At 42.5% G+C, this 72089-nt stretch overlaps 3 long non-coding RNA genes and 1 pseudogene across 4 annotated transcripts; 1 reads left to right on the forward strand and 3 right to left on the reverse strand.

Annotated features, from left to right (window-relative positions):
* Positions 1-13615: 13615 nt before the first annotated feature.
* On the reverse strand, positions 13616-17179 carry LOC148977200 (uncharacterized). The gene is made up of 2 exons (XR_016145589.1): positions 16721-17179; positions 13616-15412 (listed from the first exon to the last, which is right to left on the reverse strand). It is a non-coding gene; the product is annotated as an uncharacterized LOC148977200 (long non-coding RNA).
* Positions 17180-17617: 438 nt separating this feature from the next.
* Positions 17618-21306, reverse strand: LOC120464844 (uncharacterized). Of its 2 annotated transcripts, none has more exons than XR_016145588.1 (4): positions 21113-21306; positions 20446-20514; positions 20042-20114; positions 17618-19358 (listed from the first exon to the last, which is right to left on the reverse strand). It is a non-coding gene; the product is annotated as an uncharacterized LOC120464844 (long non-coding RNA). The 2 variants fall into 2 exon arrangements; XR_016145587.1 differs by having other exon boundaries at positions 20042-20125.
* A 12654-nt stretch (positions 21307-33960) lies between these two features.
* On the reverse strand, positions 33961-36566 carry LOC120463921 (uncharacterized). The gene is made up of 4 exons (XR_005618578.2): positions 36220-36566; positions 35553-35617; positions 34908-34948; positions 33961-34292 (listed from the first exon to the last, which is right to left on the reverse strand). It is a non-coding gene; the product is annotated as an uncharacterized LOC120463921 (long non-coding RNA).
* Positions 36567-57372: 20806 nt separating this feature from the next.
* LOC148977201 (uncharacterized) lies at positions 57373-68480 on the forward strand (annotated as a pseudogene).
* The last annotated feature ends 3609 nt before the right edge of the window (positions 68481-72089 follow it).

Below are 72089 nucleotides of genomic sequence, written 5' to 3' on the forward strand. Positions count from 1 at the left end.
TTGGCCGATCAGGGGTCATCGACATTAGGCTTGGATCTCCCGACTGACGTTCAGGAGACCATCGCTAGTGCTAGAGCTCTTTCTACAAGGAGACTGTATTCTTCCAAATGGAAGGTTTTCGCGTCTTGGTGCTTGGCACGTGATAGGAACCCAGTTAACTGCCCTGTCGCTTCAGTGTTGGAGTTCCTGCAAGAGAGGTTTTCCTCCGGGGCGGCGGCTACCATCCTCAGGGTCTATGTTGCAGCCATTGCGGCACATAGAGAGTCAGACGAGATTCCTTTGGGTAAACTGAGGTTAGTTTCAGCCTTCATGCGTGGGGTTCGGCGCCTGAAACCAGTTCGCTCCCCTAGAGTTCCCTCTTGGGATCTTTCTGTCGTCTTGGAGGGTTTAAAGGAGGCCCCCTTTGAACCCTTAGAGTCAGCTTCGGATCTGATTCTGACTCTTAAGGTGTCACTTTTGTTGGCTTTGTCTTCTTTAAAGCGGGTAGGGGACTTACAGGCTCTTTCTGTTAGCGAGTCATGCTTAGACTTTGCTCCTGGGTTAGTCAAAGTTTCCTTGAGACCTAGGCCAGGCTATGTTCCTAAGGTTCTCTCCACAGCGTTCCGCTCTCAGGTTGTTAGCCTTAACGCTTTCCACCCTCCGCCTTTTTCCTTTGAGTAGGATAGGAAGCTTAATCTGCTCTGCCCAGTTCGGTCTTTGAAGTTTTATGTAGACCGCTCCAGCTGTTGGAGGAAATCTAACCAGCTTCTGGTTTATTTTGGTGCGGGCCGCCGTGGGCTTGCTGCATCGAAACAGAGGATTTCTCATTGGGTCACAGAAGTGATATTGATGGCCTACCAGGCGCGTGGTTTGCCTTCGCCTCTTGGCATTAGAGCGCATTCCACCAGGAGTGTGGCATCCTCTCAAGCTCTTTTCAGGGGAGCTCTCTTAGAGGACATTTGTGTTGGCCTTAGAGGCCGGCTGGTCCTCTCCGCACACTTTTGTACGTTTCTACAATTTGGATCTTGACATGACCCCGGGTTCCCAGATTCTTTCTGTTTGAACCGTTTGTAGTCATTATCTTTCGATACCAGTCATTACAGCGCTCTTTGCTTGGCGAGTTTGGTATCCCGTTCCCACTGCGCTATCCGCAGCGTTGAGTGAACCTATGAAAGAGAACGTCTCTGGTTACTTGCGTAACCTATGTTCTCTGAATAGGGAACGAGACGCTGCGTTAGCGGCCAAGCTCCTCGCGCTGCTGACAGTCTTCTTTTCGGCAGAGAAATCTGAGGGGAAGATGGCGCACACGCGTATATAATTATGCGACGTAATTGCGTCGGGGCGGGGCCAGATTGCGCGAGCGCCATCAGCCAATGAATTGGCGTGATTCTATTGGGCTTCAGACAATCGGCATATTCAGAGAATATCCCACTGCGCTATCCGCAGCGTCTCGTTCCCTATTCAGAGAACATAGGTTACGCAAGTAACCAGAGACGTTCAGTAACCTCAAACAACTGCTCCTTACTTAACGTATCTAAACCCTGATCTGATGGAGCCGCAAAAAACCGATCCAAAGTATCCATTTATTTACTCTGCCCTTTTCCTTAACCCCCAATCGAAAAAAAAACTGTACATATATATATATATATATATATATATATACATATATATACATATATATATATTTCTTTTTGCACAGTTATCAATGTAAGTGCGGCCAACTGCAGCTACAAGACAAAAAAAAAGACAAAAAAAAGGAGCTACTCTGCACCGATCCACTTCATGCATACCCCAAGAACAGAGATTTTTAATACAATATATCAGTGGCACCTAACTTCCCCAACAAAATGCTGTAAAAGAAGGTAACCACGACTGTGCCCTCCGCCCAGGATATTGCACAAAAACAAAAAACTAAAATAACAAACAAGCGTTAAACGCTTAGCAGGGGTTTGCAGAGCTCCAATGACTACACATTTATTTATCCATTTTTGTCTCGCAAATACTGCAGTGAAAGCCCGCACCCACCCGACAATAAACCACCCTATAACCTGGCTGTATTTAAACAACCCCAGGCACAACAAACAAAATTTGTCTTTCCCAATAACCATACATTAAATGCCCAATCAATCTTACTGAGGCGGATCACCGTAGAATCCGAATAGCCTACAGTTTACAAATTAGGCACAATTAATCAAAACGACCAAAACATAACTACTCAAACCCAATTGAAAAAACAAAACAAAAAACAACGCATATTTACCGATCGAAGGTTCAAAATCCCGGACGAGATCCCTAAATCTGTTACAAGCCTGGCTCAAAGCAAGCAACAGAATATAGGGAAAGTCGACACACGGAATAGTTTATACGAAATTTATTAAATTACTAGAATTGTAACAGAATAAACTTTGCACAGCCAGTAATAAGATTGGCTTTTACAAAAGTGAAAATGAAAGCAACAGTGTAATGAAATTAAACGAAATGAAATGAAACAAAAACAAAAATCCTAAACGGTGCGGGAGAGATGCAAGGAAGGCTGGCTCTTCTGCTGGTCTCATCTGAAGAGTCTTTAAAGGCCGTGATCAGGAACTAGGCAAGGCAAGGCAAGGCAAGTTTATTTATATAGCACATTTCATACACAGTCAAGTCAAGTCACATTTATTTATATAGCGCTTTTCACAATACAGATTGTATCAAAGCAGCTTCACAGTGATGACATGAAAGTAGCACAACACAGATCAACAACATTGCTAAACACTAAATAACCCCAACTGAGCAAGCTCAAAGCAAGCCAAAAGCAAGGCGACAGTGGCAAGGAACCAAAACTCCATCAGATTGGATGGAGAAAAAACCTTGGGAGAACCCAGGCTCAGTCGGGGGCCAGTTCTCCTCTGGCTTACATTCATATTGTTTAAATATAAATATTAAATATAAATATTGTTTATGAATCAAACACAGTGGCAATTCAAAGTGCTTTACATGGAAGAAATTAAAATAATCAAAAGAAATCAGAATAATTCAAACAGTTTAGAATAAAAAAATCATAATAATAAAATAAAATACAGTAAATAATTAAAACATTTTAGAATCATAAATAAAGTGAAGTACAGTAACAGTCGGACGAACAGTGGCACAGTGCTCATCCAGTAAATGCCATCAATATAAATAAACAGTTAAGAGTAAAAATAAAATAAAATAAAGTAGTACCTCTATCTGAGATGGAAGAGATTGAGCTGGTTTACGGTGCTACTGGGCCTTCAGCCCAGGGACTTCTTATACTCTCAGCAGTAACTTACTTCTTCACTCGCCTCATCGGAGTGAAGACTCTCCCGCTCTCCATCAAAATCTCTTCCAGTATACCCCTATCTGAGATGGAAGAGATTGAGCTGGTTTACGGTGCTACTGACCTCTAGCCCAGGGACATAGAGCGTTGTACGTACTCTGCTGGGGTGGTGCTACACCAGTAATGCCCAGCGGGGCCCCATAGAGCACTTTTCTACCCTTAACGACGCTCTCAGCGACTTCTTATACTCTCAGCAGTATAAGTAACTTACTTCTTCACTCGCCTCTAATTACCTAATCACTGGACGACGAATTAATTACTTACGTAATTAATTTTACTAAATTTTACTAAACCCAGTAAACCTAAACCTTTTACTAGACGTAATTTTACTAAACCTCGCCAACCTAGTTCCCACAAAATGTTGACTCATATTCTTCTTTTAGGGGTCAAGTCTTCTGTCAGGATACAGGCACGGAGACAGAGGTAAGTGAATCAACACAAAGCTTTATTAGTGTGAATCAAGTTTAAAGGAGAGTTTCTCAAAGTTCAAAGATGAATTCGGTGAAGATTACGGTGCGGGAAGGATTCTAGGTGAGCAAATTCTAGGTGATTTCCTACCGTATCGGAGCACGTTAATCTGCCAGTCATGCGTCTTTCATGTGTATACTTTCCTTGTGTTTTGCAATTTGAATATAATGATGCGTTTAAAAAGTAATGGCTAAACGTATCCTTACAAAAGTTCACAATGCTGCTGCAGATGCAATATAATGTGGAGAACATTGAATAAATTAATTTTCGTCAGGTCAGATAGTGTTAATTAATCACTCAAACTTATCTAAACCTCTCAACATAACCGCGGGACTCGCTCGTCCTCCGTGTCTAGTTTTTTTAACACTTTTTACTCGTGTTTGTAGTTCTAACCGAATCCTCGTTCAACGCCCAAAGGGTTGTTGGCAGTATCAGCCGTTAGAGTGTGCATTGATCTACACTTCGGATTCTGACTGGAAAAAGACCATCCGGGTATCTTTGAAATACTCATTTCAACATAAAACGGTTTGGGACGCACTAATTCTATTTTCGAATACTATTTAGGACAGATAGTATGTGAATTGGGACGCAGCATGGGTGTTTTTATGGAGCTGGTTGCTGATTGGGAACAGGTGCAGGTGATCAGAATACTGGGGAGAGTGACTGCAGGTGCGCCAAAAAGGATTCTGGGCAATGTAGTGCAGAGCTATACGGTTAATGTTACAACACGTTAGTACGTGCTTGTTAATTAATTTATTAATTAACATTTCGGGGTAAACTAAATCAAACTTGCTCTAGTAAATGGACATATTTTGTGGCCCAAAAGAAGAGCAAGAACCCTAACTGACTAACATTCAACTGCATTATGATATAAACCCAGATAGCAAACTGACATTGAATCAACGTGGAAATATGACATCGAAACAACGTTGATCTGACATTGTTTTGCTCATCGAATTAACGTTGAACCAACGTCAGACGCGTCATTCTTTCAAAACTAATGGAAAATCAACTTGAAATCAATGCGTTGTTTCAACGTTATGAAAGCAAACCAATTTTCGATTTTCATTTAGCTTTGAAGAATGCCGCGTCTGACGTTGGTTCAACGTTAATTCGATGAGCAAAATCAACGTTGTTTCAATGTCATGAGAGACGTCGTTTCCACGTTGATTCAATGTCAGTTTGCTGTCTGGGAATACACTAAACCAATCCATAAAATAACCACATAAATAAACATCATCCGTGCTAACACTGATTTTAATTTTAAAAATTGCATCTGTCAATGAATATGTTAATATAAGTGTTTCACTCTTGATGGCAGCAGTAGAATTACTTAAAACAGAATGAGATTAAATTGTTTTTAATGATGAATGCATGTGTGTTCAATGATTAAAGTTAAATGTAAACATTTCAACATTTATGAACAATTTTACATTGTGCCCTTTTAGTACATCTTTCTACTGATCTAGAACATGTTTTATTTAGTTTACCTCGAAATGTTAATTAATGCATTGTAGTTAAAATGGTGTATTCATTCAGGAATTCATGACTTATGTCATAATTAAGTGTACTGGAAGTATTATAAATTTGTTTGTTGGTGTAATCAAATGTATAATTAATGTAGCCAAACAAAAAGGGTAACACTTTACAATAACAGTGCATTAATAATCATGTACTAATACCTGAATTAATAATTACTTTACTATGAACTAATAATGAGTTAAGACATGTACTAATGAGTAACTAACCTTAACTGTGTGTTTTGAAAGTTTGAGATAAATTGATGTATGTGTCCATAAGGGATGAGTGTACACGTGTGCATGCTGAAGTGTGTATATGCGCATGCAGACGTGTGTTTTCACAAAAGGAAGTTAGTGTGGTAAGATAAAGAGAGTTGTTGTGTCGCCATGTGTGTTGCTGAGCTGAGAAACCTCAATGTGCGTAATTGATATCAGGTGCACACAAATTTCACTGGTGTATACAGATGAGAATGCAGATTAACTACCAGCTGCACACACAACAACACATTTTGTGGGTGTGTACACTGGCTGGAGAAACAATGTTTTGTAAGTATGAACTTCCTGTACTCACAGGTCTCTCTGAAGTGCAGAGAGGAAACACTGAAACTCACCAGTGTCCAAAATTAAAAGCGAGATGCAGAAGTTTCTAGAACCACATGTTCTGAATGACGGCATTAGCTTGCATACGATTTGTGCAAAAAGGAAGCACATTTGCAGTTTGTGACACATACTGTACCTTGTATGTACGTTGTGCAAGTATGCAGCATACATTTAGCGCATACAACAAATTATGCATTTTAATGTGTTGCTTGCAATAAACTTTATTTAGTGCAAAAAAAAATTATTATACACTTATGGAAGCCTGTTTGCTAATTGGATCCTCATGCCGTTCAGTGGTAACAGAGAGCAGACCGCGCCGACTCCGCCGAGGTACTGCCAACTCTGGTTTAACGCAACAGCATTTCTTTCTGTGGGACTGCTGCATTTTCTAATGCCAGCATTCGCCCCACTCCCTCCAAAACCAATGCTGAAGACCCCCACCTGTTCAAAGTGTGTGGGGTTATGGTGTTCAGAAACTGGGCCATACAGTCATGGAGAAATTGCATTTGTTTTTAAGTTTTAAGTGTTAAATTGTGTGTTTTCGATAATACAAATATTTGTTAACATTATTTTGATGGTCACATTTGAACATTCTGTTTAAAATACTAATACTCTACGTACTAACACTCTTATGTAAGTAGCAGACATGAAGGTGCAACGTTATTTATAGTCAAAAGAATATGGTAAAAGGACCATCAAAATAAAGTGAAACCAAATAAAAGGCGTGAAAAGGCGAAGGCCCTACAGTTTTCCTTAGGATTTTTTTTTTCTATTATTAGGGCCGAAGCCCTGAAAGGGCGCAGAGCCCTATTGTTTTCCTTAGGATTATTATTTATTAGGGCCCAAGCCCTGAAAGGGCACAGAGCCCTATTGTTTTCCTTGGGATTATTATTAGGGCCCAAGCGCTAAAAGAGCGCAGAGCTCGCCCGTGCTCTTCTGGGTGTGGTCGATTCATATCGTCATCTGATGGTCACGATCGCTGCTCTGTATGCCTGGGCATTCAGCATGCAGCAGCAGCGTTCAGGATGACTCATGTTCCTTTTGTGGGAACATGACCATCTCTACACTGAGGTCGAGACTCAATGATCTGACAAAAGTGAGAGTCCCGGTCCCCGCCACTCGATCAGCTTCTTCCACGAGAAGCTCGTCGACTCGGGGGCCCGGTGATCTGACGGTGACGGTGTGGAATAAAGCCCCGACGATTCCTCGGGCCACACCTCCCGCCTCAGTGGCAGAGCCAGCGAGCGCCAGTTCGATTCAGTCGGCTGTCTCTTCGGGGGCAGCTCTTTAGAGTGGAACCCTCCGCCCTGCCCCGATCTCTCGCGGATGGATGATTGGTTTCTGGACAAAGCTGCCGCCGCAAGGCCACGGCCGACTCCAGTGCCTTTCTTCCCCGAGCTGCATGCGGAGCTGACGCGCTCTTGGAAGGCTCCCCTGTCCTCTCGAGAGCGCGATCTAGTCTCCCCCGCCTTTCCTCCCCTCAATGGTGGGGCCGCCCGCGGGTACACTGGGTTGCCCCCGGTGGAGCGCTCTGTTGCGATGCAACTGTGTCCACAGAGCGCCTCCTCCCGTGGTCCTCCTAAGCACCCATCCAAAGCCTGTAGGTTCTCGTCTGCTATGGCGGCGCGTTCCTATAGAGCGGCGGGACAGGCGGCCTCCGCTTTGCATGCGATGAGCACTTTGCAGGTTTTTCAAGCGAAGCTGCTCAGAGATATGCACGAGGGCGGGACTGACCAAACGGCATTTAAGGATCTGCGAGCCGCCACTGACCTTGCTCTCCGGGCGACGAAGGTGGCCGCTCGCTCCGTTGGTCAGGTGATGGCCACCAGTGTGGTCCAGGAGCGTCATCTCTGGCTCAACCTGGCAGACACTCGGGACGCCGAGCGGACTCGTCTGCTCAACGCCCCACTCTCCCTGGTTGGCCTTTTCGGCGGTGCGGTCGAGGACTTTGCCCAGCAGTTCTCGACTGCCCAGAAGCAGACAGAGGCGATTAAATATATTCTGCCCAGACGGCCAGCTGCTGCCTCCACCCAGCCGTCGGTACAGATGCCCCCCTCTGCTCGCCGCCGAGGACGTCCCCCTGCGGCTCCCCTCCCTCCCACGCAGCCCCAGCAGCAGCCTTCATCCGGGCCGCGGCGTGGAGGAGGCCGCAGGCAGGCGTCACAGCCCCCCCAGGCCGCACGCCCCGCTAAACGCCAGGCAAAGCGACGTCCCTGAGACGGGCTGCTCAGTGATGAAGTCGAGTTTTTCCCAGGAGGCGGTAGCAGGCCCCCTCCTTCCCCCGGTGGAGGGCCGGGGGAGAATCTTTTGTTCTCAGCTCCCCGCTGCTCACCCACGGGTGGGCAGCACCCTGAGTTGGTTAAAGAAAGACTTGACATCATCACTGAGCACACAGACCGGCATGGGTGGGCTCGACGTCCCAGTGCGTCAGCCCACTCATTCCTCTCTGTCTCTGAGGGTGCGGAAGGGAGCATGTGTCGTCCCTCGACTACGCCACTCCCTTCCCCCTCTGTCGCCAGACCCCCGGCAGAACAGACCCCCGTGGAACGCTCTGCCTTCCCTGGTCTCTTCTGTGGGGGAGCGGGCTTCGACGGTGCATCCGGGCGGGGTAACTCCTGCGCGCATGCCGGTCGACCCGCCTCGCTGCCCCTCCGGGGGGACGTCTGTGGTTCGGATGACCCCGCTGGTACACTTCCTGGAAGCTTGGCTAGAGCTTCCCGGGTTGTCCCGCTGGGTCATCAGAACGATCTATGCGATTCAGTTTGCACGGTCTCCTCCCTGTTTCAGGGGAATTCGCTCCACGATGGTCGGTGGCAATGCCCCGGTCATGAGAGCGGAGATTGCGACCCTGCTGGCGAAGGGTGCAATCGAGACGGTCCCTCCAGCCGAGATGAGGTCCGGGTTTTACAGCCCCTACTTCATTGTCCCCAAGAAGACCGGTGGGTTACGACCGATCCTGGACCTGCGCATTTTGAACCGTTCTCTCCATCGATTACCGTTCAAGATGCTCACAGCCAAACGCATTTTCGAATGCGTTCGGCCTTAGGATTGGTTTGCAGCGATCGACCTGAAGGACGCGTACTTTCATGTCTCCATTTTGCCTCGACACAGACCGTTTCTTCGGTTTGCTTTCGAGGGCCAGGCATATCAGTACACGGTTCTCCCATTCGGGTTAGCTCTGTCCCCTCGCGTCTTCACGAAGATCGTCGAGGCAGCCCTTGTTCCCCTTCGCGAACACGGGGTTCGCATACTGAACTATCTCGACGACTGGCTGATACTGGCTCACTCTCGAGAACAGGTTTGCGAACACAGAGACCTGGTGCTCCGGCACCTAGCCCGTCTGGGCCTTCGGGTCAACCGGGAAAAGAGCAAACTTTGCCCCGTGCAGAGGATCTCTTTTCTCGGCATGGAGATAGACTCGGTCGCCATGTCCGCGCAGCTCACGAGCGAGCGCGCGCACTCACTGCTGACTTGTCTTCGACAATTCGAGGGCAAGAGTGCGGTTCCACTGAAACTATTTCAAAGGCTCCTGGGGCATATGGCATCCGCGGCGGCGGCAACGCCGCTCGGGTTGCTTCATATGAGACCGCTTCAGCTGTGGCTTCGCGATCGAGTCCCGAGGTGGGCATGGCATCGCGGCTCGCTCCGAGTTCCAGTGACTCCAGCGTGCCGCCGAACTTTCTTCCCGTGGTTGAACCTCAGTTTTTTACGGACCGGCGTCCCTATTCAGCAGGTTTCCAGGCATCTCGTTGTCTCCACGGATGCATCTACCACGGGTTGGGGTGCCATGTGCAATGGGCATGCAGCCGCGGGTTCCTGGACAGGACCCCAGCGCCTCATGCACATCAATTGCCTCGAGCTGCTGGCAGTACGCCTGGCCCTGCACCGCTTTTGAGCGTTGCTCAGGGGTCAACATGTGCTTGTCCGCTCAGACAACACCACGGCAGTAGCATATATCAACCACCAGGGGGGTCTACGCTCACGCCGGTTGTCGCAGCTCGCCCGCCACCTCTTGTTATGGAGTCAGAAGCACCTGAGGTCCCTTCGTGCAGTATACATTCCAGGAGACCGGAACCTGGCAGCCGACGAGCTGTCACGGGTCCGCCCTATCTCCGGCGAATGGCGACTCCATCCCCAGACGGTCCAGCTGATTTGGGACCAGTTCGGGGAGGCACAGATAGATCTGTTCGCCTCCCGGGACTCATCCCACTGCGCCCAGTTTTATTCCCTGACCGAGGGTACGCTCGGCTCAGATGCACTGGCGCACAGCTGGCCGCGGGGCCCACGCAAGTATGCGTTTCCCCCAGTGAGCCTTCTTGCACGGGTGTTGTGCAAGATCAAGGAGGACGAGGAGCAGGTCTTGCTGGTAGCCCCCTATTGGCCCACCAAGACGTGGTTCTCCGAACTCATGCTCCTCGCGACAGCACCTCCTTGGCCTATTCCTCTGAAACGAGATCTACTCACTCAGAGACGGGGCACTCTGTGGCACCCTCGTCCCGATCTTTGGAGGGTGCACGTGTGGCTCCTGGACGGGACGAGGCAGGTTTGAATTCGCTGCCACCTGCGGTGGCGGCAACCATCACTTCCGCTAGAGCGTCGTCCACGAGACACCTTTATGCGTTGAAGTGGAACCTCTTCGTCAACTGGTGCTCTTCTCGCGGAGAAGACCCCCGGAGATGTTCGATCGGGGTCGTGCTTTCCTTCCTGCAAGAAGGGTTGGAGCGCAGGCTGTCGCCCTCCACCCTTGAGGTTTACGTCGCGGCCATTGCCGCTTCTCATGAAGCAGTAGAAGGTAAGTCCTTAGGGAAGCACGACCTGGTCATCAGGTTCCTGAGGGGAGCGAGGAGGCTACATCTGCCTCGTCCTCCCCTCGTACCCTCTTGGGACATCTCGGTAGTTCTCAGTGCTCTGCAGAGGCATCCCTTTGAGCCTTTGCAGTCAGTAGAGTTAAAGTTTCTGTCCATGAAGACAGCACTCCTGGTTGCATTGGCCTCCATCAAGAGGGTGGGGGACCTGCACGCATTCTCCGTTGACGAAGCGTGCTTGGAGTTCGGGCCGGCTTACTCTCACGTGATCCTGAGACCCCGGCCTGGATATGTGCCCAAGGTTCCCACCACTCCCTTCCGGGACCAGGTGGTGAACCTGCAAGCGCTGCCCCTGGAGGAGGCAGACCCAGCCTTGGCACTGCTCTGTCCGGTACGTGCCCTCCGGGCCTACGTCGACAGAACGCGGGGTTTCAGGACCTCAGACCAGCTCTTTGTCTGTCATGGGGGGAGCCAGAAGGGAAGGGCTCTCTCAAAGCAACGGCCATTGCTTTGTCTTACCAGCAGCAAGGCCGTCCGTGCCCCCTTGGTGTGACGGCCCATTCCACTCGGAGTGTGGCCTCCTCTTGGGCTCTAGCGCACGGCGCCTCGCTAACAGACATCTGCAGAGCTGCAGGCTGGGCGACACCCAACACCTTCGCCAGATTCTATAATCTGCGAATTGAGCCGGTGTCCTCTCACATACTCGCTTCCGCCAGTACTGGACCCGCTTAGGTGTCTTCGCTTGCTCGCCATTCCACTCCCCGGACTGGATAAGTGCGATATCTCCTCAGTTCTTCCATTGAAGCCTTGAGTCCTCCAGCACCGACGATGCGGGCACCACTGCTGTTGCTCTGGATGCTGGCTAGGTGCCTCCATGTGCACGGTTCCCCACGGTAACCGTCTCATGTGTATTATCTTCTGTAAGCCTCTCTAAGCATGTGTCTTCCCTTGGCAAGCCATCTGCCACCCCTGGAGTTAAAAATTTAGTTGCCACCTGCGGTTGGTACTCCAGTGATTCCATATGCGTTCCTATGCGGCCATATGCGTATTTGTAAGTCCTCCCTTCGGTAGGCATCTGGTAGAATGTCCCTCCCGGGATATGTTTCCCAGTGTACCTTGGTAATCCTGTGTCAAAGTGGGATCCCTGAAAAAAAAAAAAAAAAAAAAAAAAAAAAAGAGGTAAGGCTCAGGGGTCCAGACTTTTGCAGGGCACTGGTAGACAGCTTGAAGATGGCGTGATGGCACAGACCCCCAATCTCCGTCACTTCTGACGTAACTCGAAGTGACTACGAAAGGTAACGTCTCGGTTACGGATGTAACCCTCGTTCCCTGAGTAGGGAACGGAGACGTTACGTCTCCCTGCCACTTCTGCTGTATCGCTGGGTAGACGCCGAGTTCAGTCTTGGCTCCTCAGCGAAGACATACTGCGGTTGCGTTCACTTCCTCCTTTTATACTCACGGAGTAGGGCGGAGTACGCTATGCAAATTTCCGCAGCCCCAAGGCATTGCATGCCATTGGCTCGTTTTTAAATACTCGAAGAGGATTGGCTTTCTATGCGAAACCCCCCAATCTCCGTCACTTCTGACGTAACGTCTCCGTTCCCTACTCAGGGAACGAGGGTTACATCCGTAACCGAGAGACGTTTTGGCCCCTTCACAGAGAAAGCAGACTGACCAAAAGAGGTCTTACACTTTGGAACTAGACAGTCACCTCTGACAGTGGCCCTTGTGTTCGCCCTCTGAGAACTTTGCCGTCTGCTTACTAATTCAGAGAACATTGGTGAAACATGATTATTTAAACATTTATAGACCAATTTGATATAATTAAAATCAATAAAACTGTCAAAGCCCATAAGCTGATGCGTTGTTAAAACATCACAATGATGCCACTTCATAGGTTTCCGGTCCATAATTTTTACCCACCCAGCAAAAACTCGTTGAAAAGACGTTGAAAAGACGACATTGCTAGACGTCTAAACTACGTTAAAATTTGGTTGAAAAGTGAAAGGTGAAAAGCCGTCTTTTTCAGGTCGTTGAAAAGACGTCTTTTTCGGGTCGTTGAAAAGACGTCTTTTTCTGGTAGTTGTAGTCTATAAAAGGACGTCCCATTCACGTTTAAATTAGGTTGTAAAGTGAAAGTTGAAAAGACGTCTTTTTTTAGGCATAATTTTCATGGATTCATGATTATATTTAATATTCCTAATTACTGTCAAAATAAGACAATTCACAAAAGTTTATCAAAACATTTATTGACACATAAAATACATCTTTCAAGTAAAAACTTCCCTGATCACACATCAAGCCCACATTTGATCAAATATAGCCTAAACACTGCAATATTGTGAAATATTACCACAATAAAAATAACTTCTCTATAAATTTATAAATAAATATACATATAAATATATAATAAAGTGTCATTTATTCCTGTGATGGCCAAGCTGAATTTTCAGCATCATTACTTCAGTCTTCAGTGCCACAAGATCATTCAGAAATCATTCTAATATGGTGATTTGATTCTCAAGAAACATTTATGATTATTATCAGTAGTACTGCTTCATGTTTTTTTTTGGAAAATGATTCAGCTTTCAGTATTCTTTGAAAATAACTTTCAAAAGAGCAGCATTTATTTGAAACAATTTTTCAAAAACAATTTAAAAGACTTTAACTGTGACTTGATCAAATGAATCCATCTTTTCTGTATAAACATCATTTTATCATTTATTGATAAACATCAAAACAATAAATCTTTAAAACATTGAAAATGTTTATAAAACAGACTAATTATAACCACATTAGAAAACATTAAAGGTATAGTTTACACAAAAATGTAATTGTCATTAATTACTTACTCTCATGTCGCTCCAAACCCATAAGACTTTTGAATATATTTTTAACAGATGCCTTGTGTGTGCAAAAAACAAAACAAAATTATGTATCGCCGATACAGGTTGCACCATGAGATGACTGACTCTCACGCCAACACAACACTGATGAATCGTGGTGCTCTGTGAACACGTGTTCAGCATTCACATCGCTTCATAATGTTGAGGTTAAACCATTGGAGAGAAAGTTATCATGAGCATTGTAATGTTTGAAACGGATGTCATAACAAATGTCAGTAGAACGGGATGATTTTAAAACAAGTGGTTCATTAATTAATCCGTACGATTTTAATAGAGTGTTTTCACTACACGTCATCAATCCGGAAGTCGGTCATTTTGGAGGCACTGAACGTATACAATGCCACTGAACTGAACAGACTTGCATATTTGGCTGATTATTGCTGCTGAAAAATGGTCGTGTTTTGGTCTGTACTAATAGGTCACACCGGGAAAAAAAACATTTCAAGTTCTATAGACTGCCTAAAGTTAAAGAGAAGAGTGCAAAAAATGGATGAAAGAAAGTGTTTGTGATGAAGGTGTTTGTAGTTGAGAGGCAAAGCATCAGCCACATGTGTAAATGAAGCGTTGACTATGGCTAAAATGTTAAAGTAAAGTAGTTAACTATGGCTACATTCACACGGTCAGTCCAAATCTGATGTATCTTTGTATCCGATTGGGATCTGATCTAAAATGATGTCTACACTATGTATCGCAACTGTTCAGATCCGAGTCGTGTGTTCATGCAGCTCTTTGGAAATATGGCAATGACATTGCGTTGATGGAGGGGTTTGCATTTGCAATAGAGATGTTGTCTTATTTAAATTTTACAACATGGAAATGTGTAGCCGCCGTGCTGGACTGGTGTTTTGAGCTGCAGAACTAGAGGAGGCTGGTGTGCACAGCTTTTTTCCGTGCTCGTATCTGCGCCGGTTTCAAATATAAAGCGCTTGTCCGGCACTTTGCAACAACACAGCCTTGTTTCGGCAGCGACTTTTAGCATGTTCCCTATTACAATGTCTGACTTTAAAATTTGCGTGGCGTGAGAAAGTCACATACCACGCGAAATCTGATCAGAGCGTTCGGACTGAAGCAGATTTCCAGATATGTGATTTAATAGGATTGTGGACATATGGATGTAGCTTGAAACGGATTTCATGTGCTTTTTTTGGACTGACAATCTGAACGTAGCCTATGTGGGATAAGAAATAGAAGGATGAATAGCAGTAAGGGCTAGAGAAACTAGCTCGTTCAGATCTTTACCAGATATTAACTTTAGTTCGTCAAAAATCCACGCTCTTTCCTGCTTACTAAGTCTAGCCTATATGATTTTGCAGCTTCCATGTGTTTTTTTCGTAGTTAAGACATCATAAATTAGTGTAACAATGTGTTCAGTAGTACATAAACAGTGCAATCAATGCTGTTGTTTACATCCGAGTATCTCGAATATAGCCGCGCATCCGGGTAACTGGCCAAATCGTGACGTGGGTGCAAACCCTCTATTGATTATTTTTATAATGTCTTACGTTTCTGAAGCTTGAAAGTGGTAGTTGCATAAACTGTGAAATTGAGGGACAGAAACCTCTCAGATTTCATTAAAAATATCTTTCAAAGATGAACGAAAGTCTTACAGGTTTGCAACGACATGAAGGTGAGTGACGAACATTTTTGGTTAAATTCTACACATTAAATCAGTTCCCTCAGAGGCACCAACAGATATCTTCCTGATCTCCGATCTTCTGGTTCTTCTGCTCCTTCCACCATCCCAACCCCGGATTATTAAGCCACGACTTAAGTTTTTACTTGAAATGCTTTAGCCTGGTGAGAAAGAAAACAATAACCAAAATGTACATTTAAAAAAACAAAAAAAACAATGGCTGTCCGAAACGTAAAGTATACACTTGAGTTTTTCCTATACATATACGTGCAAGATTTCAGTCACAGATAAATTGTAAATGTTTGCTTGATCAGACATTACATGTTTATGCTGAAATATAATATTGGTTTTTGTTTTAAAATCATCTAGTTCTAGTAATCAGGGTAGTTCACTTTGAAATTAATTTTTGGTATGTTTTAGCCTACCTCAAGTGCATCCAAGATGTAGGTGTCTTTGTTTCCGCAGTAGTTTCAATTTTTATATTTTTAGGTCATTTTTAGTTGCAGGTCTATGGTCACCACCTAATAGAGCATGCACAGAGAAGTCCAAATTAAACATGATTTAATGACTCGTATATGTACACATTGATGGCCTAAGACACGAAACGAGCAGATTGTGAGAAAACGAACAGTATTTATATCATTTTTACCTCTTGTAACCACAGCCACGTCCAAGTGATGTGAAGGCGCAGGCTCTTCGGTCTGCGCAAGCGCCGGAAAGCGCCGAAAGTGATCTCTAATTGTTTACACAGAGATTTCGGAAGTGTTACCTTTCACTGTGAAGATCTATTTAGATATAGAGGAAATCGCAATGGAAGACGATTTCGATATATCAACAGACAACGTTGAATAAGTACCATTTCAATTAGCCGTCTTACCTACAATCTCTGTTCTGTGTAAACAATGAGTGACGTACACGTGCGAGAGAGATCACTTCCGGCACTTTCCCGACACTTTCGCAGACCGAAGAGCCCACGCCCTCAGATCACTTGGACGTGGCTGTGGTTACAGATAAAAACGATATAAATACTGTTCATTTTCTCACACAAACCGCTCGTTTCGTGTCTTTAAGCCATCAATGTGTACTTAATTTACGAGTCATTAAATCATGTTTAATTTGGACTTCTCTGTGCATGCTCTTTGAGGTGGTGACCAGAGACCTGCATTATATGCCTGACCGACAAGAACGGTTTGACCTAAAAAAATCGAAATTGAAAATACTGTGGAAACAAAGACACCTAGGCTACATCTTGGATGCCCTCGAGATAAGCTAAAACATACCAAAAATGTATTTAAAAAATGAACAATCCCTTTAACCACTGACTACTGAGCTAGGGACCTGAGTGATAAGCACCCAGAGTTTAACACCTTGATTAGCTTGTTCAGGTGTGCTGGACTAGGTTAGAGGAAAACTTTGTTCTGAACATGACACATCAGAGATGCAGGATGACTGCTAGATTGATGACTTACAACAGTGGCATCCAGACCAGACCAGGGCCAGTGTTCTGCAGAGTTTCTGGTGATGTTTAGTCAGCTGCTCAGGTCTGATTAATTGGGGTTGGAGCTAACAATACTGAAAAGAGAAAGAAGACAACTGATATTATTAAGTTACATTATAAATAATTGGGGTTGGAGCTAACAATACTGAAAAGAGAAAGACACCAATATTATTACGTTATAAATAATTTGTTCTGTGTGTTCATTACCTGTACAAAGAATACGTCATCAATAAACTGTATTAATAACACTGTTTTGACGATTAGCTAGCTTAATTCCATTCATCCATTGACCAATTGCCAACAAAACCTTTACAAAACTATCAAAATAAATATCTAATCTACACATACAGTAAGATACGATTAAAAGCCCAAACTTACTGCTCAAGTCTAACGTTATAGTTAACCTAACTTACCTATAGTTAGCCTAACAGTTGAGACCCTGCAAACAAGCCTGCACTGGCCCTGTCCGGGCCCACTTAGGGCTAGCCTAAGGGCCCCCTGCAGGCTGCTAGCGCAGGGCCCATGAGAATTTGCTCATTGGCAAAACGTTGGGCCTGCATGGGCAGCCCTCACTTAGCCCTCACTAAACCCACACAGGGCCCGCACACTGGGCCCACAAAACGTTGGCCCTGCATGGGCAGCCCTCACTTAGCCGCAAGGAAGCCCTCACTAAGCCCACACAGGGCCCGCACCGCACACACAGGGCATCTACAACAATAGATATAGTTCACAATTAATCTGTTTCACTATAAATACTTTTTGGCTAATATAACTATAAGTCTTTGGGAAAAACAATTATTCTATACATCTGAATGCAGTCACCACATAACTAATTTCTGTATTTTCACAAATGTACAGAAGTCAAAGGGATTTCAAATCAATGTATTTATTAATTACAAAACATAAAACATTAAATTCAGGTTATTATATATAATATAATTACACTATTATAAATTCACATAAAAAACAGAAACATAGAAAACAGCTGTTTTACATTATGATAAAATTTCACAATATTACTGTTTTTTTTTAAATAAATGCAAGCTTAATAAGCAGAATAGACTTCTTCCAAAATGTTTTCAAATTTTTTACCTGTATACTGTATATGATTTTATACAAAATAAATAGTAGTTAATAAGATTGACACTGTATTATATCTAGTAATATTGAAGCTAAACAGAGTCCCTATAACAGTGCAATTTGTAGATTTTTAGTCTTCGAGAAAATGTTTTATGAGTTGCAAACCTCTTTTTCTTTGCTTTCTCTCTCTCACAAACACAACACATCAGTTACACAAAACATCAGTTAAATTCTTCATTGCAGGTGCACAAATCCTATTCTAAAAATTACCAAACTCATAGGGTCATATTTTTGTTGATAAACAGTAACATTTTGGCCAATTATGCACATTTCTTGGTGTATAATTTTGTGAATCATCTATACTGTTTGGCTATTCTCATGTGGTCACACTTCACTTTTCATTCACAGTCACATATGCTCAAACCCCGTGTGGCCGTGCCTTAAATGTCAGCATACATTTCTTACAGGGATGTGCAAAAGTTAATTGCGATTAATCGCATTCAAAATAAAAGTCTGTGTTTACATAATATATTTGTGTGTGCTGTATATAATTATTTTGTATTAGGGCTGTGAAACGATTAATCGCGATTAATCGCATTCAAAATAAAAGTTTGTGTTCACATAAATTATATACGTTTGTGTAGTGTGTATAATTATTTTGTATATATAAATACACACACATGCATGTATATATTTAAGACATATTTGCATGTTTGTACTGTATATATGTTTATACAAAATTAATCTTATACATAAATATAAATCTTTGATATATCAATAACACATTTTTCTTAAATATATACATGCATATGTGTGTATTTATATATACAAAATAATTATACAGACATATATCATGTAAACACAAACTTTTATTTTTGATGCAATTAATCATTACACAGCCCTATATTGTATATATAAATACACACACATGCATGTATATATTTAAGAAAATGTGTTATTCATATATAAAATATTTATATTTATATAATATAGATTATGTATTCATATATATATATATATATATATATATATATATACAGAATTTAAGTGCAAATAATTCTTAAATATATACATGCATGCATAGGTATTTATATATACAAAATAATTATATACAGCACACACAAATATATTATGTAAACACAGACTTTTATTTTGGATGCGATTAATTGCAATTAATTTTTGCACAGCCCTTTTTGTGATTTGAAAAAAAGAAAATTATTTGTACACCTCCAATGAAGAATTTGAAAAGCTGTAACTGCAGTGTTTTTTGTGAAAGAGAAAAAAGTTTGAAACTTAAAAAAAAAAAAAGTTCTCTCTGTGACTACTTTACACCTGACTACTTTTAACTGACTACGTTACACCTACAGATTCCACTGTCACAGGTGCTCTGTTTTGCTATAATGAAACCTTTACAGAACATGATCGTAATCCGCCATCCATGTAAAAGCAGAGGTCGGTGTGGTGTACAGGTACATCTGTCCAGCCAACATCTCACGCCTTGATGCCTTCCACTGTGGATCCCAGAAAACCTGCAAAAAAAAAAAAAAAAAAAAAATACAGTTCAAAATCTATCATACATAATCATACATCTGGTATCACAAATTATTCCAGGTTATTATAACAATTCCAGGTTCAATCAGGTTAAATGCTCAATATTAGAGCTGCACAATACTAAAAACCTTAAATAAAATATTTTGTTTATCTGCTGCTATATATATTGTGATATAAAAACAAATTTCAAGAGATTATTGAGTGAATCTGTATTGAAAATTATAACAAATTACAAGTATTGATAAATTCAATAGAAGAAAAATACAATTGAAATAAGCAGTGCATGAAGTTTTTTCGGAAAATCTAACTTATCAGGTACGGAAATTGAATTATCTAATGTAAAATAAGTCTTCACTGAGGTACAGCCTCTCTCTACTCTTACAAAATGACAAACAACCAGCCTGAAAAACACATGACAATGACACAAGATAATGTCTATAATAAATAGTGTGTGTGTAATTTCTTCAGTACCGTCAGCAGAACCGATAACATCTGAGCTTATCGATACTGCAGTCTTCCTTAATTTGGCCCCAGGGCCCGTTTAATGTTTAATACCGGGTTTCGAAACCTATTCCTACGTATAGGTGAGTTCATATGGATGAAGGCCTGTTGTGTTTGGCCTCTTGGTTTGTGATGGTGATATAGCTATTGTGAAACTCACCTTCGTCATGTACTGGGTGTGGATGGCATCAAGATCTTGTCCTGAAGAATCACAGGATCAAATGATATCTCATCTGGTAACCCCCTGAATTCAGCATTTGAAAGTAAAAAGAATTTCAGTATTTATCAGTCAAACATACATAAAAAAAAAGCTTTGAGTTGGACAGTATGGTGTCTCATTGGCCAACATAATTAAAAACACACCCAGAGAAAAAATAAAATAAAAAAATAATATATATATATATATATATATATCCATGACTATTATCCTGAATTATTATAACTATGACTATTATAACATTATATTTGCCACCTATTATTTAGCTTCTCAAGTACAATGTCACTGAAAATCATAAATCCTACAGACCCACAACAATTAAACAGTATGTATGAAGTTTTGCTTACTATAGTCGAGGTCATAGCCGTGGAGATTGTCTTGGACCCCAGGGGGTGCAGCAGGACATCTATGATGATCTTCAAGAAAATAACATGCAATGTGTCACAGAGCCAACAATATTACATTGAATTTACAATAGAACAAAGGGTTTAATACAAGGAAGCAAGCTAGAGCATAGCTAAAGAATATACATAAAAAATCTTAAGGTAATATATTGTGCAATAATGCATATGAAATAATTATCATGATTAAACAATAATTCCCCTTTGTTGTGTTTTTTTCCTGTTCCTTCTGAAATCACTTATTACCAATATTTGTAAATGACGTCATTAAGTACGTTACAATGAATTCTTTCAAGGTTAAATAAATTAACTTAGCTAACTTCCAATCACCCATTGACAAATTACCAGCAAAACAAAACTATCAAAAACTGTTATCAACACAAAAATGTGGTTAAAAACCCACACTTATGTAAAACAAGAGCTCAATTGTAACGTAAACAACTTAACGTTAGCTCTTCTGAAAACGGTTCAGTCAGATGCTAACGGACTTTATCGAAGACACAAAACTATTTCTATAAAGTAAATATTCAACAGAAGTGTATCAATTACACGTAAGACATATATCAGGAAGGTTTGTATGTATTATTTGTGTGATTTTGGTAACTAGACTTACCTGAAAGCAGAGAAAACAACAGTGAGAGACGCTAGTTTGCTGTTTGTCAGTTGATGGGTTTCCTCGTTTCCATGGTTTCCATCTGCTCGCGCGCGCTCCTGTCTTTGAATCAGATTTGAATGCGACTCGCGCACGTACGCCCATATTGAAACCATAGAACACGTCAAAAGGCACGCAGCATTTAAATAAACATCTAGAATAATAACATTTAACAATTTAAAATATCATTAATTTTATATAATTTATTTAAACTCACTGTGTAGTTCTATAACCCATTCAGTTGACAATTATGCTTTTTAATACCATTTTGCTTTTACTTTTATTGTAAAGCAATTTCATGACATCTGTATTATATAAAGGCCTACATGTAATATAAAGAGCAACGTGTAATATAAATATGTAACATAAAGTGTGGAATGAAACTGCAACAGGCCCGTAATTTCATTACCATCTTTATATAAAGAGTGCTTTCTTATTCTCTCTATATATATCTTAAAAAAATAAAACATTTTTAAACAATTTAAATATATATATATATATATATATATATTTTTTTTTTTTAAATTGTTTAAAAAAATTTTTTTAAGAGAATTAAAATTACCAAGTTATTAGTGCTTTCTTATTCTCTTTATATATATATATATATATATATATATATATATATATAGCCTATATATATATATATATATATATATATATATATATATATTAGTGCTTTCTTATTCTCTTAATATATATATATATATATATATTTATATATATATATTTTTTTTTTTTTTAATTTTTAAGAGAATTAAAATTACCAAGTTATTATGATTAGAGGACGTACTGACGACATTGTGGGCATGTGGGCAAATCTAAATGTGGGCTACCTAAACTAAACCCGCATGGGCCCAAAGGTGCAAAACCTGCTCATGGGCCCGAATGGGATGGCCCACAGTGGGCCATCATGGGCTTAATGTGGGCAGCCCGCTAGTGTGGGCTGCTCACTGATAGCCCGCAGTGAGCCCAAAGCTGTGGGCCTCGTCTGGGCAACCCGCACTGGGCCTGTTTAGGTTTGGCGTGGGCTGGCCCTAGCCCACTGTGCCCACAGAAAGCCAGCGTCGGCCCCGCAGGGGCATGTTTGCAGGGGATGCTAACGGACTTTTTCTAAGACACTAACCAAGCAAATATTCAACGGAAGTGAGTCTTTTACATAAAAGAAATTGTCGGAAACATTTTTATGTACTATTTGTGTAATTTTAGGGACTAAACTTACCTGAAAGTAGTGAAAACAACAGCGAGAGATGGAGCTGTGCTGATCGTTGTCAGTTGAGCTACCGCCCGGTTTCCATGGTAACGTTGTCTGCTCCAGTTCAAATGCGGCTCGAATGTTCAGCGCGTGCGCCCATTGATTAAAACACGCAGAGTTACGCAGCATTGAGATGGAGTGAATTATTTGACAATCAGCTGAAACTTGATGCATTATTAAGTGGATAGTAGGCCTGTGGCCATCGTCAAACTATAAAACAATGTTTTAAGTCATGTAGGCTAATAGTCTAATAATATAATATAGCTTTAAAAATGGTAAACGTGCTGTAGATTGTTTTTTTTTTGTTTTTTTTTTTGCAAAAACATTGATTAAAACCTACATAAGGCATGCACATATTTCCTCATATAGCCTACACAGATTACAGATGAAACATGAGGAACAATTATAAACTATTCTATGTATTTTTTAAATACATTCAAGTCCGCAGGCCAAGCGTTCTGGTTTGGAGGAAAATGCTTAATGTGTAGGCTAATTAAACGCGTTGCATTCATATTCTGGGCTCATCTGATTTTTTGTACACAGCCTTTATTATGATTTTAGGCCTATCATAACGATTAATAAATGCACGCACAATTATCCGTGAACTTGATAAATGTTGCAGATATGTTTTACTATGCACAAAACATGCCTTTCAACTTACCACAACTCAGCATGTCTCAAAGACATGAGACATATCTATAGAGAGCTGGAAATATCTTTAAACAAAACAATTCAAAACGAAAAGAAATAGGTACTCTCTGATTATGTAATCATTTTGTGCATTTCTCTCTCAAGGCGCGTTCGCTGCGGAGATGGAGATCTTCAACTTCATCTTTTGCAGCGGACACAGAAAACAGTTTAATAATAAAAATAAAATGCAATAAAAATCAATGCACGCGTGTCACCGGATTTACAAATGCACATCTTGCTTGTTGCACGCACACATATTATGTCGAAATAACAAGATATTGTGTGGAAATTACATTATTATTAATAGGCTACATAAGAATATTTGATTGAATGTTGAATGTTGTGCTTATTTTAATTTAAATTAAAACCTGAATTGTGATAATTACAATAATTGAATATGATATATTGAGTGGCTAAGTTTTGCTCATTTATTAAAAGTAGCCTTTTTATATAATTGTGAAGCTCCCCTGTCAATGATAGCATTCCTTCAGCACCTGTTAAAAATGATCTGGCGCTGCCCTCAGACGGACCAAACAAAGGAGGCTACATTTTTCAAAGTCTTTTGGGCTAAATTTGGACCAAACCAAACGGACCAAATAGAGACCAGTTTTCAACGTCTATTTTCGGGCTAAATTTTGACCAAATCAGACGGACCAAACAAAGACCAATTTTCAACGTCTATGTTTGGGCTAAATTTGGACCAAATCGGACGGACCAAACAAAGCCCAATTTTCAACGTCTATTTTTGGGCTAAATGAAGGCTATGACGGGCCGACTTGATTTAGCCCAAAAAACAACGTCTTAATGACGTCTGGTGCTGGGTGGGTATTGTCTGTTTGTAAATGGAGAAAATAGGTTTTAGTTTGGATGGGGATGCTTGTGACCATGATGTAATGCAATATGATAGATGTGAGAATATCATCGCATGCATGTAGAGTTTTGCAGTGTGACAAGACAGATCTCTTCTTATAAATCGAAAACAGTTTATATTTGGTTTGACCTTTTTACATATGTACTTAACATGATTGTCAAATTTTAAATTGTTATCTAGAATTATCCCAAGGTACTTGACTTCGTTAACTACTTCTATTACTTCTTTTTTTATCTGAACCTCAAATATATAAAGGCCTATTTCGTATGGGGAAACACATAGAGACTGTCTTCTTAACATTAAGGGATAAATGGGATGACTCAAGCCATTTAGAAATATTAATTAATGCTTTTGTCAGGTGTTCATCTGCCAGACTAGATGTTTTAGCGGAAACATGGACCACAGTGTCATCCGCATACATCTGACAGTTTATGCCTGAACAGCATTTAAGCCTTGTATTTTTTAAATAAGTTTATTTATTTTTTTAATAAAGGCATATAACCGGTTTAATTGTAGTGCATTGACAATAGTTTTATATAATTCGTTTAATAATTAAATTAACTTGGTTATTTTGGTCTGAATGCGGATGTTTTGCAAAACCAGCCTTTACATTTTTACTCACTCCTCTTTAGTAGTTTATTTTATTCATGCCAAACTTTTTCAACTTGATAAAAATACTTTGGCAATGCTAAATTATGAATAGATATTGAATATCTCAAGCAGTTTTGCTATGCTGAGAGATTAAAGTAATGTCAAATAAAGAATCAAGAAATGTCTCATATCTTTCTAAAATATAATTATAGACCATTTATTTTTATATAAAATTATACAAATATTAGAACTAAACCAAGTTTATTCCTTTTGTTTTCAATTTAAGAATTATGTTTAAGATTAAAAAAAAAAAGCCAGAATGGTTAAGTAAAAAAATAAAAATAAAAAATTCCAAACCATTCATAGTGCTTTACTGCACTCTTGTGTTCACAGTAATGAATGCCCGTGCAGTCTCGAGCATTTTACTTTCATTTTCAAAATTAGCACCATTTTGGGGGACATATTAATGGATTTATTTTACAAAAATACAGTGTTATGTTTTATTGCGAGTGTACACAAATGTAAGTAAACACTTTGCAAAATGGTACATTTATGTGTACACTCTTCAATCGTGCCCGCACCACACACCGACACATATTCCAGAATTGCAATCTTGACATCGCAAGCCTGTTCATTAGCCTTATATATGTGCTACATATATTAGATCAATAGCCTATGTAGGTTTTCCTTAACATTTTTATCAATGCTAACTTTATTCACATTAGAATTAAACATTTTTGTATAAAATGTGATTTTCTATTTTAGTTTAAGTTTACGGCCTTGTATATATATATATACAAAACTAAAATATACTTAATATATATATATATATATATATATATATATATATATATAGGCTATATATATATATATGTTTGTAGGCGGAGGGGCCCCCATATGAAAAAAAAAAACAAAACAGCATGGTTCATATACAGCAACCATATATCTTCCTTACTTAAATTGGCCAGAATTACCTTATGTGTTTCATGTAAGACCAATACACGTCCTGTAAAAAATCATACCGATTATGGCCCCTTTCATACTAAATAGCACACATACAACTTATAGGGGATTTTTGCGTCATATATGAATACTGTAAAAGTCTTAAATGAGTTGTACATGACAAAAGTATGCTATGGTGTATGGTACTTGTAGAAAACACACAATATTCATATACAAATCATTTAAAGTTCTTATATTAAATCATATGAATTTTAAATGACAAACATATATGCAAGCAATGGTATATGGTTTTATTAGAAACCAACTTAAATTCATATACAAATCATTTAAAGTTCTTATATTGAATCATATGTTAGTCAAATTAAAGTCATCTAGGATTTATACACATTTTGTGTAATTTTTTTATACTCGTTATAAAAGGTGTCATACAGATTTCATGTTTAGATGACCAACATCACTTATATGAAGTTTGCAAATTTGGAAATTGTACAGTATAGAATTCTGTTCATTGTAAAGTAAAAAAAAGGCAAAATTCAAACAGTGGTTTTAACAAACTATTTATTTTATTAACGAACAAGCCCCTTTACATCATAGGTTAACCTTTAAAATGAACAATGAATGCACAATATAGTAATTTCTGTCAAATGGTCTGTGATACTTCAAATCCTGAACATGTCAGTGAATGTAAGTCCTGTGTCAGTGAAGTTGATTCAGTACCCTCGACTCTGCAACAGTACAGCAGTGCTCGAGTCAACAACATTCAGCAGATGAAGAACAGTATAGGATACCAGTGGATCAGTCGCAGGGTACAAGTAGATCAGTTGTGTCCAGTTGCTAACAGTAGAGTTTCATAGAGCAGGAACGGCTGTGCAGATCCAACTTTCTCGAAAAATCCTGGAGACTGTGCTGGTTCTCTAGACAACACAACACAAAACCAGATCGATTACAATTAATACAATTTGTGCTTTATAAACACAGCAAGTTTATGGTGGAAAAAGTTCAATCCTCTTAGACTTTGAGTCACACAAGAAACTATTTTGGTTAGATTAAGACTAGAATGTACTCAAGAATTTTTTCAAGTAAATTAAAGGCTTTATTCATTCAAAAATGTTAATTCTGTCATTATTCACCCACATGTTATTCCAAAGCAGAGTTTTGTTCATCTTCGGAACACTTAACGAAGTTATGTTTAATGAAATCTAAGACATTTCTGTCCCTCCATTGACAGCCTATTCAACTACCACTTCCAAAGCCACGGAAAGGAAATCAAAAGTCAAAACCATGTCCTTAGTGGTAAACTTAAGGAACGCCCATCAAAGTACAAATGTGGGGAGGCATCAGTCGTGTCACAAAAGTGGATCTCTACCATCAGTCAATGCAATGCCGCGTTACGCGCATAAAAAAATCCCGTTGAATTTTTTTTTTTTACTTTGCCATCAATTTGCGCAATGCTAAAAAAATGAGCCTGCCTGCGATGCACAAATGGATTCAAAGTGTTCAAGTGTATACATGTGAACACAGCATAATGATGTACCTTTATACCAGTGATCTCAAACTCAATTCCTGGAGGGCCACAGCTCTGCAAAGTTTAGCTCCAACTCACACCTGTAAGGCAATTTCTAGTAATCCTTAAGGCCTTGATTAGCTCAATGGATCTGGATCAGGTGTGTTTGATTAGGTTTGGAGCAAAACTGTGCAGACATGTGGCCTTCCAGGAATTGGCTTTATGCCCAGCTGCACTACTTCCTGAACTTCAGCCAGCTCCTTGTTTCCTGTCTGCCATTATTGGCCAAATTGATTAATTCAGGTGTGTCTGATTATTGTTGCCATGACTACTGAGGTCAGGTACACCTGAATTAATCAATTTGGCCAATAATGGCAGACAGGAAACAAGGAGCTGGCTGAAGTTCAGGAAGTAGTGCAGCTGGGCATAAAGCCCATTGAGTTTGAGATCACTGCTTTAAAACACACCCTATACCCAGACCTTATACCTTTCTGGGGCTTGAAAGTGGTAGTTGCATAGACTGTCAATGGAGGGCAGGAAGCTCTCAGATTTCATTAAAAAATATCTTAATTTGTGTTGTGAAGATGAAAGAAATTCTTACATGTTTAGAACAACATGAGGGTGAGTAATTAATGACAGAATTTCCATTTTGGGTGAACTAACCCTTTAAGAATAAATTTAGACACCCACCTTAAGAAATCTCCCTAATAGTCAGCCGCCGGAAGAATCTGTGTTCCCTTCTTGTGGCTGTGATGTTGGACAGGTGATAGGCAGATATTTCCCAGTCAGTAGAGTCTACAATTAAACAGCAAGAAAACATCTACCTGTCAAGTCATGAAAACAATTGGTTTGAAAACTAATTTTAAGTAAAAAATAAAAATTACATTTGTAAAGTTATTTGACTGGACAAATTCAAAATAAGTGTTATGAAACACAGAAAATCTTAGTTATACCAAATAGCAATAAAGCTATGATTATTTTTTATGTTTGTGCCCATGATTCTCTCATGTTATCTGTTAACTCTTACCATCACCAAGTTCTAGTCTGCACAGTCTTTAAACACCAAGCCTGGTTAGCATTAGCCACTCGGTGCATCATAGAAATGCTCCTAGAAAACAAATAGCTAAATCAATAACTTACATTTAATATGAAAGCATAACCACACAACATCAAAAGTTATTCTGATAAGTACATTTTGCATAAATATTTAATCTGAAAGAATTAGTTACCCATTGTAAGAAAATTGGTCCTCCAAAAAAGGAAATAAAGTGACAATTTCACATGCATTGTTGACCTGCAGCAAAGAGTATAGAGAGGCGAAACTCTGATGCTTTTTTGGTAACAGCCACTAGATGGCGCTTCGGTAGCGCGGCAGCCACATCGGGGTGAAAATTCCAACTGGAGTTACTGGACAACAGCACAGATAACCGTTTTTTGAGGTAGTTTTTTCTTGCATTAGTGAGTATTTCCATTGTATGCAACTTTACGCTTTTACTACTATTATTAGTTCCCAACTCCACTAGGCCTGAAATATATTTTGGACGTTTTAATCCCCTGGATCATGCTACAAACATGATGATCGTTGATGAGCTGTCCCAGCTAACACAAATACGTGACTGTTACGTAACTGCAACGTAATCTGGTGACCAAACTTTCGTCGTGGCGACGTAACCAGTTACGTTGTGGCAACCGGAAAAGTGAAATTCCCAGATACGTTGTCACGACGTAACGATACGTAACTGCGACGTTGTGGCAACGTCATGGATCAATAGTCGTGTGTTGGTAACCAGTTGGTCATTTTAGTTTTAATTAAAATGGTTCGGACAAGCAGTGGTCTAATTAGGGGCCAAGCACCGAAGGTGCGGAGGCACCTATTGTATCTGTGCCGGTTCTTATTATTATTATTATTATTAGGGGCCAAGCACCGAAGGTGCGGAGGCACCTATTGTATCTGTGCTGGTTCTTATTATTATTATTCTTCTTCCGACTGGGCGTCTATGGCAGCCCATAGACCGGTTTGCGGGAAAGTTGTTTTGACTTGACATTCTGATAGAGGACAGTCCCAACATTAAATACACCAATTTTGGTGTCTCTAACTCATTCCCTCTAGCGCCACCAACTGTCCAAAGTTTCACTTTTATTATGCTAATAACTTTTGAACCGTAAGGCCTATCAACAAAATTCTTTTTTCCTCTTGTTCCTGAGCTCATGCCGATTCGATCGCACCCTATGACGTCATTTTCCGTCATAAAAAAACGGCCGCCATTTTGAATTTTCCAAAAAACCTACTTTTGCGAACTCGTCCTAGACGGTTTGTCCGATTTTCACCAAAATCGCAGCGCATCATCTCCAGGCAGTGCTGACAAAAAGTTATGGAAATCAAGATGATTCGAATAACCGTTTTCGATAAGCGCGCAAACTAATTTTACGTAGCGCTTGCGAAAACAGACGTGAGGCTGTATCTCCGCAACGCTTACTCGTTTTCAGACCAAACTTGGTACGTGTCATCACAAGCATGACCTGAGGCTACGTGCTGCGTTTCGGCGCAGCGCCACCTAGTGGTCCGGAGATATGAGAAATGGCTATTTTTGCTCGTAACTTCTGAACGGTTTCTCCAAAAATCAAAAACGTGGTCTCGTTAGATTCAGGGCGTCATGCCGAGTCGACCGATATCCAATTTTCCCAGATCGGCCATTTTGGCTGTCGGCCATTTTGAATTATGTGTTAAAATGCTGTATTTTTTGAACGCATGAACGAATTGTTACGAAACTCGGTATGGGTCATCAGTACGATGCCCTGAAGAAGCCTGCGAAGTTTCGAAACAGCGCCACCTAGTGGTGAATTTTTTTTTTCAAACGCTTATAACTTTGGGTGTGGTACACTTATTTTCACGGGAGTCATCTTTTTGAGTTCCTGAATCGTTGCCGAGTCCAACGATACTAAACATGCTGGGTTTCGTGTTACGGTTGGTGTAGCGTAGCGATTTAGCGCGAAAAAAACACTTGCCGATATCTTCAAAACCGCTGTTCCGATCGAGACGAAACCACCGCCAGAAACACGGAATCATAGCTTGTTAACTAAACGCTAATGCCCAAATGCGAAAATATTGATAGTAAGGGGTAGTAAAATTCAAACAAAGTCATGTGTCAGTCATTTTTTACGTGTTTTTTCATATAAATGTTTATAACTCGGAAGCGAATTGAGATATTTGCACCAAAATTGACACACATATGTATGGGCTCACTCTGAGGACACATAAAAAAAATTGTGGGACTGAGCCTCTTGGTGGCGCTATAATAGAACAAAACGTGAAATTCCCATTGACTTCAATACAGTTTTGTGAAATACAATGCTATACTAAACAAATGCATTGGTGTAATATTACAAAACTCAGTGTGTGCCATAAGCAGCATGCCCTGAAGGTACTCAAAAGATTTTGAGACAGCGCCACCTGTTGGTCAAAAGTTATAATTAATTTCTGAGAACGCTAATAACTTTTGAATAAATTTGCCTATTGCAATGAAACTGATCTTAATAGATTCCTTGGGATATGCCGAAAACATAGATATCAGGTTTTCCATAATCAGACAAACTTCCTGTCCGCCATCTTTATTTCTTTGAAAAACCTTCTTTTTCGAACTCCTCCTAGACCGTTTGTCCGATTTTCACGAAAATTGAATCGTATCATCTCCAGACCGTGCCGACTAAAAGTTATGAATTGCACGATGATAGACAAAACCGTTTTCGTATACCACAGCATCAAAATTTAGGCATGCTGCCAAAATTACTATTTAGGCTTTATCTCTGCAATGCCTTCACATTTTGACACCAAACTTTGCATGTGTCATTGTCACCTCACTCTGACCACATCACATCTATTTCGTAACTGCGCCACCTATTGTTCGAAAGTGATAACCCATTAAATCATCTTATAAGTTAATGTTTATGTGATTTTCTTAGCCATTTGCCCAAAGTTCTCTCAAAATGCCCTTAATTGCTCCTTGCTGCAGTTGGTCTGCCACTCCTTGCCATTTTGGCATATGTTGCCGCTTCTTGCGCTTGGCCCCGGTAATGGCTGCTTGCAGCTATATTTATTATTATTATTCTTCTTCCGACTGGGCGTCTATGGCAGCCCATAGACCGGTTTGCGGGAAAGTTGTTTTGGTTTGACTTTCTAAAAGAGGACAGTCCCAACTTTAAATACACCAATTTTGGTGTCTCTAACTCATTCCCTCTAGCGCCACCAACTGTCCAAAGTTTCACTTTTATTATGCTAATAACTTTTGAACCGTAAGGCCTATCAACAAAATTCTTTTTTCCTCTTTTTCCTGATCTCATGGCGATTCGATCGCACCCTATGACGTCATTTTCCGTCATAAAAAAACGGCCGCCATTTTGAATTTTCCAAAAAACCTACTTTTGCGAACTCGTCCTAGACGGTTTGTCCGATTTTCACCAAAATCGCACCGGATCATCTCCAGGCAGTGCTGACAAAAAGTTATGGAATTCAAGATGATTCGAATAACCGTTTTCGATAAACGCGCAAACTAATTTTACGTAGCGCTTGCAAAAACAGACGTGAGGCTGTATCTCCGCAACGCTTCATCCTATTCAGACCAAACTTGGTACGTGTCATCACAAGCATGACCTGAGGCTACGTGCAGCGTTTCGGCGCAGCGCCACCTAGTGGTCCGGAGATATGAAAAATGGCTATTTTTGCTCGTAACTTCTGAACAGTTTGTCCAAAAATCATAAACTTCATCTCGTTAGATTCAGGGCGTCATGCCGAGTCGACTGATATGCAATTTTCCCAGATCGGCCATTTTGGCTGTCGGCCATTTTGAATTATGTGCTAAAATGCTGTATTTTTTGAACGCATGAACGAATTGTTACGAAACTCGGTATGGGTCATCAGTACGATGCCCTGAAGGAGCCTGAGAAGTTTCGAAACAGCGCCACCTAGTGGTGAATTTCTTTTTTCAAACGCTTATAACTTTGGGTGTGGTACACTTATTTTCACGGGAGTCATCTTTTTGAGTTCCTGAATCGTTGCCGAGTCCAACGATACTAAACATGCTGGGTTTCGTCTTACGGTTGGTGTAGCGTAGCGATTTAGCGCGAAAAAAACACTTGGCGATATCTTCAAAACCGCTGTTCCGATCGAGACGAAACCACCGCCAGAAACACGGAATCATAGCTTGTTAACTAAACACTAATGCCCAAATGCGAAAATATTGATAGTAAGGGGTAGTAAAATTCAAACAAAGTCATGTGTCAGTCATTTTTTACGTGTTTTTTCATATAAATGTTTATAACTCAGAAGTGAATAGAGATATTTGCACCAAAATTGACACACATATGTATGGGGTCACTCTGAGGACACATAAAAAAAATTGTGGGACTGAGCCTCTTGGTGGCGCTATAATAGAACAAAACGTGAAATTCCCATTGACTTCAATAGAGTTTTGTGAAATAAAATGCTATACTAAACAAATGCATTGGTGTAATATTACAAAACTCAGTGTGTGCCATAAGCAGCATGCCCTGAAGGTACACAAAAGATTTTGAGACAGCGCCACCTGTTGGTCAAAAGTTATAATTCATTTCTGAGAACGCTAATAACTTTTGAATAAATTTGCCTATTGCAATGAAACTGATCTTAATAGATTCCTTCGGTTATGCCGAAAACATAGATATCAGGTTTTCCATAATCAGACAAACGTCCTGTTCGCCATCTTTATTTCTTTGAAAAACCTTCTTTTTCGAACTCCTCCTAGACCGTTTGTCCGATTTTCACGAAAATTGAATCGTATCATGTCCAGACGGTGCCGAATAAAAGTTATGGATTGCGTGACGATAGACAAAACCGTTTTTGTATACCACTGCATCAAATTTGAGGCATGCTGCCAAAATGACTATTTAGGCTTTATCTCTGCAATGCCTTCACATTTTGACACCAAACTTTGCATGTGTCATTGTCAGCTCACTCTGACCACATCACATCTATTTCGTAACTGCGCCACCTATTGTTCGAAAGTGATAACCCATTAAATCATCTTATAAGTTAATGTTTATGTGATTTTCTTAGCCATTTGCCCAAAGTTCTCTCAAAATGCCCTTAATTGCTCCTTGCTGCAGTTGGTCTGCCACTCCTTGCCATTTTGGCATATGTTGCCGCTTCTTGCGCTTGGCCCCGGTAATGGCTGCTTGCAGCTATATTTTAACTTGTCCTCATATGCCCAAAACTATTTTGGAGACTTTTCAATGGCATACGAAAGATACAGACTCAGTATTTGGTTAATTCATTTCATTTACTATAGAAGAAAGCACAAACAACAGCAAAACCAGTGTGCAAACGGTTTATAAACATTTAAATGAAGGTTTAACATGAATATAATTAAAATAATGTAAGAAATGTAATGTAAAAAAATAAAAATAATGATTTTCTATTTTAATATACTTTAAAATATCATTTAATCCTTTGATGCAAAGCTGAATTTTCAGAATCATTAATCCAGTCTTCAGTGTTACATGATAAAATATTATACACAGGAATAAATTACACTACTATATATTCACATGTTATAATATGTTTTTTGTTGTTGTTTTTTGTCAAATAAATGTAAGCTTTATAAGCAGAATAGACTTCTTCCAAAAAATATTAAAAAGAGTAACGTTTCCAAACTTTTGACTGGTACTGTTTATGATTTTATAGTTATACAAAATAAATAGTAGTTATTAAGACTGACTGACACTTTATTATATCTAGTATTATTGAAGCAAAACAGAGTCCCTATAACAGTGCAATTTGTATATTTTAGTCTTCGAGAAAATGTTTTTTTCCCTTTCTCTCACAAACACAACACATCAGTTATACCTTTTTAAATTATTCGTTGCAGGTGCACACATTCTATTCTACAAATTAGCAAACTCATAGGGTCATATTTTTGTTGATAAACAGCAACACTTTGGCCAATTATGCACATTTCTTGGTGTATAATGGTGTCAAAAAACTTTGAAACTTCTATAAAAAAAAAAATAAATAAAAAAAAAACTTTCTCTCTGTGACTTTAAATGTACTGATGTCTGACTACTTTACACCTATAGATTCCACTGTCACAGGTGCTCTGTTTTGCTATTATAAAACTTATACAGAACATGATAGTAATCAGCCATCCATGCAAAAGCAGAGGTCGGTGTGGTGTACAGGTACATCTGTCCAAGCCAACATCTCACACCTTGATCCCTTCCGCTGTGGATCCCAGAAAACCTGCAATAAAAAAAATAGTACAGTTCAAAACAACAAGGATACATCTCATCTGGTATCACAAATTATCATTCGAGGTTCAATAAAAAAATAGAGTTAGCTTAAATGCTCAATATTACGGCTTAAATAAAATATTTTGTTTATCTGCTGCTATATATATTGCGATATAAAAACAAATTTCAGGAGATTATTTATTTAGAGTGAATCTGCATTGAAAATTATAAACAAATTACAAGCATAGATAAATTCAAAAGAAGAAAAATACAATTGAAATAAGCAGTGCATGATTTTTTTTTAGGAAAATCTAACTTATCAGGTACGGAAATTGAATTATCGAATGTAAAATAAGTCTTTACTGAGGTACAGCCTCTCCCTACAAAATGACAAACAACCAGCCTGAAAGACTGTCTATAATAGTGTGTGTAATTTCTTCAGTACCGTCAGCAGAACCGATAACATCTGAGCTTATTGATACTGCGGTCTTCCTTAATTTGGCCCCCGTTTAATGTTTAATACCGGGTTTCGGAACCTATCCCTACGCATGGGTGAGTTCATATGGATGAAGGCCTGTTGTGTTTCGGTTTTGTTTGTGATAGTGGCAGCTATTGTGAAACTCACCTTCCTTATGTACTGAGTGTGGATGGCATCAAGATCTTGTCCTGAAGAATCACAGGGTCAAAAGATCATTGATATCTCATCTGGTAACAAGAGCATAGCCATAACTTTAAAAACTCTAATAATATCTTTACCCCCTGATAATGTATTGCTGATGTACATTCAAACATTTTAAAGGCTAAGAGTATGAGCCATGAGTAAACTGGACAGATATCTGTGAAAAATAACTTGCGTGCCTAAAGTTGTCGACCCCCTGAATTCAGCATTTAAAAGTAAAAAGAATTTCAGTATTTATCAGTAAAAACTACATTAAAAATACCTTTGAGTTGGACTGTATGATGTCCGTCTCATTGGCTAACACAATTAAAAACACACCTAGAGAAAAACAAATATGTATACCAATGACCATTATCCTGTTATAATAATAGTTAAATGAATTATTATAACTATGACCATTATAACATTATATTTACCTATTTACCTATTATTTAGCTGATTATTTAGCCTACAGGCTTCTCAAGGACAATCTCACTGAAAAAAACTGGGGTTAATGATTTTAAATTGTGAGACTTCATTCAAAAGCATAAATCCTACAGAGTACAGACCCACAACAATTGAACAGTAACTTATGTATGAAGTTTTGCTTACTAGTCGAGTTCATAGCCGTGGAGATTGTCTTGGACAGGGGGTGCAGCAGGCAATCAGATGATCTTCTAGAAAATAACATGTCACAGAGCCAACAATGTTACATAGAATTTACAATAGGACAAATGGTTTATTACAAGGAAGGAAGCAAGCAAGAGCAGAGATGAAATGCAGAAAAGATAAAGAATATAAAAAATCTTAAGGTAATATATTGTGCAATAAATGCAAATTATTATCATGGTAAACAATAATTCCCCCTTTGTTGTGGAGGGTTTTTTTCTGTTCCTCCTGAAATCACTTATTATCAATCTTTGTAAGTGACGTCATTAACAGTACGTTACAATGAATTATTTCAGGTTAAATAACTTAGCTTACTTCCCACCCACTGACAAATTACCAGCAAAACAAAACTATAAAAAACTGTTATCAACACAAAAATGTGGTTAAAAACCCAAACTTATGTAAAACAAGAGCTCAATTGTAACGTAAACTTAACTTAGCTAACGTTAACTTAGCTCTTCTGAAAACGGAGATGCTAACGGACTTTTTCGGAAGACACAAAACCATTTCTATAAAGTAAATATTCAACAGAAGTGTATCAATTACACGTAAGAAAGGTGTCCGGAACGTTTATATGTATTATTTGAGTGATTTTGGTAACTAAACTTACCTGAAAGCAGAGAAAACAACAGTGAGAGACGCTAGTCTTGCTGTTTGTCAGTTGATGAGGTTTCCTCTTTTCCATGGTTTCCATCTGCTCGTGCTCGCGCGCGCTCCTGTCTTTGAATCAGATAGCTTTTGCGACTCAATGTTTACGCGCACGTAACCGTCAAAAGGCACGCAGCATTTAAATAAACATCTAGAAATATAACATTTAACAATTTAAATATCTTTAATTTTAAATAATGAATTTAAAACTCATTGTAGTTCTCATTCACTTGACAATCATGCTTTTTTATACCATTTTGCTAATGTAAGCAATTTCAAGACATCTGTATTAGGATATATATATATATATATATATATATATATATATATATATATATATATATATATATACACACACACACACACACATTAAAAGAGAATATGAAGCACTCTTTATATAAATTAAAGATGGTAATGAAATTACGGTCCCGTGACGTTGCAGTTTCGTTGCCAGTAAGTCATAAAATTACCAAGTAATTACGATTAGACTACGTATCTGCGACGTTGTTGGTTATTTTATAACCTTAGGAGGACGTACTGACAACGTTGTGGTTTGGTCATATGATGGTAATGAAATTACGGGCATGCGACGTTGTAGTTACGTTGCCAGTAAGTCATAAAATTACCAAGTAATTACGATTAGACTACGTATCTGCGACGTTGTTGGTTATCTTATAACCTTAGGAGGACGTACTGACGACGTTGTGGGTTGGTAATATGATGGTTATGAAATTACGAGCATACGACGTTGTAGTTACCCAGACAGCAAACTGACATTGAATCAACGTGGAAACGACGTCTCTCATGACATTGAAACAACGTTGATTTTGCTCATCGAATTAACGTTGAACAAACGTCAGACGCGGCATTCTTCAAAGCTAAATGAAAATCGAAAATTGGTTTGCTTTCATAACGTTGAAACAACGCGTTGATTTCAAGTTGATTTTGCGTTAGTTTTGAAAGAATGACGCGTCTGACGTTGGTTCAACGTTAATTCGATGAGCAAAACAATGTCAGATCAACATTGTTTCGATGTCATATTTCCACGTTGATTCAATGTCAGTTTGCTATCTGGGTACGTTGTCAATTGGTAAGTCATAAAGTGACCAAAAAGTACGAATATATTACGTAACTGTTACGTCGTGTGTTAGCTGGGGTGTCCGTTATCCTATAACTAATTGCCACTTTGGACATTGGCTGTGTTTTTTTGTTTGTTTACATGGTCTTGCGTCATTAATATAAGATAGGCTAGTACTGCAAAAAAAAAAAAACTGTTTACTGTAAAGCTATTCTATTGCTGTTGTCACAGACTAGAAGGACACAGATGGATGAGTATAACCAGGTTTATTGAGACAGGTGGTATGATAGACAGCTGGTAAGTATGTAATGGATAAAGTTCGGTTCAGGAGCGGGAAACAGTCTGATAATGGAATTCTTATCTTTAGCAGGGCTGGAAGTAGGTGAGCGGAGGCAGCGGACGGATGACCAGAGGAAGACCGGGGATCTGGAGCGGAAGAGAAGCAGACGGGGCTGAATGAAGCGGGTAAGTATTCCTTTGTAGTAGGTAGTAGCGTAGCGGGAGTCTGTAGCCGATGTGTCGACGAGACCAGACGGTGAGTGACTGTGAGGAGTGAGTTTATAAAGGGAGGATGATTGGGACGGTGATTGAAGCGGGCAGGTGACAGTGATTAGAATGCTGGAGAGCTGGAACGAGTGGGCGGAGTGAAGGTGTCTGGTGCTGACGCAGATGGATCCGTGACAGTACCCCCCCCCCCCCACGGCCAGCTCCAGCTGGCGGACGGGACCGACGACGGGGACGACCACGGCTCCGGGGCGCTGGGCGATCTGGATGGGTGGTGTGGAAGTCCTGGAGTAACGAGGGATCCAGAATGTCCTCCCGATTGACCCAGCATCTCTCCTCGGCACCGAATCCCTCCCAGTCCACGAGATATTCCAAGCGGCCGCCCCGTCGTCGGGAGTCGAGGATTTCATGGACTCGGTAGATGTTGTCATCTTCGGGATCCGCAGGAGGAGGGGGCACCTCCGCAGCACCAGACCCTGGGGAAGAAGGAGTGAGAGGGTTAGTGTACGGCTTGAGCAAGGAGACATGGAAGGTGGGTGCGATGCGGTAGTGAGCGGGGAGGGCCAGCCGGTAGGTGACGGGGGTTGATCTGCCTCTGAATCGGGAAAGGCCCGATATATCTGGGACTCAGCTTCCGACAGGGCCGACGGAGACGGATGTCCCGGGTGGAGAGCCAGACCAGTTGTCCGGGAAGGTAGTGAGGGGCGTCGGTACGGCGAAGGTTGGCCTGGTTCTGGTGTCTCCGAACAGCCCGCTGGAGGTGAGTATGAGCTGAGTCCCAGACTCTCTCGCTCGTCTGGAACCAATGGTGGACTGCTGGGACGTCAGATGGTTCTCCTGACCAGGGGAATAGGGGAGGCTGGTAGCCGAGTATGCACTGGAATGGGGTGAGTCCGGTGGTGGTTTGTCGGAGGGAGTTCTGTGCATACTCGGCCCAGGGCAGGTAACGGCTCCAGCAGTCCTGGTGATCGTGGCAGTATGACCGCAGGTATCTCCCAATCTCCTGGATCTTCCACTCAGTCTGGCCATTGGACTGGGGATGGTATCCAGAAGTGAGGCTGACGGTCACCCCCAGAAGGTTGAAGAATGCCTTCCATACTCGAGAGATGAATTGGGGTCCTCGATCGGAGACGACGTCCTCAGGGATCCCAAAGTTACGGAAGATGTGTTGGAACAATGCCTCTGCTGTTTCAATGGCTGTTGGCAACCCCGGAAGGGGAATTAGCTTGCACGCCTTGGAGAAGCGGTCCACTACGACCAGAATGCAGGTGTGGTTGTCAGACACGGGCAGGTCGGTAACGAAGTCCACTCCGAGATGGGACCAAGGTCGAGTGGGTATAGGGAGAGGGACCAGCTTGCCTTCCGGGAGATGACGGGGAACCTTGGCCATGGCACAGACTGAGCATCCGCTGACGATCCGGGAGACGTCCTGGGCCATACCCGGCCACCAATAGCGCTGTTGGACGAGCGAGAGAGTGGCTTGGCTGCCTGGGTGTCCAGAGCCCGGAGAGGTGTGTACTGAGTCCATGAGGGACAGGCGTAGACGGGTTGGAACATAGACCCGTCCCTCAGGACCTCCCGGCGGAGCAGGTTCGAGTTGCGTGGCGTCGGCGATGTGATCATCGAAGCTCCATTGGATGGGGCTGACAACCACGGCTGGAGGGAGAATGGGTTCAGGCTCGGAAGAAGGTGTCTCAGGTTGGAACTGACGGGAGAGTGCATCTGCTTTTACGTTCTTCTCACCGGGACGAAAGGTGACTGAGAAGTTAAAGCGAGTGAAAAACAGGGCCCAACGGGCTTGACGGGGGTTGAGTCTCTTGGCATCCCGGAGATACTCGAGGTTGCGGTGGTCAGTGATCACTGTGAACGGGTGTTGGGCTCCCTCCAGCCAGTGCCTCCATTCCTCCAACGCCAATTTAATGGCCAGTAGCTCCCGGTTGCCGATGTCGTAATTCTGCTCCGCCGGGGACAGTTTTTTGGAGTAGAAGGCGCATGGATGGAGTTGAGGTGGATTCCCCTGCCGCTGAGAGAGGACCGCTCCTACCTCCGAGATGGAAGCATCCACCTCGACGAGGAAGGGCACGGCGGGGTCCGGCAGGGCGAGGGTAGGAGCGGAGCCAAAGGCTGACTTCAGGGCTTGGAAGGCTTGGGTGGCTCGGGTGTTCCAGGACAGAGACTTGGCCCCGCTCTTGAGAAGGTCAGTGAGTGGAGAACTGATGGGACTGAAGTTCTGGATGAAACGGCGGTAGAAGTTTGCAAAGCCCAGAAAACGTTGAAGCTCCTTTCGGGTGGTGGGTTGTGGCCAATGGAGTACCGCTTCCACCTTCCTCTGGTCCATGGTGATTCCGTGTGGGGTGATGACGTAACCGAGGAAGTGGATGGTGCTTTGATGGAACTCGCATTTCTCCAGTTTGAGGTAAAGATGGTAGTCTCGAAGGCGTTGGAGCACTGTCTGCACGTGATGGATATGGGAGGTCAGATTGGGAGAGTAGATGAGGATATCGTCTATGTAGATGACGACGAACTGATTGAGGAGATCGCGGAATATTTCGTTCATGAAACCTTGAAAGATGGCGGGTGAGTTGGACAATCCGAAGGGCATCACGAGATATTCGTAGTGCCCTGCGGGAGTGATAAAGGCGGTCTTCCACTCATCACCTTCCCGGATTCGGATGAGGTTGTAGGCACTACGAAGATCGAGCTTGGTGTAAACGGATGCCCCTCGGAGTTGTTCCAGGGCGGCTGGGACCAGAGGAAGGGGATAGCTGAATTTAACTGTAGCTTGGTTGAGGATGCGATAGTCGATGCAAGGGCGAAAGCCTCCGTCCTTTTTCCCCACGAAGAAGAAACTCGAAGCGGCAGGGGACACTGATGGTCGTATGAATCCGTGGTCGAGAGCCTCTTGGACGTACTCCTCCATGGCCTTCTGCTCCGGGATGGACAGAGGGTAGATCTTACCTCGCGGTAGAACCGCCCCAGGCAGCAGGTCGATCGCGCAGTCCCATGGCCGATGTGGGGGTAGAATGGAGGCGTGACGTTTATCGAAGACATCCTGGAACGCCCGGTAGGGTGAGGGGATCTCGGGAGAAGGTTCCACTGGTGGGCTTTCTACGGAGGTGGTGGAGAGTGGGACGGTCGGAGTGGTGGAAGAAACTGGAGATTTCGTCACGGAGGACAGACAGCGCTGGAAACAGTCATGGCCCCACCGTAGAACCTCGCCGGTGGACCATTGGATGTGAGGCGAATGGGTCTCCAACCAGGGGCGTCCCAGGATGATCTCAGCCGTCGAGCCCTCCAGCACCACAAAGGATATCTCCTCCCGGTGGAGCCAGCCGATCTCCAACCCCAGGTCAGGGCTCCGATGCCCAACCCGGCCGCGTCCTAGTGGTTGTCCCAGAATGGTTTGGACTTGAAGCTTGTGAGGGATGGTTCGTTGCCTGGTTTGTAGCCGGTTTAAGGTGGACAGTGCAATGAAGTTGGCCGCTGATCCGAAGTCGATCAGCGCCTGGACTGAAATGGAACGGTTCAGATAAGTGATAGTGGCTGCAGTGAATTTCAAGGAAGAGATGGGCAATGGTAATTGGACTGTACTCACAGCGGGTCGGGGAGGGCGGACGGGACAGGAGGCGAGCAGATGACCGGAGGCTCCACAGTACAGACACAGCCCGTTGGTGATACGACGATTCCTCTCGGATAGGGGCAGATGGGTGGAACCGACTTCCATGGGTTCTGGTGCTGGAGGACTGTGGTGACGGGGCACAGGACGAGGAGTTGGAGGTGCAGGGCTGTCGAGCTGGCATGCAGTGCGTCGCTGGTCGATGCGGATGGATCGCTGGATGATGCTCTCAATACCGACGTTATCGTCATAAACCGCGAGCTGGAGGCGGATATCGGGATGTAAACCATGACGGTAAGCAGTGATGAGAGCAGACTCATTCCATCCGAGCGTGGCGGCGAGGGTGCGAAACTGCAGCGCATAGGTGGCGACGGACGATCTCCCCTGTCTCAGGCGGTACAGCTGGTCTTGGATGGAGATGGAGTGGGCTGACTGTGAGAATACTTCAGTGAAGTGGCCGGAGAAAGCGGCGAATGTCCGGGTAACTGGACCACGATCATTCCAAAGGGCGTGAGCCCAGTTGAGCGCTCGGCCTCGCAGGAGGGAGATGAAGAAGGCCACTTTCGATCGTTCATTGTGGAAGGATAACGGGTTCATATCCATATACAGCTCGCACTGCAAGAGGAAGCCGCTGCACTCCTCCTCCTCGCCTGAGAAGGGCGCTGGTTGGGCCATGGGACTGGCAGAGGCAGATGGGGAAGAAGTGGTCACGGTAGATGTGGCGAGTGCTGGAGTGCTGGTCCGGGGTATGGTAGGAGAAGGTGGGGTCTGTGTAGCGCTGGTGCTCGGGGTAGATTGCTGCATTTTGTTGGTCTGGTCTTCTGTCACAGACTAGAAGGACACAGATGGATGAGTATAACCAGGTTTATTGAGACAGGTGGTATGATAGACAGCTGGTAAGTATGTAATGGATAAAGTTCGGTTCAGGAGCGGGAAACAGTCTGATAATGGAATTCTTATCTTTAGCAGGGCTGGAAGTAGGTGAGCGGAGGCAGCGGACGGATGACCAGAGGAAGACCGGGGATCTGGAGCGGAAGAGAAGCAGACGGGGCTGAATGAAGCGGGTAAGTATTCCTTTGTAGTAGGTAGTAGCGTAGCGGGAGTCTGTAGCCGATGTGTCGACGAGACCAGACGGTGAGTGACTGTGAGGAGTGAGTTTATAAAGGGAGGATGATTGGGACGGTGATTGAAGCGGGCAGGTGACAGTGATTAGAATGCTGGAGAGCTGGAACGAGTGGGCGGAGTGAAGGTGTCTGGTGCTGACGCAGATGGATCCGTGACAGCTGTTATATATTTATTCTCAAACATTTACATTTTAGTACAACATTCATTTGCTGAATTTATTTCATTAATAACTTATTTTTGTAAGTAACGTTATGTGTACCTACCGGGAAACGGTCTATGTTATTATAACTTTATGAACTGATATCACTTATTCTTACCTATTACACTTAATGTGGAGAGTAATATAATGAATTAAATCCTCAAACTTCCCTGTCTCAAGTTATGTGGGGGTAGCCCGGTTAAGTACCCAGATAGCAAACTGACATTGAATCAACGTGGACATATGACATTGAAACAACGTTGATCTGACATAGTTTTGCTCATCGAATTAACGTTGAACCAACGTCAGACGCGTCATTCTTTCAAAACTAATGGAAAATCAACTTGAAATCAACGCGTTGTTTCAACGTTATGAAAGCAAACCAATTTTCGATTTTCATTTAGCTTTGAAGAATGCCACGTCTGACGTTGGTTCAACGTTAATTCGATGAGCAAAATCAACGTTGTTTCGATGTCATGAGAGACGTTGTTTCCACGTTGATTCAATGTCAGTTTGCTGTCTGGGTAGCAACTGCTATAAAGTTAACTGTTAACGGTTATTCGACCGCTTCTCCGAGGTACAGAAAGCGACCCAGGCCATGAACTTGTTCCTGCCCCGCCGCGCTAGCTCTTCGGCAGGCCGCTCTCACGAGCCACCTGCCAGAACCCCACATCAGCGCCCGCCTCAGCAAGCTCAGCAGCCCCAGCGTAGACAGGGCGGCCGCCCTCGCTCTCGCTCTGACAGCCGCCGCAGACAGCCTCCTCCTCGGGGGCCTCGACCCAAGATCACGCTGAAGCCTGATCAACAGAAGTCTGCCTAGCACAGCTTAGAAAAAGACAGCTCTCTCCCGCTGCAGCCGGACCGCCGTCAAAGCTTCGCCCGCTGTTAGTCCCCGTCTCATCGCCGACTATAGTAGAGTTCACCGCCACAAACAAGCCGGTCTCCCTGCCCGCTTGCGAGCGACTAAAAGCCGTTTTCACGGCTACCCAGAGAGTTCACAAAAAGAGCATAAAAGCCTCAAGTGTTATAAATGTGCCCACAAGCATGTGTTCACGTATACACACAAGCACCATATGCCCCGGGTCTCACACAGAGCCCTTTCTCACGGAGCGATCACTATCCGCTCTAGTAGCAGAGAACATAAACACGCCCACGAGCCCATGCGCGTGCCCCCCCTCTGCTCGCTCTGTCACACGGCCCATAAACTCCTCTCTGAGTGTAAGTCCCGTTGCCAACCACATTATAAGCGCGCCCACACCCAGTGCCCAGCCCGCTATGTGCAGCAACCAGGGCGAAATCGCCATTCAACCGCTAGCCGCGTGCTGCGAAGCTAGCAATCGTTATTATAGTTCATAAGAGCAAACAGTTAAAGTTATTATGCGAGTTAACTCGAGTCAGTAACGTTACATGTGCAAGGCTGCATTTTTCATCCATCACCGTGACATCAAGTGGGCTTTTAAAGCTGAAATAATGAGTGGATTAAGCTTGGAAAAACGAGAGAAATAACATGGATAGAGCTTTCTTGTCGGTGGAATGTAATGCATCACAGTCAGTCAGATATACAAGGAAGTGAGACGACGGCTACTAAGACAAAAAGTTTTATTTTTCGCAACTCGTGTGATATAATATGTGACAATCGGGTCCAGTCGGGTTGTCTTCCTGCCGGGTTCGGGTCCAGTTTTCAAATAATAGACGGGTCCAGGTTGGGTCCGGGCAGTACATTTATGGCATTTCTCGGGTCTGCACGGGTCCGGGTCCAACTTTTGAAATGAACGACGGTGTAATGTTTCTCTTCTCAGTAATGAAACATTTGTATAACAGAACTTATGTTTTATTAGCTTTCAGTTCGTGCACAGACACAGCTACAACACATGCTCTTCACTTCTTCTTAGTCTGTACTCTCTGCAGGTAAGTGTTATGCTACTGACACCTAGTGGTTAGTTTCTATACTCACAACTACAGTATACTATCACTACATCCCCTTTCCATTAGACATAAAGAACAAGTTATGTCAACCAATTACTTTATATACTATCTAATAGGGCTGGGTATTGAGACAAATTTCACAATTCGATTCGATTTCGATTCACAAGCTTTCAATTCGATTCGATTTCGATTACGATTCGATTCGATTCAATATCGATTATTTTGGATATCAGTTACAATAAATGGCAATTTTTCTCAAGGGAATTAAATCTCTTAACTAATGCTGTAAACTATGGGAGACTAGTTGTAGCCTACTAGGGTTCATTAGCCTAATAGGAAGGTAATAATGAATGAATCACTTAAATTACACTTTTATTTATTTTTTTAATAAGAAGATTATATGAAATATAAACATTTAAATGGTGGTTGTCATAAAAACTTGCCAGATTTATTAAAATATGCATTAAATATTAAATAACTTTAAGATTATAATGCATATGTAATATAGTGTATATATTTAGCAAAATGCTCCTCTCGAAGTTATTTTTTTCTATCTGACTAACGAGTTGATGTGGGTCTTCTGAGGTAAATATGACGATACATGACCAGTGTTGGGAGTAACGCATTACAAAAGTAATACATTACAGTAACATATTAATTTTTGCTGTAACGCAGTAGTGTAAGGCATTACTAATCAATTTTCAGTAATATTTTACTCGTTACACGTTCAGTGAGGCTTATATTACAGTTGTATTACAGTGTATTGTCTGCTTTTACTTCTTAAAGGCAACAGACTATGTGGAAGTTTTAAAGCAGTCTTTTAGTGCCAGTTCCAAGCGGTCGCGTCTGTAACATTGTTTTTTCCTCATAAATGCGAACAAGAAAACTAAAATAAAATGAATATTTTAAGTTCTATGGAGACTGGAGAGCCAACCCTTCCTCATCCGATTTGCGCAGTGTAATTAACAGAATTACAAAAAATCGATTTTGCCTCCTATTTTTTTGTCACGCATGAATATGTGTCTTTTCCCTAATATTAAAAATAAAACATAGACTGATATTTGTCTAATGTCTGGAGTCCTTTAAGGAAGTAGCCTATATACGTTTCAATACATGTATTTTCTGAGAATTTTTATTTCAAGTTTTGACTGCAAATGTCATCATGTCCATAATGCTGGACTTTCCCAATTTTAAATAATTTATCCTCAACTAGTTTTGTGGTGTAGGTCTACGTATTTTATAATGTTAACTTCAAATAATACTAATAGCCTAATTTAAAGATAAGGCAGCATTGGATATGGACGGTAAGGAGAATAACGCTGGAGTTGGAAGAGGTTTGTCGCGATTCTGTAGGTTCGTTGATCTGAGTCGTGTGGCGAATCGCGATTTCGGTTTCATATTGCATCGTTACAGCCCCAAAGTTAAGTTCTACTTACTGTAGTTATTTTGGTGAAAGTAACTCAAAAGTAATACATGAGTAATGTAACGCATTACAATTCTAGGACAGTAATATTGTAAGGTAATGAATTACTTTTAAATAACAGTAACAAGTAATACCTAATGTATTACAGTTTGGAAGTAACTTGCACAACACTGTACATGACAAGACATTGATTACAAGCTGTAAGACGTCTTTTTTTCTATCTAACTAACTTTCTATCTGACTAACGAGTTGATGTGGGTCTTCTGAGGTAAATATGACGATACATGACAAGACATTGATTACAAGCTGTTTAACTGACGTCTTTCCACGGTTGAAACCCTGATTGAGCGAATGAATGTGACATGATACGCATTTCGATAAGTTGTACTCTATCTTTTAACACACTTTCAGATGCTCCTTCATGTTTATTTCGCGCTGTGACTGGTATTATTAACCCGGAAGAGAGATCAACGTTGCTGCTTCTCTAGAGCTGCGCCAGAGCGATCTCACGCCACAGCGCCAAAACTCTATTTATGTTTTTGAATTTCTAAAGAAAATGGACGTAATTTGAAAATTGAGACTTTGTTTCATATCAATGGTAACAAAGGACAAAGATTATTGCGATTTTTTTGAATGCGCGCAGCCGCGATACAATGTCCCATTCATTCAAATGAAACAGGATGACTATCGATTCTTGAGACTTAAGAATCGATATCGGTTTGTAAAAATGAGAAACGATTAATATGGAGTAATCGATATTTATTACCCAGCCCAACTATCTAACCATTAAGCAAGCACTATATACATTATACAAGATATATTGCATCAAACAACAAAATCCAGAATTATTCAAATTACAATCCCAGTAATAATCAACCGATTACATTTATTTTTTTAATAAACATTTAACTACTTTGAGCAACATTCAGAGGTTCAGTCTATCAGGAGGCTTTACTGTGCGTTTGGATCTTCTCATTGTCACGTTGTGGGTTTTGTTTTGCTTTGTATATCACGTGTTTCCTTGTTTGTCATGTGATCCTGCCATGTGTCTTGTCTTTTGTTATGATGTTGCTCAGTGTCCACAGGTGTTTCTTATTTACCACACCCCCTTGTTAGCTTGATTAGCTTGTTTGTCTGTGTATTTATACCCCTGTGTTTCAGTTGTTGGCTGTCGGTTGTTGGTTTAATGTCACTCGGTTCCTGCCTGTTCATCTGTCCTGTTCTGAGGTCCCTGGATTATCTGTTAGTGTGATTAATAAATGCTTGCGATTGGATTCGCTTTCTGTCTCGTTCCTGACCCGATGTGACAGAACAACCGACCTCCTAATGAATCCAGCAGCACCCCGCCTCTGTGCCTCGCCCTGCCGGCCCTGCCTCTGCGCCTCGCCCTGCTGGTTCCGTCCAGCTCTCCAGAGACTGAATGCTCTTCACCGCTGGTTCCGTCCAGCTCTCCAGAGACTGAATGCTCTTCACCGCTGGTTCCGTCCAGCTCTCCAGAGACTGAATGCTCTTCACCGCTGGTTCCGTCCAGCTCTCCAGAGACTGAATGCTCTTCACTGCTGGTTCCGTCCAGCACTCCAGAGACTGAATGCTCTTCACTGCTGGTTCCGTCCAGCACTCCAGAGACTGTAAGCTCTTCACTGCTGGTTCCGTCCAGCCATCCAGAGAATGAACGCTCTTCACTGCTGGTTCCGTCCAGCTCTCCAGAGACTGAATGCTCTTCACCGCTGGTTCCGTCCAGCTCTCCAGAGACTGAATGCTCTTCACTGCTGGTTCCGTCCAGCACTCCAGAGACTGAATGCTCTTCACTGCTGGTTCCGTCCAGCACTCCAGAGACTGTAAGCTCTTCACTGCTGGTTCCGTCCAGCCATCCAGAGAATGAACGCTCTTCACTGCTGGTTCCGTCCAGCTCTCCAGAGACTGAATGCTCTTCACTGCTGGTTCCGTCCAGCCCTCCAGAGACTGTATGTTCTTCACTGCTGGTTCCGTCCAGCCCTCCAGAGACGGTATGCTCTTCACTGCTGGGTCCGTCCAGCCATCCAGAGACTGAACGCTCTTCACTGCTGGTTCCGTCCAGCCCTCCAGAGACTGTATGCTCTTCACTGCTGGTTCCGTCCAGCCCTCCAGAGACTGTATGCTCTTCACTGCTGGTCCCGTCCAGTCTCTCCGAGCCCGAGCTCTCTTCCTCGCTGGGCCCGACCAGCCCAGCCCCAGAGACCGTCCAGCCAGCGCCAGAGACCGTCCTGCCCGAGACCATCCACTCCCCATCTGCCCTTCACCCGGGGACTCAACCCAAATATTTTTTGGGGGGGGGCCCAGTGTCCCAGCCACGGCTGCCTGAAGGGCTCTCACCGCCGTGGCCGCCCGAAGGGCTCTCACCGCCGTGGCCTCCCGAAGGGCTCTCACCGCCGTGGCCTCCCGAAGGGCTCTCACCGCCACGGCCTCCTGAAGGGCTCTCATCGCCGTGGCCGCCCGAGGGGTCTTCACCGCCGTGGTCTTCGCCTGGTCCTGCTCCGCACTGGCCTTCGCCTGGTCCTGTTCCGCACTGGCCTTCGCCTGGTCCTGTTCCGCACTGGCCTTCGCCTGGTCCTGCTCCGCCCTGGCCTTCGCCTGGTCCTGCTCCGCCCTGGCCTTCGCCTGGTCCTGCTCCGCACTGGCCTTCGCCTGGTCCTGCTCCGCACTGGCCTTCGCCTGGTCCTGCTCCGCCCTGGCCTTCGCCTGGTCCTGCTCCGCACTGGCCTTCGCCTGGTCCTGCTCCGCACTGGCCTTCGCCTGGTCCTGCTCCGCCCTGGCCTTCGCCTGGTCCTGCTCCGCCCTGGCCTTCGCCTGGTCGCCTGCTCCAAGTCTGGTCCTGTTCCCCTGCACAGACTTGGCCCTCCTTCCCTCCCCCAGGACCATCTCCGCGTCACCACCCTCCTGAACTTGTGTTTTGGGTTTTGTTTTGGGTGTTACACTAGGGGCGTCGGGAGCCGCCCATAGGGGGGAGGCTATGTCACGTTGTGGGTTTTGTTTTGCTTTGTATATCACGTGTTTCCTTGTTTGTCATGTGATCCTGCCATGTGTCTTGTCTTTTGTTATGATGTTGCTCAGTGTCCACAGGTGTTTCTTATTTACCACACCCCCTTGTTAGCTTGATTAGCTTGTTTGTCTGTGTATTTATACCCCTGTGTTTCAGTTGTTGGCTGTCGGTTGTTGGTTTAATGTCACTCGGTTCCTGCCTGTTCATCTGTCCTGTTCTGAGGTCCCTGGATTATCTGTTAGTGTGATTAATAAATGCTTGCGATTGGATTCGCTTTCTGTCTCGTTCCTGACCCGATGTGACACTCATCACAGGGGAATACAAATCTGAACACATTTCTTTAGCTGGCTGTTTGTTATCCAGAACTGGAAGTGTTTCAGATGTTGTTGTTGTTGATTCCGCACAGTCTGTGTCCTCTGTATATAAATCCTCTAGTACTGTCTCTTTTGTTTTCAACAGACTTCTCCGATTTCTCCTCAAGAGTTGACCATCCTCTGTCCTGACAGTGTAAGATCTCGGGTTCACCTCTTCCAGGACTGTGGCTCTTTTTGTCCAGGTACTGCAATCTTCAAGTCTTACTGTGTCATTATTGGAGAGTGGTTCTAGGCTTTTTGATGCCTTGTCATAATTAGATTTCTGTCTCTGTTTCAGGCGCTTCTGCTTTCTTTTCAGGTTTTTGTTTTTGTTCGGTGTTGCAAAGCAAGGAAGAGTGGTTCTTAATCTACGCCCCATCAGGATTTCGGCAGGAGACACACCGTGTCAGCACGATAATTCAGCAGGGATCTGATTGACTGTCCACTGCTTTCTTGAGTAGTAGTTTCACTTTGTGTACTCCTTTCTCTGCCTTTATATAATAGGATATAATGGGCTCGATGTCACATGTTGAAACCCGTATTCCTCAGCAAACTTCTGGAATTCTCTTCCACTGTAGCACGGCCCATTATCACTGCAAACCACCTGTGGAATGCCGTGTCTCGCAAAGATGGATTTTGTGTGTTTTATCACACAAGCAGCAGATGTATTTGGAAGCAACACAATCTCTGGATAGTTTGACAGATAGTCTATTACCAGCAAAAAGTTTCGTCCATCCAGGAAGAACAAGTCAGTCCCAACTTTCTGCCATGGTTCATCAGGTGGATCACTGATGATCGTTGGCTCTTTCTGTTGCTTAGCATGATGCTTCAAGCAAGTATCACAGGTTGACACCATCCTGTCAATGTCTGCATTTATTCCCGGCCAATAGATTGCAGTTCTAGCCCTTCGTTTACATTTCTCAGCTCCAAGGTGTCCCTCATGCAGTTTTTTTAACATCTCTTGTCGCAGTGATTTAGGGATAATGTGCTGATGCTGGTTTTTAAAGTGCTGATGCTGGTTTTTAAATCCTTGAATGGATTGGCTCCTGTATATATGTCTGACCTTCTATCCAGTCACAACTCGGGAAGGTCTCTTAGGTCATCCAACCAGAGACTATTAACTGTTCCGCGGTCCAGATTAAAAACTAGAGGAGATCGAGCTTTTGCCGTGGCTGCACCAAAACTTTGGAACAGCCTCCCTGCCCCTATTAGATCTGCCTCTTCACTTCATGAGTTTAAAGCTAAACTCAAAACATATCTTTTTTCCTTGGCTTATAACTGTAGTTGATGTGTGCTGAGTTTGATATGTTCAGTGATTAGTTTGTAATTGTAATCTATGTTGTACTTGGTGCGGAATCTTGATGACATTCGTTGTACAGCACCTTGGTCAACAATTGTTATTTTTAGTGGTGCTATATAAATAAAGCTGAGTTGAGTTGAGTAATGATCCTGTTCTGCCTCAGCAGAAGTCCCTTGACAACACTCAGTTCCGTCCTGATGTTGTAGTACTCTGCACATTCTCCTCTAGGCCAACCCTCACACAGATGCTTAATGACCAATTGCAGACATGCATCTTTCTCAGTCTCACTTGCAATTTGTTTGAGTTTTGCATCCGTGACTGGAAGAGCTTCAGCTACCATGTTCACATGCTGAGTCACATCATCCTCTGTAGAACTTTCACTTTTCCCACTCTGTTCCACAGCTCTGGACAGGGCATCTGCTAGAACTAGATACTTTCCTTGAGTGTACATTAGCTCCATATCATACCTCTGCAGTCGCATCATCAGTCGTTGGATTCTTCGAGACAAATTCTACTCAGGTTCTTTTTAATGATGGCGATTAATGGCTTGTGATCAGTCTCTGCTACAAATGTCGGTAAGCCGTACACACAGCCATGAAACTTCTCCACTCCATACACCAAACCCAGGCACTCTTTTTCTATCTGTGCATTTGCGTTCGGATGAAGTCATAGTTCTTGAGGCATATGCGATTGGCCTCCAACTCTCTCCCTCCGCTTGCAGCAGAACTGCACCCAGTCCATCTTTGGATGCATCTGTTGAGATCTTTGTCCTCTTTGTTGGATCAAAGAACGTTAGCACAGGCGCTGTAGTGAGGAGAGTCTTCAGTCGTCTCCATTCTTGTTCATGATCAGCTGTCCATTTGAACTCGCCTTTATCACACAACAGTTCTCTCATGTGCGTTGTTTTTGACGACAGGTTAGGTATGAATTTACCGACGAAATTGATCATCCCCATCACTCTCAATACAGCCTTTCTGTTCAACTATTCAACTTGAGCCCATACTCTTTTACTCGCTGTAGAACGTCCATGAGCCTCTTGTTGTGCTGTTCTATTGTAGATCCCCACAATACGATGTCATCCACATAAACACGCACACCCTCGATGCCTTCAATTATCTGTTCCATAGTCCTGTGGAATACTTCAGGAGCTGAGGAAATTCCAAACGGCATCCTCAAGAAAGAGTAGCGGCCAAAGGGTGTGTTGAATGTGCAATACTTGGTGCTGTCCTTATGCAGCTTCAGCTGCCAAAAGCCCTGCGATGCATCCAGTTTTGTAAAGAACTTTGCACCGGCCATCTCACTTATTATTTCCTCTCGTGTCGGAATCTGATAATGTTCTCTCTGAATGTTTGCGTTTAAATCCTTTGGATCCATACACACACGTAGATCACCATTGGCCTTCTTCACACACACCATTGAATTAACCCACTCTGTAGGCTCTTCCACTTTTTCAATAACTCCCATTGATGTCATCCTTTCTAGCTCTTGCCTTAGCTTTTCAAAAAGTGGTGCTGGAACTCGTCTTGGTGCGTGGACTACTGGCTGTGCATCTTTTTTTCAATTGTATTCTGTAGGTGAATGGTAATACTCCGAACCCTTCAAATATGTCTGGAAACGGTCTCACTATATGTTCCACACTGTCCTGTATTTCTCCATTGCTTATGGTGAATATTCTTTTCACTAAACCCAGGTCTTCACATGCCTTGTCTCCCAACACAGAATCACGGCCATCTGGTACAACCACAAACATGAGGTGATGTTCTTTGTTTTTAACTTTCACCTTGAGCGTGCACGTTCCTTTGGTTGGAATGTCCTGTCCATTATAGGCTTTGAGGTGCACTATTTTCTGACATATACGTGGCTTGATTTTCATTGCTCTGATATCATCCTCCAAAATCAGGTTGACTTTTGCTCCTGTGTCTAACTTAAGTGATACTGTTACTCCATTTATTTCCAGAGCAGTCATCCACTTGTCCCGTGAAACACTAGTCATATCAGTCTGTTCTGTTCTTTCCTGACTGATTTCTGCCTGCTGCACCATTCCAACGAAGAATGTGTCACTGAGGGCTGTTTCTTCCACTGCATGAACACTTTCTCTTTGATTTTGTCCACCCTTTGAAAAACATTGCTTGGCAAAATGATTATGCCCTTTACATTTGGCACAGACTTTGCCGTAGGCTGGGCACTGTTTTGGCTGGTGTCTTTTGCCACATCTCTTACAGTTAAACGGTTCTTTATCCTTTGACTGTTTCAGTCTACCCATTCTGCTTTTCTGTGTCTTCTCTGTTACTGCAGCTACAGCTGAACTGTCACCTCCACTTATCTTTGTGTTGTCACCAAAGGTTTTAGCATGCTGAAGAGCAATCTCACATGGCATATCCGCACTGCTTCATTTAAGGTTAGCTCTGTTTCCCTCAAAAGCCTCTCCCTCACTTTTTTATCATTGATGCCGAACACTATCTGGTCACGAATCATTGAATCTTGCAACTGTCCGAAATTGCAGGTTCTAGCTTTCAACTTTAAATCCATTAAGAAACTGTCAAACATCTCTCCTTGTTGTTGTACATGAGAACGAAAAACATACCTTTCAAAAGTCTCGTTTTTTCTCGGCGTGCAGTGTGCATCAAACTTCTCCATAACCACGTCATATTTGCCTTTGTCATCGGCCTGGTCAAACACAAGTGTGTTAAACACCTCGATCGACTGAGGTCCCGCGACGGTGAGAAGCAATGCAATCTTGCGTGCATCCGACGCTTCATCAAGGTCCACTGCTTGCAAGTACAGCGCAAATCTCTGTTTAAACATTCGTGATCAATATTTCCAGTCCAGTTCACAGCGTCAGGCGGTTTAACACTTTCCATGACGACCGTTAGTGCTCGTGCTCATCACCCCACTCCTGGTACCATGTAATGTTTCTCTTCTCAGTAATGAAACATTTGTATAACAGAACTTATGTTTTATAGACCTTTTTCACAAAAACCGGAAATACGTAATCGTTGTGGAAACGGAGTTCCCGTCAACTGTCGACACATCAGAAAAACCTACTCTGGGAGGAGAAAATTGATCAGAGAGTCTTCAAAACTTCAAAAAAAAATGTAAACTTGTCATGGTCCAGTTGTTGATGACTTTGTAAAATGCTGTGGTGATGCTTGTCTGCAGCTGATGTATCTAAGACCAAAGATATGACATTGATTTCAGAACTGAAGCTCGTTCTTCCCAATATACGTTCATTAAAGGTAAGAAGGTGGAATGTGTGGAAAGTTATTAATATTTAGGGAGTATTATTTACAATAAACTGCATTTTGATGTGAATACCAGAAAGAAGTCTGTCAGTTTTATTCAACAGTAAGGGGTAATGAATTTTTTGCACTGCTCTTGCTATAGAACGATCAAAGATGAAGAACAATTTATACAAATATTAATTTATCCCTTGTACACTCAGATTGTTAAATACTCAGAATGGTACAGTATATATTAATATTTTAAATTTATATGTAGCCCACTGTTGTGTGTTCTTATTTATCTTGTTTTATAGTGTGGTGTATATTTTTATGTGCTTATTCCACTGGATACAAATATCTTAATAAAGTTGAGCATGAACTAACGTTACTTCAAAATACACAAATCATAAAACATAAAAAATAAACAAACAATGACGGCTTAGTGAATGGTGACATGAGAGAAGTACAGAAGATCACAGGATCAATAACATCTCGCCAGATTGCCTGAATCCATTTCCGTCGAACTTCATCGACAGGGAACTGACGAGGGAAGGAATGAAAACGACAGGTGTGGCTGCTTTTGGGAATAACAAAAAAGATCTGTACGCATCAACTCTCACTAGTTGCCTGCGGCGCTATCTGTTATGAATGGAGCGGAAGAAGATTACCACGACAATTGCGTATTTCCGGTCCCAAATACGGAAGTTGTGAGAAAGGTCTATTAGCTTTCAGCTCGTGCACAGATACAGCTACAACACATGCTCTTCACTTCTTCTTTGTCTGTACTCTCTGCAGGTAAGTGTTATGCTACTGACACCTAGTGGTTAGTTTCTATACTCACAACTATACTATCACTACAGACGGGTCCGGGTCCGTTCGGTGTAGCACATTATGGGTCTCTTCCGGGTCGGGCATGAATTTTTGGACCCGTGAAGATTTCTAGTGCACAGCACATACACATTGTTATAAAACAATAAGACGTTATACAATGCATAAGTTATATAAATGCGATAAAACACTTAATCCATGCGTTTTCCCCTCATCGAATGCCTTGCATCGCGAATCAAAGAAAATGGCGTCTGTGTAAAAAGTCTCTGCACGTTTCGTCGCGTTTAGCGAGTAAAAGTCCCGGATGTAATTCATCACAGTGTTTATTTAAATCAGAGGGTGCAGCAATTTAAGTTGCGTCAAATATGTTTCTAGAACAGTGAATAAAATGTTGAAAATTGGCTAGAATATATTTTTGTATGTGACAAACTCTGGTGGTGATATGCATAAGAAACACTTAAGGAAAGTTTTATGTTTGTACTAGGTTAAGAATAGTATTATATTTTATTTTGTTTTTTATTTTTTTATTGAGAAAACGTTAAAGGGAAATACAGAGACATTTGAATCATTGATCCAAATGATCATTCTGCATCTTATTTCACATCAATAATCTTTCTAATACATTAAGTATCCTTTTCAGGTTAAGAATAGTAGATGTACTAACTTGTAGGCCTACTGTGATAAAGTTTACAGAAATTGTCACAAATGAAAATGAAATCTGGTGATACAGAATTTAAAATAACAAATACTAATGTAGGGGAACGTTCTTTTTAGGTTTTATTTTTATGTAACCATAAAACAACGTTCCCAGAACAATGCAGGGTGGTTATTTTTAAATAACCCAAAAATAACTCTTAAATAACGTTACCTTATGGTTATTTTTAAGTTATTATTTTGAAACCATAAAACAACGTTCCCAGAACGTTGCTGGAAGGGTTTTTTTTTTTAATAACCTCAAAACAACTTATAGAGAACGTTCCCTAATGGTTATTTTTAAGTTATATTCTTTCAACCATAAAACAACTGTCACAAACCAGAAGGACACAGACGGGTGAATGTGAATGTGGTTGGAGTACGACGGGGGGGCTTTCTACAGAGGTGGTGGCAACAGGTACTTTCGTGACCGGAGTGGAAGACGGTGGAGCGGGCTTCGGAATGCTGGGCAGACAGTGGTGGTAACATCCCTTACCCCACTGCAGGATCTACCCCGTGGACCACTGAACGATGGGTGAATGTTCTTCTAACCAGGGGCGTCCCAGGATGACCTCGGCAGTGGAGCCCTCCAGCACCAGGAACGAAACTACTTCCTTGTGAAGCCAGCCAATCTCCAACCCCAAGTCTGGGCTGCGGTGTCCGATCCGCCCACGACCGAGGGGTTTTCCCAGAATGGACTGGACGTGGAGGATGTGCGGGGTGGTTCTAGGGCGGATATTGAGCCGGTGGAGTGTGGATGAGGCGATGAAATTACCGGCTGACCCTGAATCGATCAACGCTTGAACTGGAAGAGAACGGTTTCGATAAGTGATAGTGGCAGAGGTGTATTTAACTGTGGAAATGGGTAGAGGTAACTGAACTGTACTCACAGTGGGTCGGGGTGGACGGATCGGACAGGTAGATAATAGGTGTCCCGCGGTACCGCAGTAAAGACAGAGCCCGTTGGTGATCCTGCGATCTCTCTCGGAGAGCGGGAGACGGGTGGTTCCTATTTCCATAGGTTCGGGTGCTGGAGGGCTATGAGATGTTACAGGACGAGGCGGAGGGTATGCAGGGCTGTCTAGCTGGCAGGCAGTGCGGCGTTGGTCAATTCAGATGGACCGTTGGATGATGCTTTCGATGCCAACGTTGTCATCATAAATGGCCAATTGCAGTCGTATATCGGGATTGAGCCCGTGCCGATAGGCGGTTATGAGAGCGGACTCGTTCCATCCCAAGGTGGCGGCGAGTGTCCTGAACTGCAAGGCATACGCTGAAACTGAAGAATTCCCTTGCCTTAGCCGATATAGTTGATCTTGTACGGAGATGGAGTGTGTTGACTGAGAGAAGACCTTCGATGAAATGGTTGGAAAAAGCAGAGAAAGTGTGAGTCACGGGGCCGCGATCTTTCCACAACTTCTTGCCCAGTTCAGGGCTCGACCACGGAGCAGTGAGATGAAGAAAGCCACCTTGGAACGCTCGGTGGGGAACGAGGAAGGATTCATTTCCATGAACAGCTCGCACTGCAATAGAAAGCCGCTGCAACCCCCCTCCTCGCCTGCGAAGGGCGCTGGTTGGGCCATGGGACATACAGAGGCAGACGTAAGAAGAAGTGGATGAGGTGGCTGTCGCGAGCGCCGTTGATCTGGTCCGGGGTACGGCGGGTGGTGGTGGCGAAGTCGCCGCGGAAGTAGTGCTGGGTGGTGGTTGAAGCATATTGGAGGTCTGGTCTTCTGTCACAAACCAGAAGGACACAGACGGGTGAGTATTCACAGGGTTCATTGAGACAGACAGTCAATAGTCACAGGTGGGTGAGTATAGCAGTAGCAGATGACTCAATGGCAGCGGGATAATCTGACAAGGAAACTCTTATCTTTAGCAGGTTCGGATGGAGTAGGAGAGCTGGCTGGAATGGCTGAGACTGGAGAGGAACTGGAAGCGGGAGCAGACGGGCACGGACCGGAGGATAGGCTTCGAGCAGGTAAGTGAAAGCGGGTAATACTCAGCGAGTATGGAGTCTGTAAACGTATTTGAAACGAGACCAGACAGTGACGGACTGAGAGAGTGAGTCTTTTATAATGCTGGTGCTTGGACTGGGAAGTGGATACAGGTGAGGAAGGCAGGTGAGGATGATTAGTAGTCCGGGGAACCAGAACGAGTGGGCGGAGTGATGGTGTCTGGTGCTGACGCAGATGGTTCCGTGACAACAACGTTCCCAGAACAACAACTTATAGAGAACGTTCCCTAATGGTTATTTTTAAGTTGTATTTTTTCCAACCATAAAACAACGTTCCCAGAACGTTGATGGAAGATTATTTTTGAATAACCTCAAAACAACTTTTAGAGAACGTTCTCTAATGGTTATTTTTAAGTAATTATTTTGCAACCAATAAACAACGTTCTCAGAACGTTGCTGGAAGGTTATTTTTTTGAATAACCTCAAAACAACCTAGAGAACTAGAGAAAACTTCAGAATAATGTCCCAGAGCTCATTCATGAAGTTGTGATACGGCATCAAGTTCAAGATCCGAATGGATATTGCAGTGGAACGTGGAACGTCCAACAAAATCAAAGACTTGGAGGTGAGTTATTAACATTATAACTTATTTGCCATAACACTATAGAGAAATAATTGCCCCAAAAATCTGAAATGTTTGGAATATATCACTGAACATTTATTTAACCAGCAAAAGTAGCTTATTTTTTTTTTTACTTATTTATATTTTTTCATCTCTATTTTTGGTGTTTATTTTTAAATGAGACAAATCTGTTATTATTTTAATATCCAATATGTTATTAAACGATTGCTTCGCTAATTAGTTATAGCAGGTTTAATTATTTATTAAAAAAAAAAAAATAAGCAAACATTATTGTATATATATAATGTATTATTATTATTATAATTTATTTAGATAGGGACAGATACAGATAACATAGATACACTTTGACAGTGATCTGATGCATGTATCAATGTTTTTAGCCAAAGCTAATTTACAACATTAGTCCCTAGAAGGGCTTTTTTAGTCAAATGCAATACAATACACGAGCAATACAAAACAATAAGGGCTTTTTGATAAAATGCAGTACAAGAATAAAAATACTAATAGAGAGAAAAATAATGGAATATAATATAAATGGCAAAAAAAAAAAAAAAATTACAAAAAAGGCAGAGTCGACAAGAACTAAATATGCGAACAACACTGTTTCTGAATTAACCACAATTTTTTTTTTTTTTTTTTTTTGAAGATATCTAGTGTCGGGATGCATTTCAAATGATCTGGCAGAGAATTCCACAATTTTGCCCCTTTCACTGAAACAGCAGTCTGAGCAAATGATGTTCTACAGAAAGGGATGTTACAGTTGACTTTAAAAGCAGATCTGGTTAGTCTAGTACTTTGTTGTCTTGTTATTATTTTGCAAAGTGGTAGTGAAGCAGCATCATTTAAACATTTAAAAATCAGCTTAATCAGATGCAGAGAAATAAAATTAACAAAACTTAAAATCTTGTATTTGCTTTGAATATGACAATGATGGTACCTTATTCTTTTCTTATCCAAAACTTTCAAGGCTCTGTTGTAAAGGCACTCTATAGTTTCGACAGATGACTGATGAGCTTGAGACCATGTGGTTATGCCGTAAGATATATGTGAAAGAACCATAGAGTTAAAAAAAGTAAAAGCGCAATCAAGAGTAAGACAATTTCTAATCAGCATAAAGCAGCTCAAATTGGCCCTAACGGTTTTATAGATTTTCTTAATGTGACTTTTGAAATTCAGCTGATAATCTATATTTATTCCAAGGTACTTCAGGTACTTGTTCGATAAGTTCACCAATTAATTTTTATGTTCAGAAGTTGTACTGAGGGTAGTTTTTGAATAGAGAAACAGATAGAGTTTGTTTTTTTTAATATTTAAAGTTAAATGAGATGAGGCCAGCCAAGATGATATTCTTTCCAAGATGGCATTAAGTTTGTCAGCCACAGTAGTACAGGTATCATCAGAAGCATACACAACTGCGTCATCTGCATACATCAGAAGACCTATATCTGGACATACTACATCCGGCAAGTCGTTAATATATAAACTGAAGAGTATGGGTCCCAGGACCGTGTCCTGAGGAATACCTGTAGTTAATATAATAAGCCCTATAAGCCTATTCAAACAATTTTTTTTTATTTATTTATTTTATTTTTTTGAGGGGATGGGATTGGGAATTCTGATTTGCATATATTGCCCAAATCACATTATAATCGCAATTAACACACTCAATGTGCTGGTTTATCCTTAAGGAAATCAACCAAAGAAAATATAATACGTGTAATCGCATATTTATATTAATTGTTTACTAATAAAATTAATTAATAAACTGTTCTGTCAGATGAAGTTGACGAAAATAGACTAGCCTATTTATGAAACTGTTGTTAGGTATAATTAATAATAATAAATACATTGACATTACCATAAGCCCCACGTATTGCATTCCCACTGTTTTAATTATGAGAAAAAATATGGGGACAGGGTTTTTTTGGAGTCAGAATAGAGAAAAACACTCCATCAGTAAACCCCAGTGTGTTTTTAGATTAATTAATTAATTGATGTCTCATTTAATACGAGAGTAATATTACAAAAAGGGTAGGATTAAATGTATAAATAACATTTCACAAAATAAGAAAATATTTAAAATTGGATTTTTTTTGCTCGCGTGCTAAGCCCGCGAATCTGGCCCAGGGTTGGCCTATATAAAGGGCTGTCTCAGTATCTCGTGCATTGCTCCCTTGGATCGGTATAGAAATATGCGAGTATATAAGTAACCTAAATGTAGCTAATTGTTTTAAATTAGCCTATATATATATTCACGACTGAAAATATCAATTGTAAAACCACAAATATGATAATTAACAATAGGAGACCAGCTAAGATACAATTAGACAAGGCTATTATGTGAGGGAAAGATGTGAGGAAATGAGCCAGATTGGTTTTCTCAACTTAAGTTATTTTAACCACTCAAAATAGTTCTCTCATTAAAGTGATTATCAAGGAACCGTTGAAAATTTATCAGTTCCCTTTCGAAGGGAACTCAACAATACGTCGAATGACGCAATGGGGAACGCCTCAGGCGTGACAGGTGTCTGAAATCAAATATCAACTCACAATGATCAGGTTGACCGGCGACAGCCCGTGCATCATCAGCTTGAATGATGAGCGCGTCAATCTGGATGTATAAGAAGGGCGCCTTGAAACCGTGACAACATCTTTTCGTCTTCAGGGACTGTTTGTCTGTGTGATAGTATCAACGATTAAGCGCGCAGAGACGTGGAGAAACACTTTGCGCGAGTGTGCCGACTTGTGTCCAGATATTTGACACTGGAGGATTCACACGATCTGTACGTGTTCTGCCTGAGAGAAGAGCATTCGTGGGAAGCTCTCGAGGGAGTTTTTTGCGCGAACTGACAGAGTTTTCCTTTCAGAACTCTCTGCTCTCGTCTGACCCACTTCTCGAGAGAAGTGGGCGCGGCATCTGAACCCCACGGTTCCGGTTCCCGCTCGGGCTGAGGCTCAGTGGCGGTTGAGCTCGTGGAGCTTTCAGATGGAGCTGGCAGATTATCGGGAGAGGGGCGTTAACCTCGCGGATGATCTACCAGCTGACGAGGGTGAGTTACAGATTAACATTGAACATCTAAGAAGAGAGAAAATGAGCGCTCTCTCTCTTTGGTGAATCTGTAACTGTTCTTTTCGGGCAGGGCAGGAGTTGGCTGTAATATATATATATATATATATATATATAGAAAAGGATGTCAGTTTGGTTGAGACCGAACCATTTCAGCCCTCCTGCCCAGTGTACGCTGAGCTGGTTGACATTATGGGGCGCGCCACAGACAGATTGCAGTTGCAGTGGAGGCGCGTCTGGGAGGAACCCGCTTATGGTATTTTGGATGGCTGGTTCCTCCCCACCCATAAGCCACCAGCCCGGATGAGCCTTCCATTCCTTTCTGATCTCCACGCTGGGATTGAGAGGGTATGGAAGAATCCGTTCTCCTCACGTCTCTATCTGCATCAGCGGGCTAGTTTCGCTGCTGTGGAGGGAGCCGTGGAGCACGGATATGTGTCGATGCCGCCAGTGGACGAGACGTTGGCTAACTATCTCGTCTCTGGTTGGTCCTCTTCACTAAGAGCTCTGACCCTGTCATCCAAGCTGCTCAAGACATCTTCATGCTTGAATGACAGAGCGTGCACGGCAGCAGGTCAGGCAGGTGCGGTTCTGCACGCCCTTGTGGTCCTCAGGCCTACCAGACTGATCTGCTGCGGGACTCCGGGCCACCAAGCAATCTGCTGTTCCGTCAGTGCTATGGTGGCCACGGAGAGACATCTGTGGGAGCTCCCACATACTCCCACGGGTTACAGGCCTCACCAGGCCTTCCTGGTTATGAGCTCCCACTGATTGTGGTCGCCAGGTTACAGGCCTCACCAGGCCTTCCTGGTTATGAGCTCCCACATGCTGTGGTCGCTGGGTTACAGGCTTCACCAGGCCTTCCTGGTTATGAGCTCCCACATACTGTGGTCGCCAGGTTAAAGGCCTCACCAGGCCTTCCTGGTTATGAGCTCCCATATACTGTGTTCGCCAGGTTACAAGTCTCACCAGGCCTTCCTGGTTATGAGCTCCCACATACTGTGGTCGCCAGGTTACAGGCCTCACCAGGCCTTCCTGGTTATGAGCTCCCACATACTGTGGTCGCCAGGTTACAGGCCTCACCAGGCCTTCCTGGTTATGAGCTCCCACATACTGTGGTCGCCAGGTTACAGGCCTCAATAGGCCTTCCTGGTTATGAGCTCCCACACATTGTGGTCGCTACGTTACAGGCCTCAAAGGGGGCCTTCCTGGTTATAGTTCCCACATACTGTGGTTGCCGGGTTACAGGCCTCACCAGGCCTTCCTGGTTATGAGCTCCCACTTATTGTGGTCGCCAGGTTACAGGCCTCACCAGGCCTTCCTGGTTATGAGCTCCCACTTATTGTGGTCGCCAGGTTACAGGCCTCACCAGGCCTTCCTGGTTATGAGCTCCCACATGCTGTGGTCGCTGGGTTACAGGCTTCACCAGGCCTTCCTGGTTATGAGCTCCCACATACTGTGGTCACCAGGATACGAGCTCCCACACATTGTGGTCGCCAGGTTACAGGCCTCACCAGGCCTTCCTGGTTATGAGCTCCCACATACTGTGGTCACCAGGTTACAGGCCTCACCAGGCCTTCCTGGTTATGAGCTCCCACACATTGTGGTCGCCAGGTTACAGGGCTCACCAGGCCTTCCTGGTTATGAGTTCCCACATACTGTGGTAGTCAGTTTACAGGCCTCACCAGGCCTTCCTGGTTATGAGTTCCCACATGCTGCGGTAGCCAGAATACAGCCTCACCACCTTTCCTGAGCACTTTGCTCCCACTCTGTGGTCACCAGGCTTCAGGCTTCATTGGCCTTCCTGGTTATGAGTTGTCACATGTCAGGTTGCAGGCTTCACCAGGCCTTCCTGAATGTGAAATCCCCACTTTTCGTGGTCGCTAAGTTGTAGTGGTGAGTCTTCACATGTCAGGCTGCAGGCCTCAGTGGCCTTCCTGAATGTGAGCTCCCCATGCATTGGGACTATCGGGTGTTAGGCCTTGTCAGGCCTTCCTGATTATGGGTTCCCACTTGTTGTGGCTGCCAGGTTACAGGCCTCAAGTTCGGCCTTCCTGAATTCAGAGTGAAGTACACAAACCCATACTTCACCTATTATTGTGGTAAATCACATGACGGGATATCTTGTGTACTTTCTAAAATCCATTTCGTATGGTAAGGGTCACGCGCAGTATGCTTCGGTCCCTTCTTATGTGGGTCAGACCCCGGTCTTCCCTTGGGTCCCACTTTAAGAGGCGTCCTGTCACTTAAGTAGGCTACAGGGACGCCCTTCTCTGGCTAATTTTTGGAAGAAGTAGCCTCCACTTGGTGGAGTAAGCTCCCACAGGTTGTGGTCACCAGGCTGGGTCTCACTGACCTTCCTGAGTATGAGCTCCCACCCAATGTGGTCGCCAGGTTACAGGCCTTAACAGGCCTTCCTGGTCATGAGCTCCCACACACTGTGGTCGGCAGGTTACAGGCCTTAACAGGCCTTCCTGGTTATGAGCTCCCACATATTGGGTTGCTGGGTTACAGGCCTCACCAGGCCTTCCTGAATTCAGAGTGAAGTACACAAACCCATACTTCACCTATTATTGTGGTAAGTCACCCGACGAGATGTCTTGTGCACTTTTTAAAATCCATTCCTTATGGTGAGGGTCACGCGCGGTATGCTTCGGTCCCTTCTTATGTGGCTCAGACCCCGGTCTTTCCTCGGGTCCCACGTTAAGAGTTCTTAAGAGCTAACTTCTGGAAGTAGCTCCCACTTGGTGTGGTTTTTCAGGTACACCAGGCTGGGTCTCCCTGACCTTCCTGAGTACGAGCTGCCACCGGATGTGGTCGCCAGGTTACAGGCCTTACCAGGCCTTCCTGGTCACGAGCTCCCACACACTGTGGTCGCCAGGTTACAGGCCTCACTAGGCCTTCCTGGTTATGAGCTCCCACATACTGTGGTCACCAGGTTACGAGCTCCCGCATACTGTGGTCGCCAGGTTACAGGCCTTACCAGGCCTTCCTAGCCATGAGCTCCCACACACTGTGGTCGCCAGGTTACAGGCCTCAACAGGCCTTCCTGAATTCAGAGTGAAGTACACAAACCCATACTTCACCTATTATTGTGGTAAGTCACCCGACGAGATGTCTTGTGCACTTTTTAAAATCCATTTCTTATGGTGAGGGTCACGCGCACTATGCTTCGGTCCCTTCTTATGTGGTTCAGACTCCGGTTCTTCACTTTGGGTCCCACTCTAGATGTGTCTTTGTCGCAATACATTACGACAGGCACTTCCCTTGTTCAAGCTATCTCCCACAACTGGTGGTTTTAGGTCTCATTAGACCTGTTTCGAGGTAGCCCCATATTGTGGGTCTGTCAGGTTTCTAGCCTCTGGCTTTCCTGAAGGATGAGCTTCCACATGCTGTGGTCGTTGGGTTTCAGGCCGCACAATGTACGGCCTTCCTGACATGAGCCATCATGTTTCAGAGCTCCCCACACAGGGGGTCATCAGGTCTTAGGTCTCATTGACCTTCCCGATTTTGATCCCTCTCTTACTGTACTTCCTCAGTGCTCAAAGCGAGCACTGGGTGGAAACTCGTGGATTGAGTGTACGATTCCCGTTGTTTTGAGGTTGAGTCACACTCTCCGGAGGATCCCGTCTCTGTGATCCGAAACTTGATGGTTTCTGCCAGCTTTGCGGGCCTTCAGTTTTTGGATGCCTTTCCTAGGCAATTTCCAGAGGCTCTGTCTTGGACGGACAGGCTATGGCCAGACTGTGTGTCTTAGTACAGATCACCAGGCCAGCCTGGGGGCATTTCAGGAGGAGTGTTCTCCTGAATAGTGACTGGCTGGGGGTCCCTTTGGCCCCCTAGCCACACTCCCTAGAAGGGACCCCTTCTATTTTGAAGTTGTGGTCCTAAAGCCTTTGAGCTGGCCCCGATTTACCCACGTTATTACGTTCTGGTTTTTCTTGGTTCATTAGCTTGGGCTATGACCGGTAGGGAGTGCTGTCACTGACAGCCCGATGTAACATAGGGTGAGGGGTTTCAGTGTTCCTTGGAATTACTGGTTCTGACAGTTGTCACTGCCTTTTCGGCATGCACTCCCCTCAGCATGGCGGAGTGGGTATTTCGTTCCCCATTGCGTCATTCGACGTATTGTTGAGTTCCCTTCGAAAGGGAACGTCTCAGGTTACGACTGTAACCTATGTTCCCTGAGAACAGGGAACGAGACAATACGTCTCGTTGCCATGCCTCGGGGCCTGCCTGCAACAGTCCCTTCAGACGATAGGATGTTGTCACGGTTTCAAGGCGCCCTTCTTATACATCCAGATTGACGCGCTCATCATTCAAGCTGATGATGCACGGGCTGTCGCCGGTCAACCTGATCATTGTGAGTTGATATTTGATTTCAGACACCTGTCACGCCTGAGGCGTTCCCCATTGCGTCATTCGACGTATTGTCTCGTTCCCTGTTCTCAGGGAACATAGGTTACAGTCGTAACCTGAGACGTTTTCAATACGGAAATGTCTTTTTATAGTAAATACCACATCTTACAATTTCTGCCGTTAAATACCGTTCGGAAGGGCATTTTCAAAAGTGCTGGGTACAATGACTCATTCATTCTTTTTTTTGTCTTTCGAGTAGGTCATGTTTTGAAAGACGATGTCCTGTAGCTTACTGATGTATATAAATAAAAATACAGTGTTCGAACTAAGTTTGTAGCAACATGTCAACTAACTGTCATTAGAGTATTAATAGACTGTCTGCTTAATATTTGCTAACTCTTTATTTTGCTGGTCCCCCAACAGACATACTGACTTTAAGTAACTTGGCAACAAGTCAACTTATTATTCTAACCCGAACCCCAACACCTAACCATAACCCAACAGTTAACAGACCCACTCTTCTAATACTCTAATGAGAGTTAGTTAACATGTAGTTGAAAAGTTACTTGTAATTAGTAAAATGTTAAAAGAGGACTGTCAAAATGTAACCATTAATCGTAATAAATACTCCTACTCTAAACTTATCTCAGAAATGACACATTACAAAACTATGTGGACCCCCTTTCAATACTTTTGGTTATGTAATGTATTCTCCTTGTACTTAGCATTACAAAATATTTTATGAAAGCAAATATTCTGAATTTAGAATGAACTCAAAATCCAGAAGGCAAAGGTACACAAGGCAATGGAAATGTGCCCGGAAGTCACTAACTGAAAGGATTATTGGAGAACAATCCAAATGCCTTCCGGTAACATCTCCACATGGTGAAGATCAGGTCAATGTGGATGAAATAAATGACAAGGACATCTGGGGTGCTTTTAAATGTGCAGAGACAGGAGTCAGTGAAGAAAAATGCAGTTTAGGACATGATAATGATGATAATGGGGTCAGTGAAGAAAACTGCAGTTCAGAACATGAGAATGATGATAATGGGGTCAGTGAAGAAAACTGCAGTTCAGAACATGAGAATGAGGATCATGTCTTCAGTGAGGACAACTGCACTTCAGGGTCAGAAGATGCAAATCAAATGCCTCCAGCCTCACTTACAACATTTTTGCAGAGTTGGGCTACAAAACACCTTAATTAAACACAATGCCATTGATGACCTTCTGAAGGGACTTAGAAAAAATGGACATCCAGAGCTGCCTTTAACGGCAAGAACCTTGCTGCAAACTCCGAGACACATTGAAACAGTGATGAAGTCAGTGATGGAGTGTGTTCATTTCAACTTGAAAAAAAGCCTTAGCGAGCAGTTACAGCACTACCCAAGGGATGTAACTGACGAAATAACAACACTAGAGTTATCATTCAATATAAATGGACTTCCTTTTTTCAAAAGCAACAAAGCAAATCTATGGCCCATCCTCTGTGCCATTCACCTGACACCTATCAGGGTCTTTCCGGTGACACTGACACTTGGTCCTTCCAAACCAAAAGATTTGGATTTTGTTGAGGAAGCCATTAAAGACATTCAGGATCTCCTGGACAATGGTTTGGAAGGAATACAAATTCAAATTAGATGTATTGTGTGTGACGCACCTGCGAGAGCAATGGTCAAAAAGATAAAACAGTACTCAGGATATTATGGGTGCGATAAATGCACTCAGAAAGGCATGTGGGTTTCTCGAAGAGTAACATATCCAAAGGCAGACAACCTCACGCTACGCACAAATGAGACATACCGTGCTGAAATTGCAAAACAGCAGAAAGATGATGCCATTTCAGCATTCTTGAGGCTCCCTTTGGACATGGTCAACCAATTTCCAATAGACTACATGCACCAAGCATGCCTGGGGGTCACAAAAAAAATGATCACTGAGTGGATAAGAGGAAACCGGAATGTGCGAATGTCAGCTGGACAAGTCAATGAAGTGACCCAACGGCTGCTGACACTCAGAAAAGACATTCCCAGTTGTTTTGCTAGAAAACCAAGGGGTCTGGAAGACATAGACAGGTGGAAGGCAACAGAACTGCGTCAGTTTGCCGTGTACACTGGCAAGATTGTACTAAAAGGGATTATGGCCGACCAGCTGTACGATCATTTTATGACATTCAGTGTTGCCTTGGGTCTTCTTCTTTCACCAAATTTGGCAGTGGACCACAACGGCTACAGCAGTCAGCTGATGAAATACTTCGTGGAAAAAACTAAAGAACTGTATGGTGATCATTTAATGGTATACAACATACATTCCATGATACATCTATCAGCAGAGGCCATCAATTTTGGTTGTCTTGACGCTTGCAGTGCTTTCCCATTTGAAAACTTTCTGGGAAAGCTTAAACGACTCGTAAGGTCAGGAAAGAAGCCGCTTATTCAAGTGGCCAAACGTTTGATGGAGATGTCAAATTTTCCACAGACTCAATCCATGGTCACCACAAAGTTCAAAACGACAAGACCAAACAATGCTTTCATTCTCGAGGAGGGGAAGTGTTGTGTGGCCATTGAAGAGAGGGAAGAATGTTATTGTGCAAGGTTTTTGAGAGATCTCAATCACTTTTCAAAGACTCATGTGACTCACGGATGATTGGTTGTTTCAAAGTGCAGTCAAGACAATCCAAAATGACACTAATCCCAGAACAGCAGCTAACAAAAACTGCCATAATGATTGAAGAAAACCTGGAAATATTTTTTTTGGGCCATACTGCATACACTTTAACTCTCTTCCCCATCCCACCACACCTCACCCCAACCCACCCCACCCCACCCCACCCTACCCCACCTCACCCCACCCTACCCCACCCCACCCTAACCCACCTCAGCCCACAACCGACGGACTACGTTTCCTCTTGAAATGCCCGGACACTGCTGGGAGAGCTGGAAGATGAGGGTTTGCCTTTTGAACTGTTCACAGTCATTCTTCCATGGGCTGAGGATGGTCTTGCTTTCGTTTCAGGGTGAATATAACAATTTGACTTTGTGACTTTTTTTTACCCATGTTACAGCAAAAATGATTTGTGATCAAACACTAATTTACGGGCCCCCTGCAGTACCCCTGACCCCTAGTAGAAGACCCTTGCTGTAGAGTGAACTAGTATAGATAAGGAGCAGTGTTAATTCAGGACCAGAGATTGTGCTGTGCATATTGACAGGCTATGCGTTTGTAATTTAAAAGCATTGGGTTTTTTTATCTCTCAACAGATGCAGACTTTTGCAGTAGTCGAGTTTGCAGATGATAATGCAGTTGAAATTATCCCAACCACTTGGTTGGAGGAAACAATCAAAGTATGCTTTTATTCACCAAACTTTAAAATAACATTAAGCCTAGTTCACACTACATGATTTTAAAATGTCGGGCTGAACTGTGCAGTTTACACTACATGACTTGCTCTCAGTGAAATCATGAGTGTTCAAGTTGTTTAGCTGTTCACACCACACAACACAACGTGATTGATCCACAACAGGAGGTAACTCACTACACGAGTTAACAACGCACTACATAGAGATACAACCACGATCGGATGATAAGAGCATATCATTTGTGACTCAATTAGAGCTGTTTCAGTACTATAGTACGGTCTAAATCCTGAAAATAATCAAACAAATAACGAGTTGACAACAACACGATTCTATCTGGTCTAGAAACCATGTTTTGCCACGAAAAACCACGCAATAAAACGAACCAGAAATGACGCGAAACTGCAGAGAAGAACACAACACGCGAATATGGACGTCAGACAGAAACTAGTGCTGCACACTGTTTGCTCGACGATCTGCTCTGAGAAAAAAAAAATGCAAAAAAGAAAAGAAAAAGTAAAATTTACCTGGTGTCCTCAACCCATGCGTTGCTATGATTGGCTGTACTCATGACATCACTGAGATTGAGTCGCGCGACTGCTCGAGATATCTAGCATGCTAGATATTTTTCTGAGCTCGGTGACCTGTCTGCGAGCTGTCTGCGAGCTGTCTTTGGTGCGTTGTTGGCTCTTTCACACTAACGGATTGGCGAGCGTTAATCGTCCGCTAATCGCCCGCGATTTGCACGCGATAACACCCTGACTTGTCGGCGACTCAACGATTTGCAAATCGGGTTTAAATCGGGCTTAAAATCACGTAGTGTGAACTAGGCTTTACACTCACTCACTCATGCTTACAATGTGAAAATCCACTGTGAAATGCTAATTGTATTTATTTATTTTCATTCATTCACTCATTCGTTCATTTTAAATAGGGAACATTCTGTTACTGGACCTACACAAACTCGAGGCAGTTGGTAAAAAACAATGCAATTCCCGACAAGCAAAAGTGGAGGCGGTTCTTGCTGAAAAAGATTTGGTTAAGAACAGGTATAGTGATACTATTTCAAGAATCAAGTGTGCTGCCTGACTCATGGAGGGGATGTTAAAACATTTTCAATAATATTATTTGACAAATATTTTACAGACTCTTATGCCAGAGCCTCCCAGAAATACCAGCTTGTTACTGAAACATCACATATTGAAACGGCAACGGAGGACACAACAAGTAAAAAGAGGCCACATAAAATTCCAAAGAGATTTCAGTCTGAAACAGACATTTCGTCAGATGGTAAGTGTTCAAATTGTGTAATATATATATATATATATATATATATATATATATATATATATATATATATTGTAAGGGATAGGCATATAGCGAGGTGGCTGTTATAGCGAATACAAACCAGACAGGCTGATTATGACCCCGACTCGAAGTGACTAGGTTACCTACCAAATAAATTAATAATTTGACACAAAAGACTGATTTAAAAGGGAGTTTATTGATTTAAAAACGATTGTATTGCAAAATAGTATATCTTCAGTTAAGTTATACCTTAAGTGTCTTCGTATAGAATTTAGTAAGTTGGATTATTTATCTTACACATTTTTGCATTATTATTATAACTATAGTCAAACCTCAGTATAGATAAATATTTTTGTTACACACTTGTAAGATTAAAATGTAAATAAAATGTAAAAAAAAAAAAAGAAAAGAAAAAAAGAATGCTTTATCTCAGCTTAATCCAGTTGCCCTTAAGCATCTGGGGGCTGTTTCAATAACTAATATGGGGCCCTACCCACATAAAAAAAATGCAGAAAAGGCAAGGATTCCTGTTGGTTTGCATGAATTGAATATTTTGTTATGTGCTATATTTGATAAGTGGATAATAGATAAAAATATATCCCAGTTGGGTCCGTCACTTATTTGGTTCCCTGGAAACATTTCCGTTGTGGTCTGTGTTACTTTCATTGTGTTTCTGTATTTGGTGGTGTTGTGAGGTTTTGCAGCGCGTTTTGTGTATTTTGTTGTGTTGTGAGTACTTGGAGCACACATGTGTTGTGGAACTGATGAAGATGTTTTTCTTTTTGCGGATTTGCGGTTTTTTTTTTGTATTTGCATGCGTCTTCTTTAGGTTGCAACACGTTGAACTCTCTCGGCCACCGTAGTTGGGGAGAATATTGAACATGCGCAAAAGAGTGGTGACGTGCGTTAATGTGAACGTCCCCTCATCAGCGCTCCGCTGGCGCCAGCTCCGAGTCAAATGAAATACAATAAACGTACAAATAGATATTACAGATTAAAAAAACGATCGGAAATGTCGTCCAATTTTCTAATACTATTATTTGATGACAACAACTACATTTGGAGAACAAAATACAGCCATTTCTGTTTTTTTCTTTTAAACAAAGAAAACAAGCTGCACCCTTTTTTAAATTTCATCTTTCATTCCGAAATAGACTAATGAATGAACGAAAAAGTACACGGACCCTATGTTGAGCGTATTTTCATTTCGCAATTTCAATTTGCGCAAATTGAAGGGTAATGGCAGCGGTCTGTTATCAAGAAATAACGCTTTCTGCATTGGAATTCTACCAAGCCATGTAATATATATATATATATATATATATATACAGTATATATATATATACTGTGCAAAAGAACTGGCTTAAATCTATTGGGGTCGAAATACTAAGGTGCCTAAGACTCTTGCACACAGTGTTGAGGTCTATGTGCATTCTGACTTATCTTTGCTCGGCTGGTCTTCTTGCCCATACTTTTTTTTTCTTAAGTTTTTTCAGCCAATTTAATGATTTGCTGAATCAGAAATCTGTCGTTGCCCCTGAATATATTGGTTGAACTTGGGATTTCAGATTGGTTAAGGGAGTAGTTCACTTAAAAAAAAAAAAAAAAAAACCTTTTGCCGATAATCTGAATAGAAAAATGTGCTTTGCTCTTTTCTTTGTCTTAGGTGTAAAGAAGAAAAATGCATGGATATTAACAACATTAGTTACATTTTAGTGTTAGAAATTCTACTGTGATTAACACATAGGCTACTGAAGGCTACATGGACAGCGTTTCCCAAAAGCATCATAAGAGTGCATAAAAACGGATCTTAATATTACGGTCTGTTTCGCAAAAACATAGCCAATGATGTTCCAA

This window comes from Pimephales promelas, chromosome 11 (assembly GCF_988280905.1).
Source record: "Pimephales promelas chromosome 11, fPimPro1.hap1.1, whole genome shotgun sequence".
Lineage (NCBI taxonomy): Eukaryota > Metazoa > Chordata > Actinopteri > Cypriniformes > Leuciscidae > Pimephales > Pimephales promelas.